We start from the raw sequence: 72,089 nt of genomic DNA, 5'->3' as shown, positions 1-72,089 counted from the left end.
TCAAAATACGGTACAGAAATGGACCAATTACAAATGGCTATGGTTATGAGGTCACAACCACGAGAATATTGGACGACCTTTATGACTGATTCTTCAATAAGAGGCAGTATTTGATTTGAAATCTTAAAAAGGCAGCTTCCTTATGCTCGAAGTAGCCTATATTTTGGCAAACACGTTTCGCAACAGTCCACACGTAATTTTCGTCTTCAGGAGTCTGCAGACATCCACACACACTATCCACGTGCAGCCCAATTTTTGTGTCCGCGTGGACCATGCAGCATATAATTCTCCATCGTTTTTGTTTTGGTTCTTGTTCTAAATTTAGCATGCAATGGTAGATCCAATACTTTTCTTCTTCCATCCTCCGGGCAAATGTCTTGTAATTGACATGACTCAGTGCTGCCCACGTCTTGTAGAGTATAAAAAAGCAATTGCACTGCCCATGTGTCGATCTCGTCCATCCGTGCTCATTCGCGACTGAAACTGCTTTTCCACTGCACACGACATTTAGACACGACTGTCGGAATTCGCCCCCTAGTGGCAGTCGTAATGAACTTTCATTATGATCTTGTGCGATAACGTGTAAACTGTCGCTTTCTCAGAAATCGTCCCCGTTAAAGGTGCTGTATGTAATTGTTTGGCTGTACTAAAGCATACAAATATATGTTTGTAGATATTTAGGAAACATGCAAAGTTCACATACTTTTCTCGGAAAAACAATGCTACAGTCTGTGCGATACCGCACGTTGCCAGTTTACTCAATAGTATTTCGACACGGCAGGTATTTTGCCAGTTGGCGGAAAACACAGCGTATTGCTGCCATGGAGGCCAGAAAACAATCCAGGTCAGAGATCGCCGATTCTACCCGACCTAAAAAGCTCCAGCATCCATATAAGAATCTAAAAAAGCACATTAAAATGTGGATAAATCAACGTATAGTGTGTATTAAGAGCGAGTATAGTGTTCATTCCTGTTGTGTGTCCTCAAGCGGGCAACCCGTGTGAGCATCGAGTCTGAGGAGAAGGGGGCTGAGCAAACAATATTTTTAATGTGGACTGCAGTACCCATTTTAACCACCAGCTGTCATTCTTACATACGACACCTTTAAGGCCCCGATATACAGTACTTAAAGCGAAATCGAAGAACGAACTGAACAAAATCAGGAGTTCGAATCAGTTATCTTTCCGGAAAAGTTTGCTCCGGCTGGTAAACACCTTAGTGCTACCATTGGTCCGTGGCGATTATATAACAGGTAGGTGTGCGCTGACTCCGCCTTCTTTTACGTGGACATCTTTTTTTGGTTCATTTCTCCTGTTCAGTCCATTGAGGTCAGACCTCCCAAGTGAAAACATGAACACACTGGAGAGCTGCTTTTTTAGTAGAAAATGAAGTTGTACTTCTGATGAAATGAGACAGACACTGTTTTTCATGTTTAATACGGTAAGCTGCTTGATTTTAAGAAATCTATTGTATAAAGTGCTATACAAATAAACGTGACTTTAATAGAGTGCCGAATTTCAGAGCTTGTGCAAACATATCCACATTGCTACGATCAGATGCTTTTCTTATGCCTTATTTAAAAAATGATTGTCGTTATTGTTTTTGTTATTGAGAGGAAAGCGTGCAGCACATATTTACCTATTTCGAACTTTGCTTTACCTATAAACAAAGAACGAAAAAGAACTTTGGCGCATCTCTTGCATTGCAACGGTAATATTTGAGCTAAGTAGCGTTTTGCCCACACTGACTTTACATGAACATGACATGACAGTAAATGAACGCAAAAGCAAGTCTTTATCCTCTGAATTTTCACCATGGTGGAACGAAAACAGCTATGCATTTAGGACAATTAACTGGAAGTGAAAATACGGTGCCAGACATAACTAAAAAATACAAATATTGAATTAATAATTGATTACTTATCAATAATCATTTTTAAATGTATCAAGTGTTTCTGATAAACAAAAATATTTATTAATCCTCACACCGATCTGATTGGAATACATCACATCCATTTGGCGTGTTGTATGCCATGTAGTCTCTTAAGTTCAAATTGTTTAACACATTCAAAGCTCAAATTGGATCCGAAAATTCCTCATCTGCAGATTGTCGGCACCCCACGCAGCCCATTGGCTGTCGTTTGTCGAGTGCATTGAAAAGGTGGCTGGAGTATACTTTAAAGGGACCACTCACCCAAAAATTTTAATTAGTCCATGATTTACAGGTGTATATGACTTTCTTCTTTCAGACGAATACAATAGGAGTTATATAAAAAATGTCCTGGCTAATCCAAGCATTGTAATGGCAGTAAAAGGCAGCCCAAAATTTGAAGCCCAAAAAAGTGCATCCATCCATCATAAACATATAAAGGCCTTTTGAAGCGAATCGATACATTTGTGTAAGAAAAATATCCATATTTAACATTTTATAAAATAAAATATCTAGCTTCCGCCAGACCGTCTTCCGTATTCAACTTACGAAAAGAGCATAAATGACATCTGATGTAGCGGAAGCATTTTGAACTGCGAGAGGAGTTACACTTTCTGTGCAAATTGAATAATAAAAGTGACTGAAAATGTGAAGTTAGCCTGTCATTTACATATTTAAATCTTGAATCTACTGTCGCAAACGTGTATTTAATTTGAAGGGAAACAGTATAAATTGGTTCTAAAGCTGAGATATAACTTTATGGTGCAAGAAACCTGGTCTAACATTATAAATGAACCTCACCAGGAGAAATGCTACACAAGTCTAGCACATGCCCATTTAAACGAAATGAGTTTCTCCACTCTCGCCCTCCATCCCTGGCTTGAGCTGGCCATCAGAAGAAAGAAAAGATGAGTGGAAGTTCCCCTTCAGCGATACATTCCTCCATGCTCTATCTTTTTAAGTTTGGCTGACCTCCAAACTCAAGCATGTAGTGACAGTCAGAAAATCTTCTGATGTACCTTTACAGGCCTCCGTTCAACTCATTTTGCATTCCTTTTGCTTTTTTTCCTGAGAGCCTGCTTTTGTTTTAGTGATGACTGGTTGACATCAGGGTGGGAACTTAACAACCGCTACCGTAGCGACTAGGTGGTTGCCAGGGTGCTAACATTATGCAGTTGCTAACATGTCCTAAGTGTTTTTAGCACATTGCACTGTGGTTGCTAGAGTATTAGCTGGTTGCCACGATGTTATTGCTAAGGTATTTTAAGGCCCCGATCAGACAGAACGCGTTTTTCAGGTTTGAAAATGCGAGGCGCACCACACTGACCCGCCTCTCCATTCATTCGATTGGACAATGGGGGAAAAACGCGATGACGTCGGGCGCTTTTCTGCTCAGAGTTGATTTTTTTTTCAACTTCATGCACTCAGAGCACTCCTTCAAAAACGTGAGGCGCAGAGGACTGTTAAAATGCGATGCGCCCGGGGTGCATAAGCAGCGCGCAAAACGCTCTCTGCCAACAGAAATCTATTCAAAAAAGGCGCCTCTCACTACAAAAATGCGTTCTGTCTGATCGGGGCCTAAGTACACTTTAAATGCTGAATGAAGAGATGATAAATTGTAAAATGTACAATGTAATATAGTGTTCTGGTTAGTTTCTAGGGTGTTGCTAAGTTGTTCTTGGTGGTTTTTTATCATGTTGCTATGCAGTGACAGTGGGGTTTGGGGTGGTTGCCAAGGTGTTATGTGGTTGCAAAGGTGTAAAGTTTTTTTTCCCATTGCTATGCAAGTGCCAGGATGTTCCAGTTGGTTGCCAGGGTGTGCTAAGTTGCTCTGAGTGTGGGTTTTATCATGTTGCTATGCATTTGTAAGGGTTTTCTTTTGGTGGTTGCCAAGGTGTTATGTGGTTTAGGCCTATGCAAAGGTGTTCAAAGTGTTTTATCCATTTCTATACAGGTGCCAGAATGTTCCAGTTGGTTTCCAGGGTGAAACTAAGTTGTTCTGAGGTTTTTATTATTTTTTTAAAATCATGTTTCTATGCAGTTGCAAGTGTGTTTTGTGTGGTTGCCAAGGTGTTCTAAGTGTTTCTTTCCCCCTTCATTGCTATGCAGGTGCCAGAATGTTCCAGTTGGTTGCCAGGGTGTTGCTAAGTTGTTCTCAGTTTTTTAACCACAGTGCTTTGTGTATTATAAGATGTTTTGGTTGGTTGCCAGAATGTCATTGTGTGGTTACTGAGGTATTCTAAGTATTTTTATATCAAATCAATGTATGTAAATATGTAATATAAATGGCAATGGTTCATCACGTTGCTATTCAGTTGCTAGTGTTCTGCTTAGTTGCCAGGGGGTTGCTAAGTTGTTCTTAGTGGTTTTTATCATGTTGCTATGCAGTGGCAGTGGGGTTTGGGGTGGTTGCCAAGGTGTTATGTGGTTGCAAAGGTGTAACATTTTTTTTTTTTCATTGCTATGCAAGTGCCAGGATGTTCCAGTTGGTTGCCAGGGTGTCCTAAGTTGCTCTGAGTGTGGGTTTTATCATGTTGCTATGCATTTGTAAGGTTTTTTTTTGGTGTGGTTGCCAAGGTGTTATGTGGTGTAGGCCTATGCAAAGGTGTTCAAAGTGTTTTTTCCATTTCTATACAGGTGCCAGAATGTTCCAGTTGGTTGCCAGGGTGTTGCTAAGTTGTTCTCAGTTTTTTCTTAATGTTTTCTTAGCACATTGCTATGCAGTTATGGGTGGTTGCCAAGGTTTTTTGTGGTTGCTAAGGTGCTCTAGGTGTTTTTTGCCTACTGTTTGGTTGTCAGTGTGTCGTCATCAATGATGGGAATAACGGCGTTATAAATAACGGCGTTACTAACGGCATTACTTTTTCCAGTAATGAGTAATCTAATTGATTACTCTTCTCATCTTAATAACGCCGTTACCGTTACTGCCAAAAAATGTGGCGCGTTACTATAACTGATGAAGCTGTTTTTTTTTCATCAGACCAACTAGATCTCTGAGCGAGAGGCAAATATTTTTTTTTACTGTTCTTCCTTGGTTAGTGGGCAGAGCACGAGACAAGCGCATACATTCTGACGATTGGCTGAGGTAGAGTACAATTTAAATTGTAAGCCAATCAGAGGTAGAGTTGGGCAGGTGTTCGAAAGCACGCATAGATGGGCATTCGGCTCTTTTGACTCAGCTCACTGAAAAGAGCCGGCTCTTTTGGCTCACAAACGGCTCTTTAAATGACTTTGACTATAATATTTCAATTTTTATTACATAATTATTTAATTTCTACAGGCTAAATTTGTAAAAAAAAAAAATAGAGTCGACTCTTCAGATATGCGAGCAATTCACCTTATGCGACGTTCACCTAAAAGAGCCGGCTCTTAGAGTCGGCTCATTCGCGAATCGCGAACGACCCATCAAAAGCTCATTCGCGAACGAGTCGATCCATCATCACTAACGGTCATTCGCGAACGACCCATCATTACATTAGTAATGCTCATGAATTGCGAACTACTCATTACAATAACGCATAGTCAGACAGGACAGGACACACAAGAAGGAACAACACAAGCCAGTCAGTTAACGAGAGACAGGTATGGCGACGAGCCCAAATAATCCAAAAGTAGCCTTCTCTAAATGGAAGTATAGACATTACTTTTTCCTTCAAGAAATTAAAGGAACGAATGTAATCGTGAAATGCACATTATGCCCTGGGCAAAAGTGCCTATCCACGTCAGTGTCAAGTAATTCAAACTTACTCAAACATGTTAATTCTTTTTGGTATATTGCTTAAGCTTAATTTAATTTTGCCCAGCTGTGGCCTGTTGAGGGGCAATAAATATCAAAAGTTCCAAAACATCTATTGTGTTATTTGCATTGATCCACTATATAAACATAATATCTACATACATGGCATTTGATTGGAGGCTAGTCTCACTTTGTCCCACAGCAAAACATTTTTTAGATGTGTACATATGTTTCATGTTTCTGTTAATAATGTATTGTATTAAGTGTCCATTTCATTATAATATTCAGATTTATCATAAATAATTGAACATGCACATGTATTTTAAGTTCCGTTAAAGAGGGGTAGAGGTGGGGTCACATTTGAGCATTTAAAATTTAATTTTACTTGAAAGTACTTTCTTAAGTAACTAGTTACTTTTAAAATTTGTAACTGAGTAACTAATTTAGTTACTTTTTGGAAGAAGTAACTAGTAACTGTAACTAATTACTTTTTAAAAGTAACTTGCCCAACACTGGTCGTCATGTGGTTTCTAAGGGGATCTACTGTATTTTTAGCACGTTACTATGCAGTTGTTAATGTTTTCTGGATACTTGCTAGGGAGTTGTTCTGAGTGTGTTTTTTTTTTTTTTACATGTTACTATGCATTTACAAGGGAGTTCTGGGTGGTTGCCATGCGGTTTCTTAGGTATTATATGGTGATTTTTAACATATTACTATGCAGTTGCTAAGGTGTTGCAGGTGGTTTAAGATGTCCCTTTTTTAAAGTAATTTGTATTATTTTCACCTGTTTAATCTGATAATTTGAAAAGTAATAGCACACCTCTTCAACAAACTGCACAAATTTAGGTTAATATCTATACAACAAGTTTAGGTTCATATCTATACAACAAGTTAAGTTAACATTAGCCACTTAGCATCTGTCTCGGATCGGCGAGACTGATGCTTAGACATGAAAGGCTAAATTCATGAAAATATACAACTGTTGTTTTGTCTGCAATTCTTGTTGATGGTTTTGTTGTTTTTGATGTTGTTGTGCGTGTGGCTAAATTTGAGGTCGGACTCTCCTTGTAGCTTCTAACTGTGCTCAGTGCTAAAGTTAGGGTGTGCATGCAGTATTCATGAATGCCCGCTTTCCATCATGGTGATGGAGTACAGCTCTTTATATAGCTGCAGAACGACTGATGAGGGTCGTCTGGTGCTCCAAGACCTCCTAACTGTGAGTGTGTTCATGTGATTCATCATGTAAATGGGTCCATTTGCCATGGAAAGACACAATTAGCCATGAGACTAATGACTTAATGATCTCTCCAGCTAGTGTTATCATGATGTCAGGCGCCAGGCTCTGTACAAAAACTCTATATGTAAAATGCACTTTAATGGTAGGCACTTTTTTGGGTGGTTGCCAGGGTGTTGCTATGTGGTTGCTAGGGTATTCAATGTATTTTTACATTGAACCACATTTACATCTGTGGTTGCTAGAGTGTTATGGGGGGTTGCCAGGATGTTATATGGTTTTTAATACATTCTGTGTTTTTAGCGTGTTGCTAAGCAGTTGCTAAGGTGTTCTGGAGGATTGACAGGGTGTCATCCACCCACTTTTGTGTTTTAAGTGATTTTTAGCCCATTGCTATGCAGTTTCTATATTGTGATGGGTGGTTGCCAAAGTGTTGCTATGTTTGCAGTTACAAAAATATTCTGACTGGTTTTGAACACATTAATATGTGGTTTTTATGTTGTTCTGGTGGTTACCAGAGTATTATGCAGTTGCCATGGTATTCTAGACTGTTTGTAGCCCACTGCTGTACTGTAAAATTATGTCTTGAAGTGGTTTTTAGTTGCTAGGTAGGTTATGGTTGCTAGTAAAGTGTTTTACTGTAAAGGGCTTTTCACACTCTGCTTAAAGGAACACTCAGGCTCATTTTCCAACTCCCCTAGAGCTAAACAGTTGAGTTTTACCGTTTTCGAATCCATTCAGCCGATCTCTGGGTTTGGCGGTAGCACTTTTAGCATAGCTTAGCATAGATCATTGAATCAGATCAGCCTGCAGGGCTCTCAAGTTTTGAACTGAGTTCAGACAGAGTGAGATTTTGGGACGGCAGCAGGGGTTTGGGTGGGGACGAGGTTCTGATCTGAAAAATGACACTAATTTGTATAAATAAATAAATAATATATATATATATATTTTTTTATTCAACATTTCTGTGTGTGTGCATAGTATTAATTCTTGCATTTCTCTATTTCAAAGATGTCAGGGAAGAGGCAAATTAATAATCATAATAATTTGGAATATATATATATATATATATATAATTTTTTTTTTTTTTTCAGAATTTTCTGTGTTGTAAATATAATTTATTCTGAAGCAATAGTTTCACCAGTGTTCAATCAGCTTTTAGATATTTAAATCTGCATATCTTTGATATTTTTACCTTTTATGGAGGGCATTTTCCCATAATCTTATTAAATAAAGGCTATGCTTCAGCTTTCATTTTATATTCTTAAATTTGATCTATAAATTAAATTAGGCATAAGAATAAGACACTGTAGGGCTGTTTCCAATTAAATCATTTACACTGAAAAATGTTATGAGATTGTTTTAAATATTTTTGAATATACAAATAAGAAATGTTGGAAAGTAAAAATTAAACTAAACCACCAGTGGGTGGCAGAATGTCAAGTCAAGTCAACTTTATTTATATAGCGCTTTTAACAATGTAGATTGTTTCAAAGCAGCTTTACAGTGTTAAACAGGAAAATAATGCAGCATAATTTTATTCAGCTGTATAGCCATTCTGGAAAAATTTCAGTATCATACAGTGACAGTGTGGGCTTTAGATCAATAATTTGATCAGTAATTTAGTTTAAATGGTTAATTTAGTTTATTATTTAGATGTATTTCGATGTTTAGTTGAAAAATTTAATGTCCCCAACTGAGCACGCCAAGCCAGAGGCAACAGTGGCAAGGAAACCAAAACCCCATTAGGTGACCTAATGGAGAAAAACTTGGAAGAAACCAGGCTCAGTCGGGGTGCCAGTTCTCCTCTGGCCAATTAACAAACAGCGTATTATTATTATTATTCTGGCAGTTTTACAGCTCAGAGGTCATAATAGATCAGAATATTCGAGGGACCGGGGGCAACATGCTGGAGACGGGTTTATTGAGGATGATGTTGATTAAATAATTATTAAAGTGCAATATTCGAATGATCGGAGGCAACACGCCGGAGACGGGTTTATTGAGATGCCGTGTCGATGAGGCAGTTGCAGGGGGAGTCTAATCACGGTCTCCCAGACACTTCGGGGTCCTGTGTTGGTCTTCTCTGGGCGCAGGTCCACCATCTGAACTGGATACGGCCCGGATCCGGCTGACTGCAGTAAACCTCGGGATAAAACAGAGAGACTATCATTAGCGTAGATGCCATTCTTCTGATGATGTAACGAGTACATCAGGTGTTATGGGAAGTGTTCCCGGTTCCGGCTGACCTAGTTAATGCAGCCTAACAATCATTTCATTGAAAAAGTGTTTTATGTGTATGCCACAGTAAAGAGATGTGTTTTTAGTCTAGATTTAAACTGACAGAGTGTGTCTGCTTCCCGAACAATGTTAGGAAGACTGTTCCAGAGTTTAGGTGCTTAATAGGAAAAGTATCGACCGCCTGCAGTTGATTTGGATATTCTCGGTATGATCAACTGGCCAGAATTTTGAGACCGCAGTAGACGTGATGGAGTATAATATGTTAAGAGCTCGCTCAAGTATTGGGGAGCTAAACCATTTAGTGCTTTGTAAGTAATAAGTAAGATTTTAAAATTTATGCGATGTTTAATAGGCAGCCAGTGCAGTGTTGACAGAACTGGGCTAATATGGTCATACTTCCTGGTTCTAGTAAGAACTCGAGCTGCTGCGTTTTGGACCAGCTGGAGTTTATTTATTAAGCGAGCAGGGCAACCACCCAGTAGAGCATTACAATAATCTAACCTTGAGGTCATGAACGCATGAACTAACTGTTCAGCATTTTGCATTGAGAGCATGTGCCGTAATTTAGATATATTTTTAAGATGGTAGAAAGCAGTTTTACAGATGCTAGAAACGTGGCTTTCAAACGAAAGATTGGTATCAAAGAGCACACCCAGGTTCCTCACTGACAACGAGGACTTGACAGAACAGCCATCAAGTGTTAGACAGTATTCTAGGTTACTACTTGTGGAGCTTTTTTGTCCAATAATTAAAAATTCAGTTTTTTCTGAATTGAGTTGCAGGAAATTATCGGTCATCCAATGTTTTATATCAGCTATGCATTCCGTTAATCTTGTGAATTGGTAAGTTTCTTCAGGGCGTGAAGAAATATAGAGCTGAGTATCGTCAGCATAACAATGAAAACTAACGCCATGCTTCCTAATGATATCTCCCAGTGGTAGAATGTACAGGGTGAAGAGTAGCGGTCCTAGCACTGAGCCTTGTGGTACTCCATACTGAACTTGCGATCGGTGACCTCAATCAATTTACTACTACAAACTGATAACGGTCGCATAGGTATGATTTAAACCATGATAATGCAATTCCACTAATACCTACATAATTTTTGAGTCTATTCAAAAGAATGTTGTGGTCGATAGTATCAAATGCAGCGCTAAGATCGAGTAACACTAATAGAGAGATACAGCCACGATCGGATGATAAGAGCAAATCATTTGTAACTCTGACGAGAGCAGTCTCAGTGCTATGATACGGTCTAAATCCTGACTGGAAATCCTCACAGATACCATTTCTTTCTAAAAAGGAACATAATTGTGAAGACACTGCCTTTTCAAGTATTTTTGACAGAAAGGGTAGATTTGAGATTGGTCTATAATTGACTAAATCTGTAGGATCAAGTTGCGGTTTTTTAATAAGTGGTTTAATAATAGCCAACTTAAAAGTTTTCGGTACATATCCTAATGACAAAGATGAATTAATGATATTAAGAAGAGGATCTATGACCTCTGGTAGCATCTCTTTTAATAGCCTAGTTGGTATAGGGTCGAGCATACATGTTGTCGATTTTGATGATTTAACGAGTTTAGCCAATTCTTCTTCTCCTATAGCAGTGAATGAGTGTAATTTTTCCTCAGTGACACTACAATGCTCTGTCTGATGTGATGCTGTATTAGACGGCTGCATGGTTAAAAAATGTTTCCTAATATTATCAATCTTACATGTGAAGAAGTTCATAAAGTCATTACTGCTGTGCTGTTTACAATCATCAGAAGTTGAAGCTTTATTTTTGGTTAATTTAGCCACTGTATCGAATAAATACCTTGGGTTGTGTTTGTTTTCTTCCAAGAGAGTTGAGAAATAAGCAGATCTAGCAGTTTTTACAGCCTTTCTGTATGTGATCATGTGCTCTTTCCACGAATTACGAAATACCTCTAATTTTGTTTTCTTCCAGCTGCGCTCCATTTTTCTGGCTGCTGTTTTAAGGGCCCGGGTGTGCTCGTTGTACCACGGCGTTGGACTATTTTCTTTAATCTTCTTTAAGCGCAGAGGAGCAACTGTGTCTAAAGTACTGGAAAAGAGAGAGTCAATAGTTTCTGTTGCAACATCGAATTCTTCTATACTATCTGGGATGCTGAGTAGATGATACTGATTATTTAAAAAGCAATCTTTAGTAGCGGCAGTGATTGTCCTGCCATTTTTAAAGCGAGGGGGCGGCTTTGCAACCTCAGCTAAATTAAGTATACATGATACTAAGTAATGATCTGAGATGTCATCGCTCTGCTGCAGAATTTCAATGGTATCAACATTTATTCCATGTGACAATATTAGGTCTAAAGTATGATTATGGCGATGAGTGGCTCCTGACATGTGTTGCCTAACTCCAATAGAGTTTAGTGTGTCTTTAAATGCTAATCCCAATACGTCTTTTCCGTTGTCTACATGGATATTAAAATCACCAACAATTAGTACTTTATCTACGGCCAGTACTAACTCTGATAGAAAATCAGCAAATTCTTTGATAAAGTCTGTATTATGCCCAGGTGGCCTGTATACAGTAGCTAACACAAATGTTGAACGGGTTTTATCATGTACACTACATAGCATTACATAAAGCACCAAAACTTCGAAGGAATTCTATTTGAAACTAGTCTTCTGAGTAATACTGAAGATATTATTATAAATTACAGCAACCCCTCCCCCTTTACCTTTCAGACGCGGCTCATGTTTATAACAATAATCTTGGGGGGTGGACTCATTTAAGGTAATGTAGTCGTCAGGTTTTAGCCAGGTTTCTGTCAAACAGAGCACATCTAGATTATTATCTGTAATAATATCATTAACAATAAGCACTTTTGGGGAAAGGGATCTAATATTCAGCAACCCAAGCTTTATCAATTGTTCATCTGTATTATATACAGTATTTTGTTTATTTGTTGGACGTCAATAACATTTTTACTGTTGAATGGTTTTGATGTTTTTTTTTTTGTTTTTTTTATGTTTTTGATGTTTTGTAAACGTAAAAAAATTTAAACGTTGTTGTTGCGAGAATATCTAAATCTTACCCGGATACAGCAATGTTTTTTTCTGATTGGCTGTTCGGTAGCTATATTTTTTATTTTGATTGGCTGGTGTGTGGCAGGGCCTTCTGAACTCTATGTGGAACTAATTTGATTCCTACAAGTGGCGCAACTTGGTGGGCATTATCCTGGAAATTTCTCTGTGTGAGAAATACAAAGTGTGGCGTGTGAGTGTGTGAACGGGTTGAAATGCGTGTGTCTCACGCCCAATGCGTGAGACTTGAGAGCCCTGAGCCTGTTAGCATCTCTCTCAAATAGAAACACAGTGCATTGTATATTTAAGGAATAATTGACGACAGGTCATTCAATTATAAGAAAATAATGCACACCGAGGTGATAATGCAGCCACGACATGAAGCAGAGTGTGCATTAGTTTCTAATAATTCAATGGACCAGAGTCAATTAGCTAGTAATGGAGGCTTGAGCCACTGATAGCAGACTAATGCAGTTATTAATTATTAATGCAGTTATTAGAGAGAGAGAGAGAGAGAGAGAGAGAGATTAAGAGTCTGTGCATCTCTCAATAGTGTTTGACAGCAGCGTCTCTACTAATACCAAAACTGTAAGTTTATCTGCTTCAAGAACAGCACAGTTACCTCGCTGGTGAGAAATGTCATGTAGCTTTTAAGTTGCTAATCTATTTTACTGATATAATCATCAGAGCAATGCTGACAACACGTTTCTGTGCGGGTGTAAGTCTGTACTGTATGTGTGTGCATTTGAGTTGGAGAGAGAGAGGGAGTAAGGGCCCTATCATACACCCGGCGCAATGCAACGCCAGGCACAACACAAGAGTTTTTTGCTATTTTCATCCTGACGAAGTTATAATTTTCACATCCAGCGCCCCATTGTTTAAATAGCAAATGCACTCGCGCCCATCTGTTCGCTCATGGGCGTGCTGGTCTGAGAACGAGGCGCGTCAGGCGCATTGTTGTCGAGTTGCTATTTTGAAGCTACTGAAGTCGACTGCGCCACTGACAAACAAAAACCTGTTCTAAAGTCAATAGCACAGTATTTTTGTGTTATTTAAGCAGCACACAAACATTAAAAATAAAAGGATTCCTCTCTGGAGAAGCGTTCAGTCTTTCCGCTCGCAAATTCCGCCATGTAAATAGCGAATCCGCCACTGTGCAAGCGCAACTGGCTTTGGAAATAATTTGGAAAAAACATGGAAATAATTTGTTGTTTTTATCCTATTGTTTACTATATTTATTTGCTTGGTCAGTGTCATTGTGGGTTTTGGTTCTTTTGCTGTTGTAGGCTGTAAGGACCTTTGATATTACTGAAATCATTTGGCGAAGTGATATGGACATAATGCAGTCAAGACCTGCCTGGAACTACTTTAGCCATGCGGTTTCCTGAAAAAAATGCACAAATTAGTAACCCCAGGGTTATTAAACCCTACTCCTTTTTTTTTTTTCTGTGTTAACCCCACCAAACGTGTATAGTGTGAAATAATGCGTTGTTAGAATGTTACTAGACGCTTAACAACCAACAACCAATCGCATGCTTTTAACAGTCACAGAAACACATTCACATACAAGAGTTTGATAGGAAAAATGTCAGGCGGCTATAGGAAACGTGAATTTGAGTGAAGAAAACACCTGACTTGATAGTCAGGATAAACTTGATAGTAAAGAAGTATAATATGAGGATGACACTGCCACAAATATGCAAATGAGAGTGTTAACACAGGGTTTAGGAATGTATAGTGTGAAACGGCAGCATATGAATACCCAGGATTAATTGTTAGCCCTGGTAATTTATGAGCAATGTGAAACAAGATTCCGTTTAGAATTCTAGAATTGGTTTAGAATTATTTCAAGTGTGAAAAGCTCTTAAGTGTTTTTTAGCATGATGGAATGCAAGGAGTGTATTATTTTTATCACATGCTTCAGTTGCTAGGGTGTTCTGGCCACACAATTTGATGTATCCGTAATACAAACGATACAGGACGAGCTGTGCTGAAGCTTTAATACTTAGTTTTTGGCGGTGTGTTTAAATCAGTAACACTAAGTATGGACGAATAGTATTAGTGATAAGGCAATCCCAGTACACTGATCCTTCTTAAAATGGTTATCAACATGTAAACAACCCAAAGGCGTCCTGATTCGAATGTCCTTTGCAAAACGTATAATGAATTACCGTAAGTCACAGAAAGAAAAGGTGAAATTGAGGAGAGAACAGATGCTTTACTGGAGGCTTTCTAAGAAAATAACATCACTCACAGTACTCAGAAGAGAGAGAGAGAGAGAGAGAGAGAGAGAGAGAGAGAGAGAGAGAGAGAGAGAGAGAGAGAGAGAGAGAGAGCGAGAGAGAGGCTTATGCAAGTCCACAGAGATTTGCTCTCCATTAAAATGAGCAGAAACGCATACGTGCGTGTGTGTGTGTTTGTGTGGCAAGACAGACTCAGGGTCAACTTCATTAAAAAGGTTTAAACATCATCCGTTCGTTATGCAGATGACCTGACTGCAGTAGCAGAGAGATCTAAAGAGAGATTATTATAATAAGGACTGTATGCTAATACTGTGTTAATGATATGCAAATTCAAGATTTTTATAAGAGTATCATTGGGTCACAACTTCACATAAGCAAATTAGAGATGCTGATTGATTTATATATATATACAAAGCATGTAGAAGTCATCATTGGTACTCTTAAACTGTGAGTGACAGAATCTAAAGCAGAAATTCAGAAAATCACATTGTATGATTTTTAAGTAGTTAATTTGCATTTATTGCATGACATAAGTATTTGATACATCAGAAAAGCAGAACTTAATATTTGGTACAGTAGCCTTTGTTTGCAATTACAGAGATCATACGTTTCCTGTAGTTCTTGACCAGGTTTGCACACTGCAGCAGGGACTTTGGCCCACTCCTCCATATAGACCATCTCCAGATCCTTCAGGTTTCGGGGCTGTCACTGGGCAATACAGACTTTCAGTTCCCTCCAAAGATTTTCTATTGGGTTCAAGTCTGGAGACTGGCTAGGCCACTCCAGGACCTTGAGATGCTTCTTACGGAGCCACTCCTTAGTTGCCCTGGCTGTTTGTTTCGGGTCATTGTCATGCTGGAAGACCCAGCCACGACCCATCTTCAATGCTCTTACTGAGGGAAGGAGGTTGTTGGCCAAGATCTCGCGATACATGGCCCCATCCATCCTCCCCTCAATACAGTGCAGTCGTCCTGTCCCCTTTTCAGAAAAGCATCCCCAAAGAATGATGTTTCCACCTTCATGCTTCACGGTTGGGATGGTGTTTTTGGGGTTGTACTCATCCTTCTTCTTCCTCCAAACACAGCGAGTGGAGTTTAGACCAAAAAGCTCTATTTTTGTCTCATCAGACCACATGACCTTCTCCCATTCCTCCTCTGGATCATCCAGATGGTCATTGGCAAACTTCAGACGGGCCTGGACATGCGCTGGCTTGAGCAGGGGGACCTTGCGTGCGCTGCAGGATTTTAATCCATGACGGCGTAGTGTGTTACTAATGGTTTTCTTTGAGACTGTGGTCCCAGCTCTCTTCAGGTCATTGACCAGGTCCTGCCGTGTAGTTCTGGGCTGATCCCTCACCTTCCTCATGATCATTGATGCCCCACGAGGTGAGATCTTGCATGCTGCCCCAGACTGAGGGAGATTGACCGTCATCTTGAACTTCTTCCATTTTCTAATAGTTGAGCCAACAGTTGTTGCCTTCTCACCAAGCTGCTTGCCTATTGTCTTGTAGCCCATTCCAGCCTTGTGCAGGTCTATTTTATCCCTGATGTCCTTACACAGCTTTCTGGTCTTGGCCATTGTGGAGAGGTTGGAGTCTGTTTGATTGAGTGTGTGGACAGGTGTCTTTTATACAGGTAATGAGTTCAAACAGGTGCAGTTAATACAGGTAATAAGTGGAGAACAAGAGGGCTTTTTAAAGAAAAACGAACAGGTCTGTGAGAGCCGGAATTCGTACTGGTTCTTACAAACATACATATACAGGTGCATCTCAATAAATTAGAATGTTGTGGAAAAGTTCATTTATTTCAGTAATTCAACTTAAAAGGTGAAACTAATATATTATATAGACTCATCTCATGCAAAGTGAGATATCTCAAGCCTTTATTTGTTATAATTTTGATGATTATGGCTTACAGCTTATGAAACCCCCAAAATCCAAATCTCAGAAAATTAGAATATTACATGAAATCAATAAAAAAAGAATCTTTAATAGAGAAATGTCGGCCCTCTGAAAAGTATAATCATGCATATGTACTCAGTACTTGGTTTGGGCCCCTTTTGCATGAATTACTGCCTCAATGTGGCGTGGCATCGATGCTATCAGCCTGTGGCACTGCTGAGGTGTTATGGAAGACCAGGATGCTTCAATAGCGGCTTCAGCTCTTCTGCATTGTTCGGTCTCATGTCTCTCATCTTTCTCTTGGCAATGCCCCATAGATTCACTATGGGGTTCAGGTCAGGCGAGTTTGCTGGCCAATCAAGCACCGTAATCCCATGGTAATTGAACCAGGCTTTAGTACTTTTTGGCAGTGTGGGCAGGTGCCAAGTTGGGCTGGAAAATGAAGTCAGCATCTCATAAACCTTGTCTGCTGAAGGAAGCATGAAGTTTTGAATTTGGGGTTTTCATAAACTGTAAGCCATAATCATCAAAATTATAACAAATAAAGGCTTGACATATCTCACTTATATTAGTGGTGGGCCGTTATCGGCGTTAACGTGCTGCGTTAACGTGAGACTCTTATCGGGCGATAAAAAAAATATCGCCGTTAATCTATTCTCAAAGTTGGGTTGGGAGCTATGTTGGCAGTGTGTTAGTATTGGTGTGACCGGTCTGAATTTCGTGCGGGGTTGCACTGTGTATTCTGACACCTTTCTATCAGAACCAGCATTAACTTCTTGAGCAATTTGAGCTACAGTAGCTGGTCTGTTTGATCGGACCAGCCTTCCCTCCCCACATGCATCAATGAGCCTTGGCCACCCACTGTTGTCGGTTCACCATGGTTCCTTCCTTGGACAACTTTTGATAGACACTAAGCACTCCAGACTGGGAACACCCCACAAGAGCTGCAGTTTTGGAGATGCTCTGACCCAGTCATCTAGCCATCACAATTTGGCCCTTGTCAAACTCGCTCAAATCCTTACGCTTGCCCATTTTCCTGCTTCTAACACATCAACTTTGAGGACAAAATGTTCACTTGCTGCCTAATATATCCCACCCACTAACAGGTGCCGTGATGAAGAGATAATCAGTGTTATTTCACTTCACCTGTCATAATGTTATGACTGATTGGTGTATATATATTAGTAATTCTATAATTGGAGATACATTTTGCATTTCAAAAAGTTAAGGGACAAAAACTTTTCTCGAACAAAATTATTTTCAGTATCTTAAAAAATCCAGTGCTTATCTGAAAAATCCAGTGCTTGCCAAACCCAAGGGGTTTTTCTTTTTTATTATTATTATTTTTTTTTTTATAGTATTGTTTTTCAATGTGTTTGTACTCTGAATTCTGTTACATACTGTCAACATTATTACTCTACCTTGGTAACAGAGTTTGCCAGTAACAGAATTGACAATTTAAAACTTTTTAGCCAAAAACTCCACTTGCTAGCATAAATGCTAAGAGCACATGGCACTAAGGAAATCATGATTAAAATAATTCTAAACAACCCACTGTGTGATCAGTGATAAATTATGTTTTCCTTTTGATATTGTGGTAACAATTTTGACGTTTTACAAAATAACTCTTGGTGTAAAAACGTTCTAGATTGAAGTATTTTCTCAGAGAGAGCTCACATACCTTTCAGTGCTTCAGATCTTATCAGTGAGGGAAAGTGACATCATTTCCTGTATCTTACATAGTTATGGAAGATAATTCCACCAATTTAAAAGCAAAGTATGGTACGGTAACAGAATTGATGCAAGATTTATGGACACACATTTTCATAAGATAAAAGTTATTTTCAAACAATGTAATGTTGTAGAATTAGGAGAACGACTAGTTAGGGATTTTATAAATAAAATAAATGAAATAATACCAAAAGAAATGTTAAAAATAAAATATTTTGATTACACGATACATGATGGAAAAAAAATCACTAATTCGGACAACAAGAAATCATGATTTTCATCTATATAAGATGCTTTTTTACAGAAAATATTATATTGTTATGGCCTGTAACATATTGTGATCCATGACAATGAGAACAAATTATTAAAATAATTGAAAATATAACCATTTGAAAAAAGCAGGGGGAAAAATGATGACTTTGGACACCAAATGTACCTACAATTATATAATTTATATTTATATTAAAAGCCAAAAACATTAAATTGGCAGCCCTTAAGCAAGACTAATACTTTATTTATTTGATGTTTATCATCATACAACTGCTGCATGTGTCTGCTTTTGTTCTGTAGTTTACAAGTGTGTGTGTGTCCGCACACCGAGACAATGCTGGAATGTGAGGAACGCAGCTTGCACTTCCTGTGTTTTCATCTTGTCGCTAGGTACCATTTCCTGTCCAAGAAACGGAAAACACGGGACCCAGTCACAAAATATCCACGGACACACACATGCACTCACAAACAAGCCACAAAACAAGTTTTATGGCACGTTGCGGGACTGTGACCCTCACGGTCACAAATGAGGTCACCCATAAATTTGTTTTTCATGTTGTCGGGTAACATTCAAGCTCTCCCATCGGATCTGAGTTCCCCAAACGTCTGAGTACACATCCTTCATGCTCACTCATGAAAAATGCCTTTGTCTTGTGCTGGAGGGGATGGAGAAAAGGGAAGCAGATATTTTCATGTGCACAATGTTCCTGTTTTTCTAAAGTTGGTGTAAATACGTGATGCAGACGGGCCAGGGGATGTGTGTGTGTGTGTGTGTGTGTGTGTGTGCGCATTAGATAAGGGTGTTGAACAGTAGCACCTGTGTTCTTGCGTAACTCTCCTCCAAAAGCTTTCGGTTCAGCTTTGCTGTTGTTTCCACTGTCTGATTGTTTCTTACACAATGCTGATGCCATTTCAGTGTGATCACGTCTTCATGCCTGGGCTCCAAATCAAGTCTTCAGAAATCTCTAAGTCTAATCTATCTATCATCTATCTATCTATCTATCTATCTATCTATCTATCTATCTATCTATCTATCTATCTATCTATCTATCTATCTATCTATCTATCTATCTATCTATCTGTCTGTCTGTCTGTCTGTCTGTCTGTCTGTCTGTCTGTCTGTCTGTCTGTCTGTCTGTCTGTCTGTCTGTCTGTCTGTCTGTCTGTCTGTCTGTCTGTCTATCTATCTGTCTGACTGACTGTGTCTCTGTCAGTCTATCTGTCTTTCTTTCTGTCTGTCTGTCTCTCTATCTATCGTCTGTATGTCTATCTATCTATCTATCTATCTATCTATCTATCTATCTATCTATCTATCTATCTATCTATCTATCTATCTATCTATCTATCTATCTATCTATCTATCTATCTATCTATCTATCTATCTATCTATCTATCTATCTATCTATCTATCTATCTATCTATCTATCTATCTATCGTCTGTATGTCTATCTATCTATCTATCTATCTATCTATCTATCTATCTATCTATCTATCTATCTATCTATCTATCTATCTATCTATCTATCTATCTATCTATCTATCTATCTATCTATCTATCTATCTATCTATCTATCATCTATCTATCTGTCTGTCTGAGTCTCTGTCAGTCTATCTGTCTTTCTTTCTGTCTGTCTGTCTCTCTATCTATCGTCTGTCTGTCTGTCTGTCTTTCTGTCTGTCTGTCTGTCTGTCTGTCTGTCTGTCTGTCTGTCTGTCTGTCTGTCTGTCTATCTATCTATCTATCTATCTATCTATCTATCTGTCTGTCTGTCTGTCTGTCTGACTGACTGTGTCTCTGTCAGTCTATCTGTCTGTCTGTCTGTCTGTCTGTCTGTCTGTCTGTCTGTCTGTCTGTCTGTCTGTCTGTCTATCTATCTATCTATCTATCTATCTATCTATCTATCTATCTATCTGTCTGTCTGTCTGTCTGTCTGTCTGTCTGTTTGTCTGTCTGTCTGTCTGTCTGTCTGTCTATCTATCTATCTATCTGTCTGTGTGTCTGTCTATCTATCTATCTATGTCTGTCTGTGTCTGTCTGTCTGTCTATCTGTCTGTCTTTCTGTCTGTCTGTCTGTCTGTCTGTCTGTCCATCTATCCAGCTATCTATCTATCATCGTCTGCCTGTCTGTCTGTGTATATTTTAACTAATTTACCATTGTTAAATTATTTTCTCTCTCTTTTTACTGTATAGTTAATCTATTTTTTTTTTTCAATAATTAATAAAACGGGCAGCTGTTTGCCATTAGATGCTATGAAGTTACATGCAGAGATATTTAGTTACAGTTTTTCTCAGTCGCTTTGGTACATTTCTCGAATCATCCTCGACATTTGCAAAACAGCAAGTGCATTTCTCAAAACAATTTGTACAAATAGCAAAACACCATGGATTACCTGCAAAAGCCAGTCTCTTGCTCAAAATCCTTAGTTCATCTCTCAAAAGTAAATATCTGTGTCAATGAACATGTCAGTGCCATCAGAATGACAAGTCCTTGTGTCATTGTGTATGAATAAGACAGTCAAATTGCTTAGTCATATTGTCAATATAACTGTACTCTGGAGGGATGTTCTGATGTAAATATGGCTAAATTTTTTATGACAATTATTGTAAATTGTAGGTTACACCTTAGTGTATGTGGGAGTTTGAATGCAAGAGACTGGACAAGATTCACATTTATGCTTTTACTGTTTGTACTGTAATTTGTTGACAGACCATGTCATTGCGATACAGAAAGGAAAAGACAGCAAAGAAAAAAAACCCCAGAAAAACAAAAGTAGAAATGTGAACGTCTAACGGAAATGTATAGAAATATGCTTGACATTTTATGACAACTTGTTCAACCATTTTGCATGTAAAGACTTATGCTATGAACTAATGCCTAAATGTTGTGGGGGGTAAGACTATTCAACAGAGACCCATTATAATACATTTTGATCAACATGACATAAGCAACTGATAATATAGGAAACAGCAGAGAATTGTACATAATCATTTGCATGGATGTACACAAGCATTTGCAACTTGTTCAAAGAAATGAGAAACTGCTTTTTTGATGTGCACAAGTGACACAATGATGTGAAGATTGAACAGGTAGCTTTGAGAATTTCAATTCTGATCTGAGAAATGTACCAAAGCGACTGAGAAAAACTGTAATAAAGCAATAATAATTAATTTTATTGCTTAAAAGTTTAATAAAAATATGTTTTGAAAATTGATAAAAGTAAAATTTTTCTGTTTTTGTAAAAGTAAAAATTGTCTTTTTAAACAGAAATGTTCTGCTATTCACGAGTTCACACGTACAACAAATTAAATGGAGTAAAGATTATGCGTATTTGGCGTGCTGTCCGGGGGAGGGCTCCGGGCTCGGAATTTTGGCCCGAACCCAGAGTATCCCCCAAAATGCAAATAACCGGACAGCCACCACGAAACCCCCCCAAATACGCATATAATTGGTGGCCTGGCGTTTTGATAGGCCTGGTTGCTAGACCAGGAGGGCCCGTGTTGCCTCTGGTGGGAGCAACTCACAGCGTCGGGCGGAACGGGTCCTACTGGCCGATGTACTGGGAGCAACCTTGATTTGGAACGATCGATCGGGAAGGCTCTTACATCTGAGGGGGCCCGGCTCACTGCAACAGACGAGAAACAATCCTACCGGCTGATAAATGAGGAGCATCCTCACAAATTACCGATTGGGAAAGCTCTTGCGACGTCTGAGGGGGGTCAGGCTCACTGCAACAGACGAGAAACAACCCTACCGGCCGATAAACGAGGAGCAGCCTTAAATTAAAAATTACCGATCGGGAAGGCTCTTGCAACATCTGAGGGGGGCCCGGCTCACTGCAACAGACGAGAAACAATCCTACCGGCTTATAAATGAGGAGCATCCTCAAATTACCGATTGGGAAGGTTCTTGCGACGTCTGAGGGGGGTCAGGCTCACTGCAACAGACGAGAAACAACCCTACCGGCCGATAAACGAGGAGCAGCCTTAAATTAAAATTACCGATCGGGAAGGCCCTTGCAACATCTGAGGGGGGCCCGGCTCACTGCAACAGACGAGAAACAATCCTACCGGCTGATAAATGAGGAGCATCCTCAAATTACCGATTGGGAAAGCTCTTGCGGCGTCTGAGGGGGGTCAGGCTCACTGCAACAGACGAGAAACAACCCTACCGACCAATAAACGAGGAGCAGCCTTGAATTAGAATGACCGATCGGGAAGGTTCTTGCAAGGTCTGAGGGGGGCCAGGCTCACTGCAACAGACGAGAAACAATCCTACCGGCTGATAAATGAGGAGCATCCTCAGAAATTACCGATTGGGAAGGCTCTTGCAACGTCTGAGGGGGGCCCGGCTCACTGCAACAGACGAGAAAAAACCCTACCGGCCGGAAAAGACGGAGCAACGAGATTTAACGTGCACGTAATTTTTTGAAACGGCCAATCGGGAGGGTTCAAGCCACATCTGGCGGGAGATTAGACTCTCGGCGTCAGATGGGTGAGCCCTACCAACCGATAAACGGAGCGTCTTAATTAAAGAGGAAGACTGACCGAGGGGGCCCACCCAGCCTCTGTCTGGAGTGGCTTACTGGCATCAGGTGAGTGGGTCCCATCGGTCAATGGTACAGTGAAAGAGATGTGAAACACCCGGCAGGAGAGCTCTCACAGCATCCGACGGGAGATCGAGACTCACTGCAATCGGATGGGTAAGCCTCGCTGGCAGACGGGTGGAAGGTAAACGTAGAGGTTTGTCCAGGAGAGCCCTCGCTGGACAGAAAAAGAGGAAAGATAAGCATTTGACCAGGAGAGCTCTAGCAGCATCCGAAAGTCAAGTCAAGTCAACTTTATTTATATAGCACTTTTAACAATGTAGATTGTTTCAAAGCAGCTTTACAGTTTTTAAACAGGAAAATAAAGCAGCATAATTTTATTCAGCTGTATAGCCATTCTGGAAAAAACGCTGATGTAATCGGTTCATTTCAATTATCATACAGTGACAGTGTGGGCTTTAGATCAATAATTCGATCAGTAATTTAGTTTAAATGGTTAATTTAGTTTATTAATTCGATTTATTTCGATGTTTAGTTGAAAAATTTTGTGTCCCCAACTGAGCACGCCAAGCCAGAGGCAACAGTGGCAAGGAAACCAAAACCCCATTAGGTGACCTAATGGAGAAAAATAAACCTTGGGAGAAACCAGGCTCAGTCGGGGTGCCAGTTCTCCTCTGGCCAATTAACAAACAGCGTATTATTATTATTATTCTGGCAGCTTTACAGTTCAGAGGTCATAATAGATCGGAATATTTGAGGGACCGGGGGCAACATGCTGGAGACGGGTTTATTGAGGATGATGTTGATTAAATAATTATTAAGGTGCAATACTTGGAGGCCCTTAACGGTATTAAGATAGGAAACGAGTTGATTGAAGGAGAGAAAATTTGAGGGTATGCATGTTATAAGAGAAGTGGAATGCTTTAAACATCTCCAAGCGGTCACATAGGATTGGAAGGTTCTGGGAGAGAACAGCACTGCTGCAGAAGTGGAGAAATTAGCCAGAGAAACTGAGCTCCTGCGAGAGCAGAGGGAACAGCACTGCTGTGGCAGTGGAGAAAATAGCCAGAGAAACTGATCTCCTGTGGGAGCGGAGGGAACAGCACTGCTGTGGCAGAGGAGAAATTAGCCAGAGAAACTCAGCTCCTGTGGGAGCAGAGGGAGAAGCACTGCTGTGGCAGTGGAGAAATTAGCCAGAGAAACTCAGCTCCTGCGGGAGCAGAGGGAGAAGCACTGCTATGGCAGTGGAGAAATTAGCCAGAGAAACTCAGCTCCTGTGGGAGCAGAGGGAGAAGCACAGCTATGGCAGTGGAGAAATTAGCCAGAGAAACTCAGCTCCTGCGGGAGCAGAGGGAGAAGTTAGCCAGAGAAACTGAATTCCTGCGGGAGCAGAGGGAACAGCACCACTGCTGCACTGGAGAAAATGGTTAGACGGACAATGGAGAACCAAATTCATATTAGGGAAACAGCTATGACTTTTAAATCTAGCATATTTTATGTATGAGCCCATACAGTAGCCCAGTGAAACAATTGTCCATATCTTCATGTAATTTTTTTATTCTATTAAATCTAAAAATAAAAATCTAAAATGTGTGCATCAACCTGACACCTAGATGAACACTTCACAGTTGGTTCTATGACAAAGCCATTCTCCTAAAATGCCATTGAAGTCAGAAACATGTGTAACTTTAGAGACAGTCCCTAAAACCGCGGATATCGAATATCCAAAGTCATGGAGCTTACTCCAGTTAATTTCACCTGTAGGTCAGTCTGGCCAGTAGGAATTCACAACCTTTGGATCATGAAAGCCAAATAATTTCGCTCGCTAGGCATTTACCATGGCCCTGTAAAAATTTATTTGAATGGTTTGTTGAGATTCGCTTTGCACTGTGTGGTGAATTTGCAGACGGTCCCTAAAGCAGCCTAGGCGGATACTTTACCTCGCTGAATACTGCTCCTTTAAAGGCCTGTACACACCGGGACGAATATCGCGCGCGCTTATCGCCAGCGTTTTTCGTGCCGTTTTTCGGCGCGTCTTGAGTGTTCACACCCAATCGATTTTCACTGGCGCTGCGCCGAGTGAACGTGCACATTCAGTCGATGCGCTCGCGGTACACAAGGTGGTGCTGCGGCACTTTAAGCCTCTGACACTCGCTTGTCACACAGAAGGAGAAGAGAGACAGTATTTACGTGCTTGCCAAAACCATAGACATATTATGTATATGGACAAAACCATTCACACACTTTTTGCTAACTGGCAAGCAGCATTAGCAGTTCATCTTCTTCTTTGTCTACTTACTACTTCTTCGTCGTATCAATGTGTGCTCGGCAAGACCGTTTTGTGCTTGAGCGCCACCAAGTCGTGTTTTACTGTCACTTCAGCAGCTCCAGGCACGTGAACAAAAGCGCCGATCTGATTGGTCGGACAGTTTTTTACGCGCCGCGTCAAAATAAAAAAACGAACCCGAGGCGTTTTTTTAAAAATGACGCTTTTACGCCTGGCGTTTTGCGCGTCGGTGTGAACACTCACATTGGCGCCCATTGTTTAGTCCCGAGGCGTTAAACGTCTGCGATAAACGCGTGCGAAAATCGTCCCGGTGTGAACAGGCCTTGAGGCGGAACACATTCTCTCACTCACTCGCTGATGAGTGGGCAGTCCGTAGATGGAGCGCGAGCTGTGAACGTTGCATGCGTTCTAAATTTTGTTGCTCTTGCCATTTATTTTTTCTGTTCAGTAACGCAGTTGTCAGTCAGGAGCGTATGCGAACTGCCCCATGTGTGCGTGGGATCGACGCGGATAATAAACTCCATGGAATGTCAGATATGTGAGATTGCTTACACTTGGCAACGACCATTCAGGCCAGCTCTCCGGCCTCTCTGTGTGAAGAGCTATGCATGTATACAACAAACAATATTAAATCACAATAAAGAAAACATTGTCATTGTTCATAAATATTCGCTTGGCATAATGTTAGATGTGCGCCATTCATTGATTGTGAACTGCTCTGAACTGAAGCCTGTTTGTGCAAGCCCGTACAACGCTCGGAATCTAAAACGTGAGTTTCACATGTATTTATTGAAATAGCCTTTAAGTTTGCAGTAACCTGATATGTTTTTCTATCCCCGAAATATAAGACATTTACATTTACATTTATGCATTTGGCAGACGCTTTTATCCAAAGCGACTTACATTGCATTCAAGATACACATTTTACATTTTTGTCAATTCTTGTAGAGGCCATAAAATAATCGTTAATAGCATGGTATACAATATAGCCTACTGAAAGGTATTGATGCTATATTTAAGGAAATGGGTGCTCCAAGATACAGTGTACTAGGTCGCACACTATTTTTCTATTTTCGCAGTTCTATTTTTTTTTTGTAGTTTTTTTTTTTTTTTTGTCGCAAATGTGAGTAGCTATATGGTCGCACTGTCGAGCCCTGTGTGACCGAGCTTATGTGAGCGAGCGTCAAGTTGAGAAGTATTGAATCAAAGCAGTGATTATCAGCTGGTTCCAACAAGTGGCTGATCATTGGCATAATATGCCGTTTTTTACTGTCATCATTTTAGTGATTTCTTTACCAGCAAGTATATTTATAGTTCATTACCGCGTGCGTGTCCATGATGAACGTAGGCTACTTCTCGCGTGTGAAAATTATGTCTGTATAGGCTACACAGAGGCGGCAAGATCGCAAGAAAGGCTTGTTGTAGTTTCCCCTGTTGCAAGTCTGCGGAGTGCACTCTTTACACTGTCCGAGCACTTTCGTGGTTGACGCTGTCGTCATTTTTCTAAAACAACACGCTATTAACATGCATTTAGAACAACGATTAGAATTTAGAAGTCATAATCTCAATTGTGATTTGTGGCAAACACAATTAACAGTTACATCCGGGAAAAGCTGAATTTATTTTACCGTGAATGCTGATGGAAGCGGCCGAAATGGTTTAGAAATCTGTAAGGAAAAGATTTTAGCATTGTAGAATTGCTTCGAGCTGTTTGAGCTATTTTAGGCTATACAGCGTGGGTGGGTAGGGCAACCTTGCTAGCAGTCCATGCTAAAAATAAAAAACGGTCAACGAAAGAAGGTAAATATGCTGTATATATACACACACCTCTTATCGTTGATTAAATCGATTGGCTTGATATGCTCCACATGTGTTTAATTAGGTTTAATTATCTGAGGGTGCTCCTCTTGGGTTTGATTAGGTTACATTATCTGGCGTGCTCCATTGTTTAGATAGGTTTAATTATCTGGACGTGCTCCTCCCGAAATTAGTTACTAAAACTTCACTTTTTGGTAAGGAAACTTACAATTGACAAATTAACAGGTAGTTAAAGTATTTACAGTGTAGTTCCTCTTAATTCTTGATCTTGTTTCTTTGGCTAAAATGAGCATGTGTATAAAACACTTCCAGTGCCCCGTGTGGAGTGTTGGTTGTGTATATATATGGCTGTAATCGCTCTGCCGTAATAAATGCGCCGTGTAGCAGACACTTCATTAGTCAGCTCTGTTGTGCTGAGTCACTGGACTGTGGACGGCGGCCTGATGAAGCACTCACACAAGTAGACTTCCACACATAATCAGCTTCTGGGGTGGGTATGGCACAGTGCACGTACACACACACAACCAGAAATATCCTGACATGGTCAAATGGGAACAAGGGAAATAGAGAGAAAGGGTCTACTAACTGAAAGAGACGACAGGAGAGTGAATTAAAGCCTAAAGTTGCTGCTTACAGGAAGTAGCGTTGACAGCTCAGGATTAAACAGAGTTGTGCTGATGGGTTTTGGGAGACAAAACGAAAACTGAGAGATATAGAGAGCCAGGGAGTGTGAGAGAAGGTGAGAGGTCAAGGATCCAATTAACACCAGCCTCTCGGCACTGAGACGGGTTAAAATATGTCAAACCATCAGCGGATTTTAACACCAGACACCTCTATGGCAACGGTAATCTAAATAAAACAACAGCCGAGGACCGGAGGGACAACACGACGTTTCACAATTCACATTTCGAAAGACTTTCACTGAGACCCATAGCTTTTATTAGGAGACGTTCCGCTTTTTCACATACAGATCAGTTGTTTGCTGCATGATTGGGCTTCTCCTTCATTTTGATGGCAGGATGAAAGGAAGAATGGAAGCAGCTGATGTCTTTTAACTTCTCCATACTTTAAAATGAGAAGGAAATGTAGGTGGCATTCTTACTTTCGACTATACAAGCACATTTTTCATTCATTTCAAGAGCCGCACAAAATTACTTTCCATTCCAGATGGAATCCTGTTTACATCATTTTTACATTTTCCGAGGAAATTGTAATTGGTGCTTGTATTGAAGTCTCCTCCATGATGCTTGGATGTTCTGAGTGGTTGCTGTACAGTCGTTAAGGTGTTTTTAGGTGGTTACTAGGGTGTTTGGTCAAAAGAGCCCACCTTTAAATCTCTATGATATTCTCTAAATTCTTGCATTTTACCAAAAAATAATGGCACTGATAAAAACTGCATACCATGCAGTTAAGCGCACACACCCACACACTGTAAACCCTAATAAGTTGGCAAAACAAACACTTTTTTTTTTAGGTATTCAGTTACATACAATTTTTGAGTTAAGAAATTCAAAGTTTAAGTAAGCGGAATTTTTTTTTTCTTTTGTACTCAAATTTTCATTTTAATTGCTCTTACCTGAAATATTTGAGTAAACTCATTCATACATTTAACTTAAAATTATCAAGTAATCTCAACTTAAATATTTTTAGTAGTGAAAACTTGGCTAACTTTAACTAGCTTATCCAATAAATGTTAAATTGCTAAATCAATGCTTTGACAGCTTTAGCATAGCATAGAAATTGCTGAATGAGTATAAAATATTTAAAATATATCTGTTCTCAAACCAAGCTCATGTTCCACTTGTCACCATGATGGTAACTGTACAACACAAAAACATTAACTCTTCTAAGCATAGCAAAACATTAAACACAACTAAATCCCCCATTTAACATTAATCTTGCATAAAAAAATATTTAACACCCTATTTTAGCATTTACTCTCCCTTTTGAGTGTCATGGCAAAGCATGCTGGGAAGAAGTTGAAGAAGTGAACAAGTTAAAAGAAACAAGTTAATAAAACTCAAAACAATGAAACAATTCAGATTACTTAAAATATGTCAGTTTTGAGAACTCAAGAGATAGAGAACATTCTAAATACCCATATAAATGTATTTGATTGAAATAAATAGTTTAAATTAAGTTGGCTCTACTCAAACCAATTAATAAATTTTGAGTGTTAGGGTTTACAGTGGATTTCCTACATAATGCTGGAATAAATACTGAGCATTAACCCTATCCTAAACCGTAACCTTAACCTTACTACAGCATTAGTAGCACATCCTGACAAATAGCAAGCATGTTTGTTGCGATCAGATCCGTCCATGATATTTGTCAACTATAGAGTCCACAAAGTCTGAATTTTTCTCAACAGGACTGAATAACTGTGCTAACCAATGAAATCAATTTTGGGGAAAAATAGAATGAAATAGAATACAACATAAACTACTGTGTTTGAAGCCAATAGCAAGCTAATAATGTAGCTTTTTGCAAAGCACATGTAATTTTTTACAAATAAAATACATATTCAGTTTTTAATAAGTTATTTCAAGCATAATGGCATCAGGGGTCTTGTGTATGTTGATGTTTTCACAGTGTGCTGTAGAATCGCTAGTTCTGTTCGCTAGTTCTGAATGACTGTGTGGCTAATAGGCCTAGTGTGAATGAGTTTGTGTGGAAAAAAAGAGGACCAAAAAGGAAAATGCTGTGTAAAACATTTCATTCAGCATTTTTGTTGATGGAGGGTGTGAATGATTGTGACATCCAACATGTGAAAGAGGAAAAATGCCATCCCCACCCAAACACACACACACACACACACACACACACACACACACACACACACACACACACACACACACACACACACACACACACACACACACACGCACACACACACACACACACACACACACACACACACACACACACACACACACACACAGATTTTCCCCCACAGATCAAGAGTACTTTGAAGACATGAACAATGTGTGAGGAAATGTCAGCGAGTGTGAGAGATAGATAAGTGTGATAAGCTATTGTTAGCAGGTGTGAAGCAGGTGTGTGTACAATCATATAAGTTAGCTTTAGCAAATTGCTAAGCGTGTATCAAAAAACTAATTTCTGGAGACCCTCCCCCCACCATTTTTATATAGGCTAACCCCTGCATAACACAGGTTCATTAATTCAATAGTATTTGTGCGCTAAATGTGACAGTAATGTAGAGTGTGTCAAAATAAGAGGGGAGGGTCTCAAATTCTCTCAATGAAATCTGCACGCAAGTAGTCACAGGAGACGCATTTGAAACACATGATGATACCAGTGGTAATGCGACTTGGCTGACCACTTGTGATGATCATCGAAAACGCATCTTAGACTTTACCAGGTGGAAACAGGGCTGCTCTTTCACTCACTTGATTTCCAGGATATTGTATATAATAATATAATATGTCAGGGAGATATGCAGGAGATTTCCAAACCTTCCGGGAGAGGTTAGATGTCTGGTATATTAGCCATACTAGTAAGGGCCAATTTTTTGGAAAATATCCTCACAAATATAGTGAAACATGTTGAACTACTACACCTACTCGTGAGAACATTAGAAAGGACTCTAACCATTAGGCCAACCCATAAGATCACATCACATTGGTTCCCTCGACGAAAACCCAGTAGGATTTTTCCACTGGCTTTTGGATTATTCTAGAAAATAGGCTATGTGACCAACAAAAGTTTGATTCTTGCACATTTGTTCCTCATGATAATCTTAATAATTAACACATTTAGGGATTTTGACCGTAAATACAATCGGCAGAAGTAAAAAGTTATAAACACAACAAGATAAACTATGGTGAGTAGATGGGTTTATCTGTTTTGCTGATGACGTTTAAAGTCCCACTGAAGTGCCTTGAAACACGCAGCATGATTCAGTGTGTTGACGTAATTTCCACTGAAACAGGAAGACAGGGAAGGACATCGAACAGCTCCTCCCCTTTTTAAAAATGGCCAAGAGCGTGTTGTATATATCTCAGCTCGACTAGAGCCGTTGAGCTCACTAAAGCCGCAGTTTCCACCTAATCTCTAACTGTTTCTCCTCATAATCGCATCCAAATGTGAAGATATGTTTAGTGTTCATGTCTCTGGACCGGAGCTGCGGTGGTTCGAGTGACACTAACATGAAACCAGACTTAATTTGCCCCAATGAAAAGCATATTTACAATGTTTGAATCATTCCCTAACCCCTATATAATGCACTATGTGCCATTCACAATGTAGAAAATAGTAAATGCGTGAACAAGTGACTGATTTCAGACACTGCTTCAGCATCTATTTATAATGTAATGGGCGGGGCTTCAGATTCTAGAGAGCATTTGATTGGACTGAAAATCTGATGAGAAGCTGAAGTGCAGAGTGATGTCATCAAAATCCTTGATCGTTATTGGCGGAAGTGAAAGACTGTAAGTTTTGAATGCTCATCTCCTAAAAGTGAATTTTGTCATCGTTTTGAAGCACACTAACTTAGCAGTAAGACTAACATATTTATACTGTAGCGCTGTTTTTCGGAGAAACCAGTATGTGAACTCAGCATGTTTTCTAAATATCTGCAAACATATTATGGTATATTTGCATTTTAGTGCAGTCAAAAATGTACATACAGCACATTTAATGTCCTCAACAACCTCTGTAGTCCCATTTAACCACTTGTTAGCAACCTTTTCAAGACAAGAAAAGCTTTACTTGTGATTGATTTAAAAAAAAAAAAATCACAAGTGGGGTAAAACTGATGTATTTTATGCCGTAGAATAAAATATGAAAATATCTTGAGCTTGTGTTCACCACAGACCTTATTTCAGCCATTTAATCAAAGCCTATTCAAAAACCCATTGACGATGGACACGGAAGTGTTAAAATGCAACTTATTTCTGTGTTTTTGCCTGTAAAAATGTCATCCCTACACCACTCTATAATGTCAACACATTTTAGGGTTAAGATTAGGGGTAAAGTATATTAAACATCATTATTTTTGCATCAAAACCATTTGTGTCTATAAGAGGTTCTTGCTAATATAGATTCAAATGTCTGTATGTGTGTGTATTTTAAGTGCCGTCACTTTTCAGGATACTTGAGTGGGGCCGTGATCTCACACACACACACACATACACACAGTCACGGTGCAGTTGAGAGGTCTCTGACTCTAGTTGGGTGGGCTTCTCTCTACTGAGTGCTTTCTGAGGGGAGGAATTCTCAACCCGGCGGAGACAGACAGACAATATTGACACAGTAGCGCACAATGAGGGAGAAAGCTTTCAATCTACAGTACATTCCCAAGATCGAATGAATATAAAAGACATGTAACCTAAAAATAAGCGTGAAAGTAGAACATCGGAACTGTCTGTCATGCTTGTTTGTGCACCTTGCAGGCATTGAGTCATGCGATATGTGTCAGATATGTTGTCTGAAGGGAAGACATTAGTCACACAGCGAGATTAGGTCATGGCACAAAACCGATTAAAGAGTTAAGATACTGTTCAGATTAACTGTTGGATTGAATTCTGGGATGAATGTGGTGATTACAAACTGCAGTGGAAACTGTATGACTTAAGAGTGGTGCTTATATTATTGGTGGAAAAGTATGCAGAGGTTTCGTTTTCTGATGTGCTCTTTGATACCAATCTTTCATTTGAAAGCCACGTTTCTAGCAGCTGTAAAACTGCACTCTGCCATCTTAAAAATATATCCAAATTACGACACATGCTTTCAATGCAAAATGCTGAACAGTTAGTTCATGCGTTCAAGACCTCAAGGCTAGATTATTGTAATGCTCTACTAGGTGGTTGCCCTGCATGGTTAATAAACAAACACCAGCTGGTCCAAAACGCAGCAGCTCGAGTTCTTACTGGAACCAATAAGTATGACCATATTAGCCAGGTTCTGTCAACACTGCACTGGTTCCCTATTAAACATTGGATACATTTTAAAATCTTGCTAATTACTTACAAAGCACTAAATGGTTTAGCTCCCCAGTACTTGAGCAAGCTCTTAACGCATTATAGTCCTTCACGTCTATTGCGATCTCAAAATTCTGGCCAGTTGATAACAGCTAGAATATCAAAATCAACTGCAGACGGTCGATCCTTTTCCTATTTAGCACCTAAACTCTGGAACAGTCTTCCTAGAATTGTTCGGGAAGCAGACACACTCTGTCAGTTTAAATCTAAAACACATTTAACCTGGCATACGTATAACACATTATCCATTTCAAATCATGTAAAATGATTGTAACTTTTTACGTGTACGTGAGGGTCAGCGTACAGTGCATGTGACGCAAATTTCGTCATTAGAAGAGTACTGTACGCTCACCGACAGATTTTTATAACCGTACATCAAGGGTGAAACATCCATTTACATGGGTAAATACTGATAACTTGTGGCGAGAGATTACTCAAAACTGCACACGTGTCAAAAGCCTAGGTACGCGTACGAGTCAAAATAAATATACTTATGCAAGGCTGTGCGTTTGACTTTCACGCTTGTGTACACGTAAAAAGAAAAAAACTAAACTAAGTATGCTTTGGGCTTTAGGCTGCATAAATTAGGTCAGCCGGAACCCCGGAACACTCCCTATAACACCTGATGTGCTCGTTTACATCATAAGAAGTCACTCTGTTTTTCCCAAGGTTACCGTAGTATCCGGATCCGGGCCGTATCCAGAACAGATGGTGGACCTGCGGCTAGATACGACCACAACGCAGTACTGAAGTGTCAGCCGAGATTTTGTGAAATAGACTATTCCCTGTGAAGGCCTCATCGACATGAAAGCCAGTGACACTGATCCTCAACAAGCCCGTCTCCATACCGACATGATGACTCTGATCTTCAACCAGATGGAACTGGATTAAATATTTTGAATATTCTGATCCAATCGGACTTCTGACCTGTAATGCTGCTTGAATCATAATCATACACTGTTTGTTTGTTGGCCAGAGGAGAACTGGCCCCCCGCTTGAGCCTGGTTTCTCACAAAGCTTTTTTCTCCATTCTGTCATCTGATGGAATTTAGGTTCCTTGCCACTGTCTCCACTGCTTAGTTAGGGACTCTTAATATTCAACAATATTACTGATCTGACTGCATTGATACCATTGTATAAGAACTGAACTGAGCTGGACGATGACATCACTGTTTTCTCCAGAGCTGCTGTATCGATAAATTAACTAAGGGTACGTTTACGTGAAAACAATGTACTAAAAACGGAAATGTTTCCCGTGAATCGACGCTGAACTTACTTAAACTGGACAAAGACTTTCTTCTTGAGATGCTATACAGCCAAAACAATCTTTGTTGCATTAATTTCTTGTTATCACTGGCCGAGTTTCCATTACAGATTTGCGTAAAACTTTTGCAATATTTTCTAAATGTCGATAAAAAAAAATCATAATCTAAAAATCATAAAATCTAAATGACAGCGTTTCCATTAACCAATGTTATGCAACTAAAATTTTTTCCTCTCATGATAAATCATTCCAAAAATCATGGCGACGGATGTTGGTAGGTTTACATATATCGCAGCAACCGCACTAGCCATTTTTTTAAATAGAAGGTGACTTAGGCGTGTTATCCAAGCATTAATGGCAAGGAAAGCCCCGTATACTTGGGAGCGACCACATACAGTGGGGAGAACATGTATTTGATACACTGCCGATTTTGCAGGTTTGCCCACTTTCAAAGCATGTAGAAGTCTGTAATTTTTATCATAGGTACTCTTCAACTGTGAGTGATGGAAATCCAGAAAATCACATTGTATGATTTTTAAGTAATTAATTAGCATTTTATTGCATGACATAAGTATTTGATACATCAGAAAAGCAGAACTTAATATTTGGTACAGAAACCTTTGTTTGCAATTACAGAGATCATATGTTTCCTGTAGTTCTTAACTAGGTTTGCACACACTGCAGCAGGGATTTTGGCCCACTCCTCCATACAGACCATCTCCAGATCCTTCAGGTTTCGGGGCTGTCACTGGGCAATACGGACTTTCATCTCCCTCCAAAGATTTTCTATTGGGTTCAGGTCTGGAGACTGGCTAGGCCACTCCAGGACCTTGAGATGCTTTTTACGGAGCCACTCCTTAGTTGCCCTGGCTGTTTGTTTTGGGTCGTTGTCATGCTGGAAGACCCAGCCATGACACATCTTCAATGCTCTTACTGAGGGAAGGAGGTTGTTGGCCAAGATCTTGCGATACATGGCCCCATCCATCCTCCCCTCAATACAGTGCAGTCGTCCTGTCCCCTTTGCAGAAAAGCATCCCCAAAGAATGATGTTTCCACCTCCATGCTTCACGGTTGGGATGGTGTTCTTGGGGTTGTACTCATCCTTCTTCTTTCTCCAAACACAGCAAGTGGAGTTTAGACCAAAAAGCTCTATTTTTTGTCTCATCAGACCACATGACCTTTTCCCATTCCTCCTCTGGATCATCCAGATGGTCATTGGCAAACTTCAGACGGGCCTGGACATGCGCTGGCTTGAGCAGGGGGACCTTGCGTGCGCTGCAGGATTTTAATCCATGACGGCGTAGTGTGTTACTAATGGTTTTCTTTGAGACTGTAGTCCCAGCTCTCTTCAGGTCATTGACCAGGTCCTGCTGTGTAGTTCTGGGCTGATCCCTCACCTTCCTCATGATCATTGATGCCCCACGAGGTGAGATCTTGCATGGTGTCCCAGACTGAGGGAGATTGAACGTCATCTTGAACTTCTTCCATTTTCTAATAGCTGCGCCAACAGCTGTTGCCTTCTCATCAAGTTGCTTGCCTATTGTCCTGTAGCCCATCCCAGCCTTGTGCAGGTCGACAATTTTATCCCTGATGTCCTTACACAGCTCTGGTCTTGGCCATTGTGGAGAGGTTGGAGTCAGTTTGATTGAGTGTGTGGACAGGTGTCTTTTATACAGGTAATGAGTTCAAACAGGTGCAGTTAATACAGGTAATGAGTGGAGAATATGAGGGCTTCTTAAAGAAAAACTAACAGGTCTGTGAGAGCCGGAATACTTACTGGTTGGTAGGTGATAAAATAATTATGTCATGCAATAAAATGCAAATTAATTATTTAAAAATCATACAATGTGATTTTCTGGATTTTTGTTTTAGATTCCGGCTCTCAAAGTTGAAGTGTACCTATGATAAAAATTACAGACATGCTTTGTAAGTAGGAAAACCTGCAAAATCGGCAGTGTATCAAACACTTGTTGTATGAGGTGTTTTTGGGTGTTTCTCTGGTGTAGGTCAGTGGTTCCCAATCCTGGTCCTGGAGGCACCCCAACACTGCACATTTTGCATGTCTCCTTAATCAAACACACCTGATCCAGGTCATCCGCTCATTATTAGAGACTCCAAGACCTGAAAAGGGTGTGTCAGAGAAAGGAGACAAGCAAAATCTGCAGTGTTGGGGTGCCCAGGACCAGGATTGGGAACCTCTGGTGTAGGTAGATCGGTGCCTTATATAGCATCAATCTGTCAGACAGTTCTGGGAAGCGTATATATAGTTTGCGTACTTTGTTTATTTATTTTTGCATGTTACTGTGATATGCCAAAATCTGGGTAGCCTACTGTCAATGCACCAAGCACCAAGCATGATGCATTTATTGCTAAAATTAGCCTGTAAGAAATATTTATGGCTATATCACAGCTATTAGCAATAGTGATGAAAAGTGTAACCACTGAACTAGACCTTTAGAGTATTAGTCTGGTAAAGTTTCTCACACTGTCCCGATCTTTCTCTTAGTGTCAGCCTGTGTCCCATGTGTATGCTCTGGGCATCTGTCCCTTTAAGAGTGTGTCCTTACACAGAGCTGCTAAATCTGGCACAGGTCCGTGTGTAGCGTTACCAGCCCTGCGCGATCTGATGGTGATTATGACACTCAGACATTAGGCCTTATTCCACCCATGCATTATCAGCTCAATCTGAATCAGCAGTGCCAGCCAAAACACACAGAGCACAGAAATGTATAAATAATGCACACAGAAAATCGTAGCCAAAACACACTTCAAGTGGTCCAGGAACTCATATAGAGTCAATTCAACGCTACCTGTCATACACCAGCTGGGAAAATGCTTACAGAACCTTTTGACATTTGAGTTAAATTGAATGGTGCTACATTTGGCAGCATTTTACAATGATTTCTTCAATAAAAAACGAACTGTGGAAGTTTTATGCAGCAAAATGGAGCCAGATCTGAATGGGAGTTTGCTAAAACAATAGCTTTTTGGCTATTCGGTTAGCATTAGCCAATAGTCTGCCTGGCCTAGATGACATCAGTGGAAATGAAATGGTTTTAGATGTAAAACTATGTATAATTCACTTATAAAATGTGCAGTTGGACAACACTTACCGTAGAATGACCCCTAGCTAGGAGATTTTTGAGTGATTCTGTTGTGTAAACGCTGCAAACTGATGCATCAATTGTGGTTCAATCTACACTTTATATTAGATGCACACACACTTGTTAATTCGCAGGGTTGTTTGAGCAGTGTAGATGGATGGAGGTTTGACCGGGGCAGGGGAGATCAGGCCAGGTGGAGCCCAGGTGTGAGTGAGTTCAGTGAGGGTAAGCGGCAGGGTGTGCCAGGGGTCAGCTGGAGCTCTCACATCACGCTAATGCACCAAAACCACACGGTGCATCACAACACACACTCACACACAGGCGGAGATGCATTGACTCACAAATACTGTTTTATGTCAACCTCCCTCTAGTTTTAGCCTTTTCTCTCTTTCGAGAGAGGGTTGAATAAAGTGCAACGCTAGAAAAGTTATTTTCTGATCTACCTGTCTATTCTGTTTTTCAAATTAGTTTTTTGTATCTTTACAGGCATTGCTAACTTTCCAGAGTAGCTTTATGAATTTTAAGAAAAATTCTAGACTTTTAAAGAGACAGAAGCTCTGTTCCAAAACCTTGTGCGCTGCCTTCCTACACAGCATTTTAAGGCATCATAATTATGAGGTAAAAAGATGAAATGATGGCACACCAAGTCATAATTATTAGAGGGAAAAAATGAAAATGTTGTCATAATTATGACATTTTATCTCATAATTTTTTACTTTTTATCTCATAATTTCAAATTATCATAATTATGACTTTTAATCTCATAATTACGATTTAGCATTTTTAATCTTATAATTGTTTTATTAAATTATAAATGTTTTATGTCATATTTATGATTTGGCATCTCATAATATCAATCATATATTATTGATATATCAATATCTCATAATATATTTTTTTATTTTAGAATTGTCTTTTATGTCATGATTATGACTTATCTCATAATTTTGACTGTCATAAATATGCCTTTGTCATAATTAGGATTTGGCATCACATAATATCAATCATATATTATTGATAAATCATTATCTCATAATATATTTTTTATCTTAGAATTGTCTTCTATGTCATGATTATGACTTCTCATAATTTTGACTGTGATAATTATGACTTTATCTCATAGTTATGATTTGGCATCTCATAATATCGATCATATATTGTTGATATATCAATATCTCATAATATCTTTTTTATCTTAGAATTGTCTTTTTTGTGTCATGATTATGACATCTCATAACTTTGACTATCATAAATGTGACTATGTCATAATTGTGATTTGGCATTAAATTTTTTTTCTCATATTATTGTCTTTTATGTCATGATTATCACTTATCTCATAATTTTGACTGTCATAAACATGCCATTATGTCATAATTAGGATTTGGTATCACATAATATCAATCATATATTATTGATATATCAATATCTCATAATATATTTTTTATCTTAGAATTGTCTTCTATGTCATGATTATGACTTCTCATAATTTTGACTGTGATAATTATGACTTTATCTCATAGTTATGATTTGGCATCTCATAATATCAATCATATATTGTTGATATATCAATATCTCATATTATATTTTTTTTATCTTAGAATTGTCTTTTTTGTCATAACTCATGTCATATCTCATAACTTTGACTGTCATAAATGTGACTTTATGTCATAATTGTGATTTGGCATTAAATTTTTTAATCACATTATTGTCTTTTATGTCATGATTATGACTTATCTCATAATTTTGACTGTCATAAATCTGACTTTTTCTCATAATAATGATTTGGCATCTCATAAAATCAACGTATCTTATAATTGTCTTTTTATGTCATGATTATGACATCTCATAATTTTGACTGTCATAAATGTGACTGTCATAATTGTGATTTGGCATTCAACTTTTTTAAAATCATAGTATTATGATTATGACTTATCTCATAATTTTGACTGTCATAAATATGCCTGTATGTCATAATTGCGATTTGGCATCTCATAATTTCTATTATCTTAGAATTGTCTTTTTGTGTCATGATTATGACTTATTTCATAACTTTGACTGTAATAAATATGACATTTCATGATTATGACTCATCTCATAATATTGACTTTCATAAATATGGCTTTTTATGTCATAATTATTAATTATATAATTATTTGGCATCTCATAATATCAACTTTTTATCTTATAGTTGTCTTTTTATGTCATAATTATTACATAATTTTGACTGTCATAAATATGACTTTTTGTCACAATTATGATTTGGCATCTCATAGTTTCAACTTTTTTATCTTATAATTGACTTGTGTCATGATTATGATCTATCTAATAATTTCAACTGCCTAAGCAGTTTGCAGTAGGACTAGTTTCGTGTGGAGAATATTTTACCATTGTGCATTTTTAACATCTTGGTCATAACTTTGAGGGGGTCTTTCTTTAACTTGTGTCTATAAGTTATACATTTTTTACATATAAATTCTATTTTTTAACACTTGAAACTCATCTTGGACCCTCACTTGACCTATGTTGGGGGCCCCATACGCTCACATACTTTAGGTTACTGAGGACTTGTGAAGAGTAGACCGACTGTGTTCGTAAAGATTTACCACTTACACAGAGTCACTCCATACATGTCATTCGTTTTCTTCCTCTCACGCTCTCTCTCTTAGACTCTCCTCTCTTCCTGTTCCTCTCCTCTCACTTTGCGTTCGACCTACAGCCTGCCCACGTTCTCCCTCTGACTTTCTGTTGCCCTCCCGTCTATTTGCTTTGTCTGCGTAACATTTATCAGTTCATCTCCTCCCGGCCAGCCCTCTCGTATCTGTTACACCACCTGATCTCCCTCTGCGTACACGTCCATCTGTGCTGCTATGACGACTGTCTGTAACCACTGCGACCTGTCACCCTCTCACACACAAATCACAACTGTAATGTGACCACCACACGCTACACGGTTAGAAAGACCCATGCTGTGCAGAATCATCCATGTATACAGACACACACAGACACAACTTTTTGAAGCCGTTGCAAACACTGATTTTTGAGGAAGCATTAGCATGTGCATTAGCAGGAACAGTTTAAAAAGTTTTATTTGCACTAAAGAAGTAGATTTTTTTAAATACAATTTGTGTCAGATTGTATTGCAGATAAACAGATAAACACAATCTTGGCTGTATTTGATTATGATGCAGCTAAAGCTACATTGAAAATTTTGGGGTTTTCCAAGATGGCCGCCAAATATGGCTTTTCCAAGATGGCCGCCAAATTTTGATTATGTCCTGTTTTGCTTTATGACATTCCTATATTGTTCCTTTATTGTTATAGTTACCGTCCTTGGTGTGAACGGCCCTAGATTTATTTCTGGTTTTAACTATAATTTTTATTTAGAGACTTGGAGGAATTTAGAGATACAACTTCTCTGAGAGGGCATGCTAATGTAACCGGTTCTACACAACCCGCTCTGAGTGGGATTCAAACCGGGGTCTCTGGGATGGGAGGCGGGCGCTGTGAGGCTAAAGACTTTTGAGATCAGGGGAGTGAGGGTTACACGCACAGCTCTTACTAGCCTACGACAGTTACATTCCCCACCCTCTAAACCTCACTCCCAACCGGGTCAATAGCACCAAATGTAACCGGACCTACTCAACCCGCGAGTGGCATTTGACCCGTGGTCTCCAGCGTGGGAGGCAGGCGCTCTAACAAGGAAGCTAAAGACCGCAGCCTCTAGCGTCTCTTGAGATCAGGGGAGTGAGGTTTACATGCACAGCTATTACTGGCTTACGATAGTAACAGTTACCCCCCTTAAACCTCACTCCCAACCAGGGCCAATGGCACCAAATGTAACCGGACCTACTCAACCTGCGAGCAGGATTTGAACAGGGGTCTCCAGCGTGGGAGGCGAGCGTTCTAACAAGGAAGCTAAAGACCGCAGCATCTAGCTTCAGTCGCTAGAGCCCCTCTTAATATGAGGGGAGTGAGGTTTACCCTTACAAAAATGAACTATGGTTTTACTACAAATACAACCCAAAAAAACATGGTTATCATAGTTAAACCATGGTAACCACAAATAAACCATGGCTTTGCTACTCTAACCATAGTTTAACCATAGTATTTGTGGTAAAACTGTGGTTATATAAATGGTAATCAATTAGCCAAAAAACATGATTACTAAACTTTTACTATATAGTAAAACCATGGTTAATTTTCATAAGAGTACACACAGCTCTAACTGGCCCACAACAGTTACACTAACAGTAGCATTTTAGCATGCTAACAGTAATAAAATATTAGCATGCTAAAACCCTTTCTGCTGCTACAGCCATCAACTTTGTCTAATTAAATACACTTGTATCAAGACAATTACTGTCCGGCTCTAAATAGTTAGTAATTATTGGTCTTTGGAAGACAAATTCCCTTAAAGTCTGAGCGAACTGGAACTTGTGACCGACTTTACTTCAGTACTGAGTGAATCAAAACATAGAATGAGAAAAATAGAGGGCGTGGCTTGTTTTTGCCCATTGGATATTGATTGGATTTAGAAAATTAAGCGTTCAATTCTTCATTACATTTTTTTTTGTGGATGAATTGTTCACCTCAAGACTAGTAATGTGCGCTAACAAAGTAAATAGGGTCAATTTTGATTTCATGCCGACTTTACGAAACCATAGCCATAGTCGTTTCTGAATGAATATTCTGCCATTTGGCCTGTTTTCACAAAATGCTACAAACAACATCAAACCAATGATAAATTGGACACTTTTTTATATTTATATTAAAATAGCATTATTACATTAACAATAATTTCCATCAAAACAAATAACAATTAATTACTCTTTTATACCTTTTATAAATAAGTTACGTAAAAAGCCAGAAAAGAAATGCATCATTTACAAACAGTTATTTTATAGCTTTACAAGATTCCAGAAGCAGTTGAATGCACAGACGAACATTTGGGAACAGCAGGCATAAAATGACAGAGCACTCCATACCGCCCCCTACAGGATGGGAGTATTTCACTGTAACCTCATTACGGCTAAACACAATCTTCTTATTTTCATATAAATATTGAATTAGGAACTATTTGACCGTGCAACTACCAACATGCGAACATTTAGTGCTTTCAGCACTTCATATTTGATAATCTCCAGTGTATGTTATTCCAGTGTTTTTGCACTAATTAAATACTGTGCATGATACTGAGAGACCCTTACAAAAAAAGTACTGAGGCGGTACCATTGTATCAGATTGATTAACATATTCATATACCATGGTATATACATGGTACTCCAAAGTACTTCAATGAATACCATCATATTACCATGGTACATGTTCAAAAAACTGCTTTGTAAGTGCTTTTACTCCTCGATTTCATATCTAGCCAGCTGATATTTTGCTATTTAATAAACTTGGAGTGTTTAAGTAGCTTGATAGATTATACGTTTTGAGATGAATTTGTAAATGTTATTTGTATTTTATACTTTTCTGGAAGTCCTGAGCTTCATATCCCCATTTGTTTTGCTCTTTGAGAGTCCGAATTCAAAGTCCTCGCATATATTCCAGTTTCAATTTCTTCCATTTGCTATTCCAGTAGTTCCTCCAGTGGATAAATAGTCCACAGTTGTTTTCCAACCCAACCACCGGTGGGTCTACATCATTCATTGGCAATTGAAGGCTACTTTGACTTTCCCCAAGTAGCTAATCACTGATTTGAGCCAGATCCTTGGCCAGCCAGTGGTTCAAGTCAATATTGCACCGCATTTGGCAGTTGTTGTGCTGAATGAAGCATATCTGGCAGACCGTAATTGTATTGTGTTTTCAGTACGGTCTCGCTATTTGGCAGGCTGTGTTTGAGTCCGTATGGAATCCCTTTTAAGTCCATGCTCACAGGATATCCTGAGTACGACCAGCTCCCATAGTGCGAAGATCGCAGATCTGGTAGCCTCCTACGACTGCAATGGCTGATGGGAAATGTAGTTCATGGGAGCTTATTTGGCAAAGATCAAAGACATTTCCAGTTATTATAAAAAGATTTCCAGTGTGTCTCTGCTATATCCTGTGTGTCTCCACCCTGACTCCCAGCTTTGTGGTTACTCCTGGGACTTTGGCAGCAGTTCAGAGTCTTTGGTCTTCTTCAGGACATTACCCTGTTAGAGGATAGAGGTTAATTAGATTGAAATAAATCAAATTATTTCCACACCACTAACGCTATCAAACTGAATTGAAATCTATTGAGTGTTCTCATCCAACGAGGTGTAAAATACAAAAATATTATACTTTTTTTCGAATTCTGTTTGGTGACACTAACTACACAATTCAGCTGTAAACCATTGCTTAGTACGTGTCAATAATCATACTATAATATTAGCATTACATTATCATCGCTCTCATGGAGGCCTTGCTCATCCTCTTCCGATGTTTTCGTCGTCGCTTCCGCGGGGGCTGGAGAGGGGGCGGAGTCTGTGGGGCTGAGGGGGTGGTGGGAGGAGCTTTCGTCACTATGGGATAATGAAGAAAACAGAAGACAAAAGGAATGTGGTTAGGAGGGTTTTATGATCTCCATTGAAACATTACTTTGTTAGCATCACATTACTTTGTTGACCCTTGACTTTATACGCTACCTCTGACGTTAAAGAAATGGAAAGAATAACAGGAAGCATAAGTTACTAATCACAATACAACGTGTACACACACACATAATGATTTAATAGAAAATCTAACCTGTTTTTTGTGTGCTTGTCTGTTGTTGGCTAACTGCTTGTGTTGTATGTTGGTGAAGCTGATGGTGTCGGTGGTGTTGGTGACGGAGATGATGTTGTGTTTCTTGCTGGTGTTCCCTTTCTTGCATATTTTGATTATTAGGTTCTGATTGGTGGTGGTTGTGGTGATGTTTTCTAACTTCTGATTGGTCAGAGTGATGACTTAGCACTTCTGATAAGCCGCTGGATTGGCCGATCACCTCAACATGGCTGTAAGTGCGACTAAAAGTGTCTAATTGGCTACTGTGTGGCATGCTGTGCTCTGATTGGTTGGGGTTGTGGGAAGCAGTATATTTTGGTTGCTGTGGTGTCGTTTTATCCTGTGGTTGCTGTGGTTTTGGCTGTTGATCCTCTTGCAGATGTTTGTCGTAATGCTGTTGCGTTTTTTTCGCCATGCCATCGCCACTGTGTTCGGATTTCACCTCCTCGGTTTGTGTTGCGTCACTCATCATGCGTGGATCTCCTAATGTGGTTTGTCTGGTGGGAACATCTCCTCTGCTCACATAAACTGGCGTGTGTGTGAGTGTATGTTGGGACGGGCTTTGTCGGTAGCCCTGTGTGTGTGTGACTGTGTTTTTGGACTGCCATTGTAGCTCCTGACTCTCTTTATCCTCCAAATGGAGCCTTTGATTATGTTTAAGTTCATCGTGGCGATGTAGCTCCTCTTTCGACTGCGTCTTTGGTAGCGTTACTTTAGGGTGGAGTCTGGGCGGAGGAAGAGGTGTGGTCTGGAGCCGCGGGCTGTGCGCTGAAGCGTGTGATTGACAGCTACAAGTCACATGGTCCTCCACGGGTATCACAACCTTCTCGTAAACTGGTTTTCGGTTGATAAACTGGATTTTTGTCATCTAGACAAAAAAAGAAGATCAAAATAATGCTAACCACTGATTTCTGAACACAAGAACACTTCTATTTCTAATGAGTATTTAACCATTTTTATGTTAGCATGTTGCTAAGCTAACAGTACGAAACACTAATTAGCATAAAAATACACCGTACACATAAATATTGGGTAAAATAGTCAATTTCTAATTAAACTTAACTATTTGTTAGCATGTTGCTAAGCTAAAAATGTGATACAAGTAGCGACGCTACTAACTTAACTACATTTTTCAGTAGCTTGTCAGTAGTTGCTTTAAAAACAGTGTAGCTTTTCCAGTAGCAAACTACTTTTTCCAGCAAGTAGCGGTGCAGCGTGACCAAAAGCTACATTCCTTCTTTTTCATATTAGATCACAAACTAAAACTGCATTACCGCCATCTATTGTTTCATCACGCATCTTGCGGCTTTACAGTTAACTGAGGAGAGATTGTTTGATGATTATGTAAAGTAGGGAGGATTGGGTTGATATTTCACATGAATCGACTAGTAAAGGTTAAACTAGTCAAGGTTTGCATGTAAAGGTTAGTATGCCATTTATGCAAACCAAATATTAAAAACGCAGTCTGAGTTCAAGACTTCAACCACATACAGGTGAATAATAGCCTTTTTAAATTGATAAATGATCCTGCTTTATTGCACTCAATATCAAATTTCAGATTTTATGATAACCCGCCAACTTTTGCCTCAATAAACTCCTAATTTATTGCTTATTAATAGTTAGTAAGGTAGTTTTTGTGGCGTTTTGTGGGGATATAGAATATGGTCATGCAGAATAAGGCATTAATATGTGCTTTATAAGTACTTATAAACAGCCAATATCCTAGTAATGCTAATAAGCTATTAGTTAATAGTGAGAATTGAACCCTAAAATAAAGTATTACCATAAAATCTGTAATGTTGTGTTTTGTGCCATTACTTTGGCAAAGCATCTGTCAATCGAACAGAGAACAAAACCGCAGTACAGCTTAGTGCGCTTATCATGTGATTTCAGTAAATGAGGCTTTGTTACGTCATAACTGTTTTGAAACATTTCAAATTTTCAATGGTTCACCACTGGGGGTGCAGATTCACTGAGATTGCCCCCTAGCGGCAAACCACTGAACAAGCGTCTGGGGTTCCCTGATCGCTGATCAGTTTTATACATTTGTGGACATTTTAAACAAAACAACCCCTGAAAATTGGTTAAAAAAAACCCATATTACACAGACAGTAGATTTAATCTTATTATAGAGGATTGTGAATTTTCACTAGTATCTCAAATGTTGGTGTCATAACTGCCTGTTTTTGTGTCATGGCTGGTAAAAAAAATATTTTTAGCCAGTAAGTCACCAGCCATTGGCAGGTGTGGCAAAAAGGTTTTAGGCCCTGTCTCTTAACTTTCATCCACCATCTTGTTGGATGGATTTTTTCACAGATTCTAGTTCTTTTAAAGGTGCAGTGTGTAGTATTTATGAGTATCTACTGACAGAAATGCAATATAATATACATAACTATGTTTTCAGTGGTGTATAAAGACCTTACATAATGAACCATTATGTTTTGATTATCTTAGAATGAGCCATTTCTATCTACATACACCGCGGGTCCCCTTTCAGTTAAGTCAACATTTTGCGCCGCCATGTTTCTACAGAAGCCCTAAACGGACAAACTGCTCTACAGAGCGCTAGCTACTCTCTGCTGTCTCAGACGACGACATCTTTGTCCTATGTCGTAGCTTCTCTATGTACTTCGAAAGGGAGGGGTGAGTGGTGGGCAGTTGCAATTCACAATATTACCGCTAGATGCTGCTAAAATGTACACAGTGGACCTTTAAGGCATTATAATAGTTCCTTATATTATCTTTTATAATATTGTAATGTTCTCCGAAAAGGGATAAAAACTAATTCCAACTGTAAATGTTGTAAATTTATAAAAATGAATACCTGTAAATGTCGTGTTTCAATGATGACTGGCATGCATTGTACAATGCGTGTGTTGCAGCAGCCTGAACATCTTTGCACCTCCACACACGGAGGCCATAACATGAAGTTGGCGTTCCGTCTGTCCAGCATGGCACGGGTCACTTCCATAACTTCTGTTCTCACCTTGCACATGGCCTGCTGGGCCACCTGAATGCCTGTGAGAGAGATTGTGGCTGATTTAACTTTTATACTCTCTATTATTCCCACATTTCAGAAGCCAAGCTGGATGGAAGTTAGACAAACCAGACTAACAAGACACTAAAATTCAGCACTGTCAGAGTGTATTTGTGTATACAGATTCAAGGCGCACTTGACTAAAAGTGAGCACTCAGAGAAAGAGAGTTCGAGTACATGTGCGAAAGAAGCGTGGGTGGTAAAACTGAGCTTTGAAACTTGTGTGTGTGTGTTTGAGGGTGACCTAAGGACATGTGGCGAGACAGAATCAATCATAGAGACGCAACAGCAGACTCCAGGCTCACATACGCACATCTCACACACTCGCACAAACACACAACAAAGCCACAACACCATTGTGGAATGGAGATGCCACAGTGTCTGGACTGGAAATAAATTGAAATTCTGCTGGAGGACAAAGATGAAGAGACGGGAGTGTGGAAAAGAGACAAAGAGAGGAAGGGAGGGAATGCTAGAAGACTTACCAAGGCTTCTTGGAAGACGCTTGTGTGTTCCGTTAGAGTGCATCTCATTCTCAGGTATCTCATCGTCTTCCTCTGAAAATGAAAGACAAAAAAAAATGAACATCGTTCAGCAATTTGGGTAGTTAGAGATCATGAAGCTGACCTCCTGAAATTCACGAGCTTAGTGTAATTTCATTCTTCACACCAAGGACGATAGTCCACATCACAGATAATGTTGGAATCACTTTCAGAACAATTTTTTCCAGCTGATGAACGATAAAAACATTGACAGTCATCAATGAGCCTTGGCCGCCCATGACCCTGTTGCCGGTCCCCCACTGTTCCTACCTTGGACCACTTTTGATATATTCTCACCAGATACTGACCATGTCAAACTCAAATCCTTACGCTTGCCCATTTTTCCTGCTTCTAACATATCAACTTTGAGGACAAAATGTTCACTTGCTGCCCAGTTGCCCAATTTATCCCACCAACTAACAGGTGCCTTGATGAAGAGATAATCAGTGTTATTCACTTCACCGGTCATAATGTTATGCCTGATCGGTGTATATTTTCACCTGTTGGAGAGATACTTTAGTAGTTATGTAGTGTAAAAATACACCCACTCAGACCGTAGTTTAACTGATAAGTGAAGTGACCAATCACAGTCCGCTTTTTTCACATTACACTACATACGCTAATTGTTGCAATGTGAACCTGTACATATGACTGCAATCTGTTAATAAGTTGCGCAACTGTGCTTTGTCTCTGCGTTTGCATGTGTCTCTGTATGTCTCATACTAAAGACCTGGGGTTGCCATTTGAATCCTCTTGATTCCACTGTCCTGACACCTTGCCGTAAATCTGATCAAGGCAAGTCAATCTACTGTATATCCATGAGCGACAGGTATTATAGTCCTTGTAGTAAGGGTCATACCATTGTTAGAGCTGGCTAAAATGCACACACACATACAGACACAGAGGATTCCGGTATAGGGAACAATAGCGTAGCCTTGTGTTTGTGTCCCTTCTGTAAACTTAGAGCTGGACTGGGCTCAAGGTCACTGCTATTGTGCCTGTGAGGGGCTATACACGGCCCATTCATGTAAATATTACCATTATCCACATGCATATGCACACACACACACACACACACACACACACACACACACACACACACACACACACACACACACACACACACACACACACACACACACACACACACACACACACACACACACACACACACACACACACACACACACACACACACACACACACACACACTGCATTCCAGACCCCTCACTCTTTCCTGCCTCACCTTCCCACTCCAACACACCCCAGAAAACACACACATTCCACAAATGACGAGACGTTTACTAGTTTGAAGTAGTGCTGATATGAGTTTTTCAATGGCTGATGACTGTATGTAGAGAGTAAGGCAGTCAATGCATGAAAAAAAGCCAATATACTGTATATGTAATAGAATAAATAACTGCATAACCAAATATATAACCAAATTTCATAAGTGTCATTTGCAGTGAGTATTCAGCACATCCCACAGATGCTCGATTGGATTGAGATCTGGGGAATTTGGAGGCCAAGTCAACACCTCAAACTCGTTGTTGTGCTCCTCAAACCATTCCTGAATAATTTTTGCTTTGTGGCAGGGTGCATTATCCTGCTGAAAGAGGTCACAGCCACCAGGGAATACCATTTCCATTAAAGGGTGTACGTACATGGTCTGCAACAATGCTTAGGTAGGTGGTACGTGTCAAAGTCCACATGGATGGCAGGACCCAAGGTTTTCCAGCAGAACATTTCCCAAAGCATCACACTGCCTCTGCCGGCTTGCCTTCTTCCCATAGTGCATCCTGGTGCCATGTGTTCCCCAGGTAAGCGACGGACACGCACCCGGCCATCCACGTGATGTAAAAGAAAATGTGATTCATCAGACCAGGCCACCTTCTACCATTGCTCCGTGGTCCAGTTCTGATGCTCTTGTGCCCACTGTTGGCACTTTTGGCAGTGGACAGGGGTCAGCATGGGCACCCTGACTGGTCTGTGGCTATGCAGCCCCATATGCAACAAACTGCGATGCACTGTGTATTCTGACACCTTTATATCAGAACCAGCATTAACTTCTTGAGCAATTTGAGCTATAGTAGCTCGTCTGTTTGATCGGACCACACGGGCCAGCCTTCGCTCCCCACGTGCATCAATGAGCTTTGGCCGCCCATGAACCTGTTGCCAGTTCACCACTGTTTCATCCATGGACCACTTTTGATATATACTGACTACTGCAGTTTTGGAGATGCTCTGACCCAGTCGTCTAGCCATCACAATTTGACCGCTCAACTCGGTCAAACCCAGTTTGAACGCTTAACCCATCCACTAACAGGTGCCATGATGAAGAGATAATCAGTGTTATTCGCTACATAATGTCATAATGTTATGCCTGATCGGTGTGTATATATGTGTATACATTTTATGTATATATAGCGAATTAAATTTCATAACAGGTGTCATTTGCAAGTTTTTTTTTAATTAAATGGCACTTGGTTTGATAATTTGTTTATAATGTGAGTTTTGTGTGTGTCTGTGTATAATCAATATATACATATGGCGATATCCGTAATCCTTGTCCTTGTGGAGAAATGTTTTGATCCCCATGAGGAAAACAGCTTATAAATCATACAGAATGATGTTTTTTGAAAATGTAAAAATGCAGAAAGTTTTCTGTGATGGGTAGGTTTAGGGTTAGGGGATAGAATATACCGTTTGTAGAGTATGGAGAGTCCCCAAAAAGATAGCGAAACTGTGTGTGTGTTGTATGCTGTACTTTGTATTTAGTGTGTTCAAGGTATGGGATCAGCTTTACCTACGGATTCTACGTCCAGAAGTCTCTTCAGATCATCTACGGATGAGATTGGGCTGTTCATCACTAAATCCACCAGAGATGGAGGGAGAGGGTCACCCTTATGAAAAAAGAGAAAGAGAGATGGTCAAACAGGTTTCTGAACAGACACACACCTGTCTGGGTGAGAAACAGGCTCCTGTCATTTCAATAACATATACATATCTATGTCTAGCCGACGTACTCAGTACAATAACAGACACCTGAGGACAGACATGCAGACATCGGCACGTGTTGCAGAGTTACAGAGAGCATGTGTGGAGAGCTCTATTTGTCCTTTGTGTTTTATTTTTTATCGCTGTCCTTTATTAAGCTGCATTACTCATAATCAGGTCACTGTGTGCGTGTGTGTGTGTGTGTGTGTTGTGGTCAGTGTCATGTGGCCGACACAGTGGGAAAATAAATATAAAAATAAAACATATTGCCATAAGCAACCATCCAATTAAAAATCACACCTCCACACAGAGTTCCTTAAACATGTTTCTTACAGTGTATTGCAGTTCAGACCATTTTTCAGACCATTTAACAATAACAATTATGCTATTATTATCTAGACATGCATGCAGCAATTATTAATAAGCTCATTAAAAGGAATGTCATTAAAATCATGGATTTTCTTGTCTTTTAAATGAGTTGGATGTACTTTATATATAGGCAAGTGATAGATATGTTTGTCAGGCTGATGTTTTGTTTGGAAATTATCAGCAATAGTAGTTCCCCTTTGCATTTCAGTTCCAAATAGACAATGAACATTTTCTGTTTTTAGTTTATTTTACAACATTTTATGTGCAGCTAGTTTGCTGTCATTAAATTAAAATCAGTCATTGGCCACCCTGTACTGTAGATCAGTGTTGCTAAGTCTGCTGTTTTCCCGCCAAATTGGGCTACTTTCACACTGTTGCCACAGGTTGTCTTTTTAGTCCATGAGTTGAAGCCCCCGGACAAAATTTTACCCCCCAGAACACGATTTTTACAGCCGCCCCCCCCCCCCCCCCCCGGAATGCCAATTTGGCTAATTTTGGCCTTGATCGGGCAGGTTTTGAATAGCAATTGGGCTGGTTTTGTTAAAAACTGGCAACCCAGCTGTAGGCTAGATATTGGCATCAGCCATTGAAAAACCCATATTGTAAACCCTATACTGTAGTTTTCATTTCACAAAGCTTCCAACCATTTATTTAAACTAAACAAAATTGGCTCATTCAACAAATGTTACGGTATGATGTCACTACCATGAATATATTAACATATAACCTCTTATGCTAATTTTGCAAATGTGACAATACAGTCTCATAACAATTTGTAACTATTTTGATTCGTTGCAAATTCGAATGAATTTGTACGACTTCATTTGTTCGCTCCTCTACGATCTGTTTCTGAGATTAAAAAAAAACGTTATACTTTGTACGAATTCGCGAAATCGCTACATTTTCTTGTGCAATCAGGTTGGAAAGTGTATCTACGCCAGATGATTAAATGTGTGCGAAATGTTTAAGAAAGCAGTTCATAGCGCACCTATTTGATGCATTCTCAATTATCACTATAGACCTCATGTAGCCACACCCCTTTTCTGTCTTTCAGTTTGTATTTCCACAGCATGAAGGTAAGATCTTACGGATTTATTAATGAATGAATCTTCCCGGTCTACTGATATTTGTAATGGCATCCAGTTTAAATATTACAATTCCCATGATAACTTTCGTTAACACAACAATAAGTAAATCCACTTCACTAACTAATTACTCTTCAACAGCGATGCAACAGAAATATACATAGCTACCACAAAAACGGAAGTTCAAACACAATATTTTAAACATGGCTTGCTTGCGTGCTTGTTTCTTGCATAAGGTCTATAGGGTCATAAATAAACTGTTTCTTCTACAGTCAGTTATGTTTTTGACAGTTTGAAGAGAATATCGCCAAAGTCCCTTTAAGACAAGTCATTTCCCTCGGCGGCCATCTTTGAAATGCCTCTCAGGCTCTCAGGCAAGTGCAGCTCCTATCTCTTTGAATGGGGAAACATCAAATTCTCAAACTGTTCGCCAAGCTTATATTTGAAATCACCAATGAAATCTGACAACAACTGTCTCATAAATTGTATTTGTAAACACTCAAATCATGATAAAAAAAAACCCTGCATTTTTAAGCCTGGACAAAGCTAATGCGCATGCGCTGTCCTAAATGCGCGTCTCAGAACACTGCCTGTTTCTATAGCAACCAGAGCTTCTAACGGCAGCTGCAGTGACGCAATGACTTTACTAATCAACGATTGGCTCTTTCATTTAAAAGGCGGGGCTCATTTGCCATATTGGGTGTTACACTTTCTCCCATTCATAAGTAATCGGAGTGCACCGTCTTCCTATATATAAAGTCTTTGATATCGCTAAGCAAGCAATCATAAGAAGAGGATTTACATATTGAAGCCTTAAAGATACAGTACCAACAACTTGTTTAATTCAAAGATTCAGAAATATGGGTATAAAAACTTTCATGGAAAACTAAATTATGACTGTTTCTGGTGCAAGAAACCCCCTAAAGGCCTGTTCACACCAAGAACAATGGCTAAAAAGTTAACTGTAAGAATAACTATAGCGTCCAAACGCACACTATATTCCATTTATTATAAGCGCACTGCAGTTTTATCGTCTGCCACTTTAAATGCTAAAGCTCTTTAGAGTCTGATTGGCTTTCGATGTTCATTCATCAGCAACATTATAAGTACACTAATAAAGAAAAAACAGAAAAAAAATACTTCAAAAGTGTATAATATGGGCAGGTAAACTAAACTGAGACTCTGTCCAGTTGGACGGTGAAAAGCCAACGTTCATCAGTGTGTGTAAAATTCATGATGGATCCGCAGGTGTGAAGAAGTGCATGTCAGAGTGAAACCCACAGTCAAGTGCATGTGTGTGTGTGTGTGTAGCGTTCTAACGCATCTCCTGATCCCATTAGGATGACATCACTCCCATTTGCCACATGCCATTATGAATCATGGGACGCAGGAATGCCAATAGTTCATCCAGGGGAAAAGTTGAGGAGGAATGGGGTATAATTATGGACCTGGATTGCTATACACACACACACAAACACACACAGACGAAACTTTATAGGGTGGCCACATGGCAGTCGGCCATAACTGAGTTCAGACATAAAGAAATACTGTATCCATGGAGTGACACCCACACCTGCACAAACACACAGGTCGAATAAACAGATGTACTGAAAGAAGGATGAAAAGCTTCAATAATCATGCTTACATAGAGAGAGATTAAATATTATATGAAAGGATAAGCACAAGCACAATAAGGTCGATCCATCTTCCATTATACAAAACTGAGTCATTGATTCAATGCACATTTGATTTGCTCGTCTCAGGTGTTCGGCTCGGCTTTCATTCGATTCCTGAGTCATGTCTGCAAAAGCAATTTCTATGTTATTTTTTAATCCCTCGGGCCGTGACACACGCGTAATGAGACCAACTCAAAGCCAAATCATCTTATGCGATTTCATCCACACGTCTGTACCGTGCCGCCTAGATTATTCCTCTCTTATATAACTTAAACACAAGACTTATGATGCATCAGCTGGAGGACTAAAATCCCATCAGCTGTGACCTTTTAAACTCAGAATTGGAGTGCTCTGTTTTAGAGGGTTGGCCTAACATAAGGTTTGCAGGGTTTTTTGTTGGTTTGGTGATGATGCAATGGTGATATTCAAGAGACGGATTACAGAAACATCACAAGGGGATTTAGGTCTTATAGTGTGTGTGTGGATGGAAATTGGTGTGCCTGTAATAAAGACCTTTTCGTAAAGGTCAGGACGCATAAGTGAGAATATCTGCAACCCAAATCAAGATAAATGAATGATTCTGCTCAATCCATTCTATTAGAGAATGGATGGTTTTTGAACTCTTTCCCCACCATTAACACATTTTCTGTCATTTATGAAGCAACGCTTCTCCGCCATTGACGGAATTTTTTGGCAATCAATTTTTCACTTTTAAGCCATGTGTCCACCAAAGTGTTTTTAGCCAGTATAAAATGCCAGCGATCTTCTGAAACTATTCAACGGAGCAGCGATTTTTTTCAGGCCACTATATATCCTAACCCTATCATACACCCGGCGCAATGCTAGTTTCATTTTCACGTCCAGCACCACGTTGTTTAAATAGCAAATGCACTCTGCTGCTCTGAAAACGAAGTGTGTTCAGGCGCATTGTTGGCGCGTTGCTATTTTGAGGCAACTGAAAACAACTGCGCCATTGACCAACAAAGTCAATTACTACTAAAGGCAGTGTAAAGGAGGCTAGCTAGTAGTTGCTGTGCGAGTAAACCTCACTCCTCTGATCTCAAGAGACGCTCTAGCGATTGACGCTAGAGGTTGCAGCCTTTAGCGTCCTTTTTAGAGCATCTGACTCTCAAGCTGGCGGACCCAGGTTCGAGGCCTGCTTAGAACGGTAGGTTCGAACAGGAGGCGTTACAGCAAGCCCGATCTCACGAAAATGCGTTTAAATAATTTGTGCAATGTCGTGGAATGTATGCGCCAAAATGAGTTTTGGCGGGCATATGGTACGCCGTTTTTCGCGTGCATATGATACGCACTTTATGGCATATTATATGTACGAACCATCCACCCCCCCACCCCCATCCAACCCAAGAGCGTGTCATATACACGCCATAAAGTGCGTATCATATGCACGCGAAAAACTGCGCGTTGAACTCATTTTGCCGTATACATTCCACGACATTGCACACTCGTACTATTGATACGCATTGTCATGAGATTGTGTTGTTACAGCAGTATTTTTTGTGTTATTTAAAGGGCGCGTTAGTAATATGCGCCTATAGGCGGATACACAACGCACATACACTCTGCTTGTTACACACAGGGATGCGGAGCAGCACACAAACATGCCAACTATTAAAAATAAAAGGATTCCTCTCTGGAGAAGCGTTCAGTCTTTCCGCTCACAAATTCTGCCATGTAAATAGCGAATCCGCCATGGTGCAAGCACAACTGGCTTTTAAAGGGAATGGGAGATGAGACTCCTATTGGTTTAATGCACGTTACGCCCAAAACACACCCATGACTCATTAAGAGTAGGTACAACCCTTCTGGAATATGAGCCTGGTGCACCAACCTTTTTTTTCCATCGTAAAACTGGCAAAAAAGATTCGGACACGCTCTAAGTGCACCTCAGATCATTTACATAGGGCCCTTAGGCTCTGAGGGTCTATTTCACACTGAGCGCTCTGCATTTTTTAGAGTTGAAGAATGTAAAACTTTGGGTAAAACGCAGCACTCATCACTGACACTTTTTACCCAGCCGTCCACCGTGGAGGAGGGGTGGGACAAATACCACAGCGACCAATCGCAACATCCTGCTTGTACAACGATAACAAACAACAACAAGCACACCTCGTCATCCAAATCAAGTGCCATTTGCAAAATCAGATACTACAGTTCTACGGATATTCCATATCAGCACATAGCGTCTCAACTGAAAAAAAAAACCTGTACCGCCAAAACGCTCTCAAGACATTTTCAGAAGACCGCTGCCGTTTTCAACTGGCTAAATATGCTTTGCTGGACACAAGGCCTTATACAGTGGGGGCACTATTACACATCTTCTGAAAGAGTACAGAATCTTGGGAAGAAAACACAGGCGAAAAAGAAGCAGAAACAAGCGATAGACCCTGCCCCAAATGGCACCCTAAACACTTGCGGTATTCCTACGAATTTTACTGTCGGGAAGTCTGCTTTACTGCTACAGAGCTTGCTTCAGTGCAAGCTCTGCAAAAGTGTGCATCGAGGACGCATATCGACCGCAAAGGGGCACTCACGAGCACCCTTCTGAAACCTCAAATGACAAACGGGACACCCTATGGACACACATACAGACACACATATACAGCAACCATTGTCCACAAGACCGAAAGTGTATATGAAGTGTGCCTTTTGGGACAGGACCATAGAGGCATTGCTTATGCACATGTAAAATAGCGCAATCATCAAACATTAAACAGCATATAAATCAAAACTGCCTAACGTTACCAAATGAAATGTTGAACCCAGGACGAGCTATAGGACTGTGTAAGTTTTGGGGGTGTTGATGGACTCGATCTACTCCATCTGTGTTTTGATCATTCAGAATCCGATTCGGATGTAGTCTTTGACAAAGACCTTGACATGTTGATTTTTTGAATGAAATTTACCCACATTCAAGTGTTGATTAAAAAAAATGTATGCATGAAGCTAGAATAACATTATTATTTTTATTTTTTTAAAGCAGAGGCTCTGTTCTTTCTTTTGATATATATTGCATGTACATACAACAAAATATTCCGGGAGCCATGAAAGTTTTGTGAAAATTATCAAAAATTCTGCTGCTGACAGACAATTGTTAATGGCCAATAGCGATATATAGCTGATTGAAGAGCATCACAAAAATAACAATAAAATTCTATTTGAATACAGAAATGTGCACTATATCCATTGAAGAGGCAGCCAAATATCAACTGATATATATGGTTTTATTTTTTATTATTACCGAAGATTCCCACACCAATGAATGTAAAAAACAAACAAAATAATAATAATAATAATAATTATACTCACTAATGAATCATTTAGACAGATTTGCGAATCTATCTGTCTGATTCGTTGAAAATAATCTCCACTATGACTTTTGACCAAGTTGTAGAAAAATTATTTGACTTATTTACATGACTTTTCCTAGTCTGGAAACTAAAATTTCATGTTCCACTCAAAAAAATCAAAGTTCTTTAAAGTTCCATCGAGAACTTTTAACATCCATGGAACCTTCACATAAGAACGGGTCACTGTAAGGTTCTTTGTGAAATAAAAATGGTTCTTCTATGGCATCACTGAAAGACAAAAAAAAAACTTTTATAACCTTTATTTTTAAGAGGACCTTCTAGAGGAACTCACAGCACTATTTTAATACGGCTAAAGGCATACTGTAGTGTTAAATGAACAACATAATTGGGGTTTAAGCAGTGACAGTGATGCTCTTGGACTGAGTGATGTGTTTTGGCAGGGGTGCATCTGGGAATCCATCCAATGCACATTAATGCTGGCAACACTAACTGTGGCTTTGTTTGAGTTTAGAATTGCAGACATAAACAAATACAGATAGATTAAGCATCAAATCTAGTATAGCTTCTCTGTTATCGGGGTCCTGGAGGGTGGGGGCCCTCCACTTTGGGGCCAATACGCAGTCAGGCATTGTTAATGAGGGAATGTGTTACAGTTTGCTTAAATTTCATCCTCGAAATCAAGACAGTTAAAAGTGCGCTGTGAATGCGGCTATTGTCAAATGAGACATACAAATTAAACTCCCGCAGAGACAGAGAAACCGAGCGTGACGTCAATCAGGTGAAGCTTACCTGCGCGCGACCAGACCGCAGGCACGCTGCGAGCGCCGCGAGCACCAGCAGCAGAAGCCGCGAGCTCATCATGCGCGCACATCCAACTGTCTCTCTCTCTCTGTGTCAGACACACACACACACACACACTCGCTCTCAGCTGCAGGAAAGTTTATTCCAGAGGGGTTGAGTCACTTTGAACACCGTGCCAGATGATCCCGTTTGACGTTTAACGCCGTATCCAGTGTGGAACTAAAGTGTTCAAGTCACCGATCCGTTAAGAATCGCATATTAATGATATGGTTGAAAGGAAAAACAAACACAGAACAACTCCACTCTTCAGTTTAAAATATCCAAGCAAAACATTGTCCAGTGTGTTGACTCCAGAAAATAGCCCATGTGTAACTATTCCAGCGCTGCAAGTGTGCAACTTTCCCTATAGCAGCAGTGCGCGCTCGTGCAGTTGTGCGTGCTATAGCGTGTTTCTCAGGTGCTTTAATGCCCCGCTGCTGCACTTCGCTCTGGCTTCAGCCTTAAAAAACAAACCCCGCCCCCTGCGTTCTGATTGGCTCCATGCCCCTTCAAGGCTGGACTGATGCTTCCATATAAGGCAAATGATTAGGAATGATTCTGCATAGATGAGGGTGGCTCTTCATACATGACCTGACATTCTCAAAGTGTGACTTTTATTTGAAGGGGAAAAAAAGGCTACAGTTTCCCCCCATCCACCTGTTCCGTCTCGTTTCACTGGAGGTTATGGCAAATAGTTGTGAACTGGAAAGTCACACTGCACTGGACAATCCAAACTGATGATGATGATGACGGCACTGTAATTGGTTACATATATGCCTGAATCTCATGAAACCTGCCAGGAATGTGTTTTAAGTTAAGCACATTTCCTTCCCCATTTCCTGTCTCATCTCACACACAAAGTGATATATTATTTTGTTTGTAAAGTGTCAAGTGTTTGCACCCATGTTAGAATTTGCTGTACTGCATTAAATGCTGATTTAAATAAAATGATAAATCATTGTGACGTTATTTTATACTTTATTTTAAGACAATTCATTAATTTTATGTCACCAAAATAGTCACAAAACCAAATCTTAAATAGGACTAAAACAGGATAAATTTTCTTTATGAAAGATTTTTTTTAATTTGGGGTGAAATGTGATCTTCAAAATTAACATAATATAATATACAATAATATACATTATTATTATTAATATTAATACTAGCAGTGGTGTTATTATTATAATTAATAACAATAATAATATTATTAATATGAATACAAGTAGTATTTGTATTATTATATTAATACTGCTACAAATAATAATAATAGTAATAATAATAATAACATTATGATTATTAATAGTATTATTAGCAGTAGTAGTATTAATAATACTAATACTAATAATGATAATGATAATAGTAACAGTAATAATGATAATGGTATTGTTATTATTATTATTATTATTATTATTATTATTATTATTATTATTATTATTATTATTATTATCAATACTACTACTACTACTTCTATTACTACTACTACTACTACTACTACTACTACTACTACTACTACTACTACTACTACTAATAATAATAATAATAATAATAATAATAAATAGTATCACAAAACCAAATCGTAAATAGGTCTAAAACAGGATTAATTTTCTTTATGAAAGTTTTTCCCCCTTTTAATTTGTGGTGAAATGTAATCTTCAAAATTAACATATAATATAATATAATAATATAATATACATTATTATTATTAATAATAATAATAAGAATATTAAGAATACTAATAGTGATGTTAATAATAATAATAATAATAATAATAATAATAATAATAATAATAATAATAATAATAATAATAATAATAACATTATTATGAATAGGCTACTAATAGCATTGTTATTATTTTTATTATTAATACTACTACTACTACTACTACTACTACTACTAATAATAATAATAATAATAATAATAATAATATGAATATGAATAACATTATTATGAATAGGCTACTAATAGCATTGATATTATTATTATTATTATTATTACAACCCCAAATCAGAAAAGGTTGGGACAGTATGGAAAACGCAAAAAAAAAGAACAAAAAAAAGAAGTGATTTCTAAATTTACTTTGACTTGTATTTCATTGCAGACAATATGAACACACAATATTTCATGTTTTGTCTGGTCAATGTCATTTGTAAATATGCATCCTTTCCTGTCATTCAGACCTGCAACACATTTAAAAAAAAGTTGGGACAGGAGCAATTTAGGGCTAGTAATGAGGTAAAATGGTTAAATAATGATGTGATTTCAAACAGGTGATGTCAACAGGTGATTGTAATTATGATTTGGTACAAAAGCAGCATCCAAGAAAGGTCTAATCCTTTAGGAGCAAAGATGGGCCGAGGATCGCCAGTTTGCCAACAAATACGTGAGAAAATTATTGAAATGTTTAAAAACAATGTTCCTCAAAGAAAGATAGGAAGAGATTTGGATATTTCACATTCAACAGTGCATAACATAATTAAACGATTCAAGGAATCTGGAGGAATTTCAGTGCGTAATGGACAAGTGCACTAGCCTAAGCTGAACAACTGTGATCTCCGATCCCTCAGGCGGCACTGCATCAAGAATCGTCATTCATCTATAAGCGATATCCCCACATGGGCTCAGGACTACTTTGGCAAACCTTTGTCAAGTACCACAATACGTAGTTACATCCACAAATGCCAGTTAAAACTGTACTGTGCCAAAAGGAAGCCCTATGTTAACAGTGTCCAGAAGCATCTGGGATGGACCATCACACAGTGGAAACGTGTACTGTGGTCAGATGAATCAGTATTTGAGGTATTTTTTGGGAGGAATGGACGCCGTGTGCTCCGGACCAAAGGAGAAAAGGATCATGCAGACTGTTACCAGCAACAAGTCCAAAAGCCAGGGTCTGTCATGGTATGGGGTTGTGTCAGTGCCCTTGGCAAAGGTAACTTGCACTTCTGTGAAGGCACCATCAATGCTGAAAAGTACATAGAGATTTTGAAGCATAATATGCTGCCTTCAAGAAGACATCTTTTCCAGGGACATCATGCATATTTCAACAAGACAATGCAAAACCACATTCTGCACACATTACAAAGTCCTGGCTGCGGAGGAAGAGGGTACGGGTACTTGACTGGCCTGCCTGCAGTCCCGACCTGTCTCCAATAGAGAATGTGTGGCGCATTTTGAAGCGCAAAATGCAACAACGAAGAACCCGTACTGTTGCCCAACTTAAGACTTGTTTGCAGGAAGAATCGGAAAAAATTACACCTGAAACACTTCATCACTTGGTGTCTTCAGTCCCTAAACGTCTTTTAAGTGTTGTGAAAAGGAATGGCAACATTACAAAGTGGTAAATGCTTTACTGTCCCAACTTTTTTTTAAATGTGTTGCAGGTCTGAATGACAGGAAAGGATGCATATTTACAAATGACATGAAGTTGACCAGACAAAACATGAAATATTTTTTGTTCATATTGTCTGCAATGAAATACAAGTCAAAGTAAATTTAGAAATCACTTCTTTTTTTCTTTTTTTTTTTGCGTTTTCCATACTGTCCCAACTTTTTCTGATTTGGGGTTGTATTATTAATACTACTACAAATAATATTAATAATAATAATATTAATTTATAAATATTAATATTTAATATTATTATTATTATTATTGGTAGTAGTGGTAGTATTACTAGTATTAATACTAATGTTAGTATTATTACTAATAATACTATTTTTTTAATTTTACATATTTAATTAAACAAAAGAAAAACTGATATGGATATATGCATATATGGTTTGATTTTGAAATATGACTCATACTCACTTTTGTGAGAGCTTCGTGAGAATCTTCCGATAAGATCCTGGGAAAACATTAGTTTGATGATGTGATGATGTGTGTTACCATATATATCTTTTTATATCATTGCCCAACAGAGAAACAAAAAAGTGAAATGAATCAGCAAATCGACTTCTGATTTCACAAGGTTTTTTGTTTTCGGGATTTCCAGTTGAAAGATGATATCATAAAAACTGAAGTCATCTCCAGAGAGACCAAAGGCCCGATCACACCAAAAACGATAACTATAAAGATAAGTATTTATTATTATTAGTATAGTTAATATTATTACTATATTAGCTTCCACACCAGCACACAGTACTGTTCTGTTTATTATAAGTGTGGACTGCTGCTATATTGCCTGTCACCTTATATCTTGAGAATTGATTTTTAGAACTATATCTTTATTTTTTAGTTATCGTCCTTGGTGTGAACAGGCCTTAAATGTATGTAACGTTTGTAGATGGTTTCCTTCAGAAGGTCTGAAAGTTTAAGCAAGAATCCTCCACCTGTCTGCCATCTCACTGTATGTACGGTGTTTTCCGGCTTTTCCTCTTTCAGGGAATATCGCACATCAGGAGGTCGGAGGTCCCCGGGACACGGCGGCCCCCCTTTGCTGCAGCAGCAGGAAGTGACACGGGCGTTTGAGCGTCTCTAGGGGGCTATTTATAAACCTGCTGACCTTTTCTATCCGCATGCAGCGAGTGATTGACATGACACACGTTATTGTGAGCTGCAGGAGTTACTGATCACCTGAACTTTGACAATTCTTTACAATGGACAGATCAAGTGGACTGCAGTGCGATTCAGACATGAGAGAGAGAAACAACAGAGAATTTACCTAGAGGGAATTGCGTGCTGATAGATCGCTGAAGTAACCCTTTAAGTGTACACTTTCATGACTATGTTTGGGAACACTTTATTTTACAGCTTCTTTGTAACACGTTACATGAAGTTGTTGTAGTAATAACGGAACATTATGCATAATTTCATGTAACTAACTCTAAACCCAACCCTATAGTGAGTGCATGTACTTAATTATTATTGCTCATTACTTAAATGTATAATTGCACAGTAACAAGGACACCTTAAAATAAAGGGTTACACTTTTTTTAAGGTGCCCTTGTTACAGTGTAATTACATAATTAAGTACTAAGTAATAGTAACTATCTACATGTACTTACTATATAGGGTTAGGGTTAAGGCTTGGTTTAGGGTTAGTTACTTGTAACTATGCATAATTGACTTTTATTACACTTTACATTTTTTTAGTACACTTTGACTTTTATTACACTGTTACAGTTTATTTTAAGGTGTATTTGTTGCACTGTAATTATACATTTAAGTACTGAGTAATATTAAGTAACTAATCACGGTAACACTTTATTTTACAGTGTCATTGTAACTGTTACATGTACTTACCATAGTTATAAAAGTAAATTATGCATAATACATGCAACTAACCAAACCCTATTCCTACCCTAACCCTATAGTAAGTACATGTAGTTTAGCAATATTACTCAATTCTTAAATATATAATTACACTGTAACAATGACACCTTAAAATAAAGTGTAACCCTACATACTATAGGGTAAGGATTAGGGTTTGGTTTGGTTGAGGGTTAGTTGCATGTAATTATGCATAATTAATAGTTTTTACTATAGTAACTATATGTAACATATGTAACAATGACACTGTGAAACAAAGTGTTAGCGTTATTACTATAGTAACTAATTCTAAAATGTGTAACAAAGATGCTGTAAAATAAAGTGTTACCACGTTTTACGTTAAAGCACATTTGAAATCATTGCTTTAATAATATTTTGTGCTTTAAAGTAGTACAATTATTTTTATGCGTTGACTAAAATAATAACATATTAACAAATGTTATTCAATATTATGTTTAAAGTTAATATATTTTAAATATTCACAATTACCGCTTCATCATTTCAAAGTTTCAATAGAATTATATTTTAGTTTACCATAAATGCTTGTCAGTAATAGATGTTAACCATATTTATAAGACAATACACATATAATAATTACAATAATTATGAAGTTACATTTAAAGATGTACTTAAGTCCTTAACGAAAAAGCATTTCATATAAATTTAAACCAAAATACAGTTTAATTTAATTGTAAATAACATGCAATTAAGTGTCCAAAAACATTACATTCAGTTCACACTTAAGTATATTATTTCTGTAATAAATTGTACAAGTCATAAAAGTGTACTTCGTAAAAAATTTGATGCATTTTGGCTGTTCATTTACACGACAATGGCGCTTTGGGGGCCTGAAACAGAAGTTTTTTGAAAATGATAGCGTTATTGTCTCCATGTAAACAACAAAAATACGAATTTGTGAAAGCGGTGATGTCATGCGTATACGTATAATGTGTAGGCGAATATCGTTTCTTTACCAAGTGATATTGACATCTACTGGCCTGGCATAAACAATACAGAGATTTTTTTGTCGTTTTAACGGATCTGAATGGGGATCATTTTGACGATGTTGTCGTCTGTACGTGAAAAACGCACAGAAAACGTTCAGTTTTTAGTACATCATTGTGTAAATGTACCCTAAAACATGATCACAAAATCTGTGCTGAATGCAATTTGCATAGCTGGAGAGAAACTTGAACCTGACTTTACCTCTGACCTTAGATGACCTTTAATGGTTTATTGTCAACTAGGAGTTACAATATTGTTATGGTGTACTGTATGTAGTATATAGTCATGCAAAAACAAATATAAGGTGATGTTGTTAAGATAAGAACATCTGCAAAACAGTATTAGTCACTTGTGACACGCAATGTAAGAGTGTCATAATGTCCTGTGCAGACAGAGTGAAAGTGGGCGGCAGGCAGTCAGACCTGGTGTGTCACTGCTTCTCTCTGTACAGATTAAGTCCTGTCTGGTTGTCTGATTTGATTGATAAAGCCAATTTTCGACCTCCATTAGATGGCCAGCCAAAATTCCTGAATTCAGCATGCAGGCTTTGAAGAATGAATCCTGCCCCTCCCCAACCACCCTCCACTCCGCCAGCGGCCGTTTTATGCCTTTCCTTCTGTCTCAACAGAGGTCACTGGAAGAATCCAAGTTTTTCAAGGAATTTTTCAGTGAAATTCAATCTGAAAGCAGAGGGAGGGTCTGCCGCAGAGATGCTTTAGTATGAAGAATTAGGCAGGATTGAGGACACAAATGCAACATTTATAGTTAATATCTCATAATGAATATGACAAAGCACTGTGAAAATTAAAATCGATTATGATTGCATAACCAATTTTATTACAAAAAATAAAATGTGAGTGTTGTTTACTTAGCCTTCTGGAGAGAAGGTCCTGTCTTCAATGTGAATTTAACATTTTTAGCCAGTTTAGCTGGCAGAAATCTTGGATTTATTAAAAATAATAATAATAATAATAATAAGTAACAATAATTATTATTAATAATATACTATTATTTATTATTGCTGTTGTTAAATAAAAAGATGATAATAGCAATATTTTATATTTTTATTTAACAACAACAATATTAGTAATAATAATGATGATGACAATTTATATTATTAAATAGATATATAATAATAATGTTAGATTTTTATTAAGCAATACTACTGCTACTATAATGAGTATTGTTGATAATCATCATCATCATAATCATCATCATCATTATTATTATTATTAAAAAACTAATTGTTTAATAATAATTTGTACTGGTGTTATATTTGTATTTAATAATAATAATAATAATAATAATAAATTATAATTATGATTGTTGGTTTAATTATAATATTGTTATATTTTAACAACACAACACAATAATAGTAACAATATGAATAATAATTATTATAGTTTTTTAAAAAATATTAAATTAAAAGGTATAACAAAAATAGCAATACTAATTATTATAATTACTATAATTATATAATAATTACAATGATAAAAGTTTTAAGTAGATTTATTTTTTATTACTTGTATTTGCGGTGGGAACAGAATTGCAAATATGAAATATATTGTGTGTTTTTTTCTGAAGGATACAAGAACTGGTGGGGAATTTCAGGCTTGATCTCCTGATTGTCTGGGAGTTTTGGCTGAACAATGGCGAGCTCATGGCCTCCATGCTGTGAAGTTTGCTCTGCTTTCGTTCTCAACCCACTTCTTATAAAACTGAAGGGTGGCAGGGAGAGCAGAGGGAGGGAGGGGGTCTGTAGAGAGAAATGGCAAAACGGACGGGTGGGAGCAAGTGGGGGGGCATCTGTTTGTGCATTGTATGTGTTTTCCCGAGTCAACAGCAGAGGAAATGAACGCAGCAGCTAAATATACAAACATCACAATGAGCTAGCGAATAGCAGCTGCACGAGGGAAGACTAATGCAATGAGTATAATAGCAGATGAAGACATGAAGACAGCCAGCGGATATGAGGATCTGGTAATGAGTGCGAACAGATAGATGGACGGATGGATAGTTTGATGATGGTGAACTGGAGGTCAAGGAGAGAGTGGAGAGCCAGGTGAATGAAACGCTATGCGATCGGTTGCTAACGGCCAACTCTTCTCAATGTGACACTGTGTTTAGGTGTTTGTATGTGATCATCATAGCAGCAGGTCATAAGGGAATCACCGTTCCAGGCTGGAGGAGAAAACAGGAAGCTGTGCTGATGGGTTTTTTCCTCTAACTAGTGTTAATGTGGACCTGAGGTTCTGGACTTGAACCAAATGGTCATAGAAAACCACAGAGCTTTACTGTATTCCTCACGCTGACCTGGACAGAATCATTACTACTGCAGCTGTCTGCAAGAAAACATCCATAATTAGTAGTTCGCTTAATCTCTTTCTCTCCTTAAATTGACCAATCTTTTTGTTGTTTATCTCTTGACAAAAGGTGTCAGGTGTTGCAGCAGAAAATCCAAAATCAGAAATGCACAATGAACACAGTATTTATTAATCCAGGAAGGGTATTACAAAAACACAACAAACATAATTTCAGCATGAGACAAAAGAACAGAGAACTCAGGGCTTAAATACACAGGATGATAATTAACAAGATGGAGAACAGGTGAGAATTGATCAAAAACCATAGTAACAAATGAGAACTCAGGCAGTGAAAATGACAAAGAAACTAAACAAGACAATGAACCCCTGATGAGGTGGAGCCAGTAGGACTGAGGGCCGAGGTGTAGCCGGAGGAAAGGCGGAGCAAGACAGTGCTAAAGGGGTTAAGAGATGGAGCGCAGGTGGGTCTGGAAAAATCAATGGTCCTGGTGGCCAAGGCTGAGACCCAGCGATGAACGTTCGAGGCGGAGCCAGGGTGTCTGAGGACTGAGGTGGAGCTAATGGGACTGAGGACCAAGGTGAAGCCGGAGGGTAGGCAGAGCAAGACAGAGCCAAAGGGGTGAAGAGACAGAGCACCGAGGACCAACGTGAAGCCGGAGGGACAAAGGAGCCCGGTAGAGCCGTAAGGACGATGGTATCTGGCGGAGCCGAGGGAGGTTGGAGGGCCAAGGAGGAGCCGACAGGTCAACAGACTGAGGTGGAGTGTCGGGTTCAGTGGATGGAGGCAGAGCCGGTGTCAGAGGAGGAGCCAAGGGGTGGAAGTGAACAAGTGGAGGCAGGCAGAGGAACTGGCTGATTCTGGAAGAGGAGGCGGGAGAGGGAGTCTGGGCGGGAACTCTGGAGACACAGGAGACTTCAAGCTGGTCAGGACCAGCGGGGATGGCTTCCCTCCATGCCCTTTAACTCCACAAGCAACCCCACAGAGATCGACGATGTAGCTGGCTCATGCACCTGGTCAGACGTTTCGTGAATCTCAGGCTCCGGGTCCTCCTTTCAGGCTCTGGCTCGTGCATCGCGGTAGGCTTAAGCCCTCTTCCTGCGGTGGGCTCTGGCTTTTGCTCCATGCAGTGGGATAATGGCTGGCTGGCTGGCCTGTGGATTTGTAGCAGGGCTAATAACGACCTCTTCGACGTGACAGATGGTGTATGGTGAGTTGGAGTTCAGTACCCACTCCACAAACTCGGCAAACGTTCACCAAGGACCAACACCCGGGAGGCAAGCCTTTGTGCACTCGTTCAAACTAGCGTAATAAAATACGCAGAAGGAGCGATCAGAGAAATTGGGTTGGCTCACAAGATGGAGAAAATCCATGAGTGTGGTCCTCGAGGCACTGCTTTTCTTCTGTTCTAAACAAAGCTGCTGGACTGTTGGTAAGTACATCTTAAATTTACATTTTACATTTAGTCATTTAGCAGACGCTTTTATCCAAAGCGACTTACAAATGAGAGCAATAGAAGCAACTAGAACAGTCAAGGGCAACAGTATGCAAGTGCTGTAACAAGTCTCAGTTAATCCAACATAGAACACACAGGACAGAACTTCTTTTTAGTTTTTTTTTTTTTATAAATTAGACAGACAGAAAATGAATAGAATGTTAAGTGCTATTCTTGATTAGTCAGGTGCTACTGGAAAAGATGTTTCTTTAGATGTTTTTTGAGAAAGGCTACAGACTCGGCCGCTCGAATTGAGACAGGCAGGTCATTCCACCAGGTGGGGGCGTTCCAGGAAAAGGTCCGTGAGAGCGATTTCATGCGTCTCTGGTATGGCACCACAAGGCATCGTTCACTGGCAGAACGTAAGCTCCAAACTGATTATTTCGGTCTCATGTTCTGTCAGGCGTTGCAGTAGTAAATCCAAAATCAGAAATACGCAATGCAGAATGAACAATAATTCAAAAGAATTTAATAATCCAAGAAGGGCAATACAAAAATACAACTAACATAACTTCAACATGAGACAAAGAACAGAGGAGAACTTAGGGCTTAAATATACAGGATGATGATTAACAGAACAGAGAACAGGTGAAGATTAATCAAAAACCATAGTGACAAATGAGAACTCAGGCAGTTACAACGACAAATCACATCAAGCAAGACAATGAAACTGAACATAAACGTGACGTGGAAAGTTTTCAATTAAATCAATGCAAAAACATATGTACAGTAAGATCACATCAGGCATCTTTTAATGCAAAGCAGTTCAACTGACGGCCATCTTGGTTACACCCCAGGAAACAATTTTTCATAATTTATCCGCTTGTTAAGTCGTGGCGTAAGGAACGCCGTTTCTGGGTCCAAGCCTCAACTCGTTTCACTTGAGAATACCATCAACGGCTGTTTATAAGTCCTATTTATTCATATTAAACATCAAACATTTTAAAAAGTTAAACATTTTAAATATGTACAGTCTACACAACAGTCTCTGTGCTCGCAGCATCACAGACATTAATATTTTAACGATTTATAAAAGATGAATCACTGTCTGGCCATCTGGAATATTGGTATGGAGATAAAGGTTATGATTTAAATTTTTATTGTAGTATTACACCACATTGTGTGTGTATATTAGCACCGTTTGTTGTTTTTTCTTGTGGTATGAGATAGAGCGTTTGGACCCGGAAGCGCTGCCGCGTGACGTCAGACTAAACAAAAGGAAACTCAGGATATTTTCTTTAAGCCTTGAGTTTCCGAGTTGGACGTGTCAGTGAGAATGTATGTCAAATGCAAAGATTCAACATCTGTATTAATGGTATATTTGTAAATATTAAAAATGATTAAAAAAAATTTCAATTACAATAAAAATAAGAGTTGCATGTAAAGTATGAAATACTATAGTATTGTACAATTTCAATAAATTGAATCAAAACACACCTGATGCATGTTTTTTTTCCCAACTCGTAAAAACAAACTTCCCAGGAGGACTTGAACATACAATATGACGACAATGCTTTCCTGGCACTTCAGCACACATCTTGTTTGATTAAACATAAAATACTTTACTTGTCGCTAAGACAGTTTCTTCCTGTTTTAGTGGTTGGTTCTAGCTTTATGCTGCTTGCCTATAGACTCTCTGGATGAAGTCAAGCTTCACTTCCTCTCACTATCTAAAGACCCTTATCAATTAATGTTCCACCCATATGCTGCCCACCCTTTACCTAAATGCCCCTCTTGGTCATATAAATAGATTAATTGGGATCATTGATGGTCTTTCCATGCCAATGCTGTTTTTAGTATTACACCCAGAGTATTAAAACCAGAATACCATTACAATTTCCACTCTCAAATATTTATGCAGGCCCTATAAATACAGCCCTCATTAGCTTCCTCTTTGAAACAGAAACTTAATGTCATTTTCCACAGAATGACCTCACAGTGTTGGTCATCTAGGGATGGATTTACAGAGATCGTATCTGCTCTGTTGCTGTCCTGCCTCACCATAGTCTCTATGACTACGTTCACACGATCAGTCAAAATCCGATTATTTGTGTATCTGAATAGAATCTGATCTAAAATGTTTGACTGTCCACATTGTGTACACTCTAAAAAAATGGTGCTATATGGCACTAAAAGTGGTTCTTGGCTTGTAATCATAGGGCAACCACTTTTGCTGCTATATAGCATCATATCTTAACAGGTTCTGTATATGGTAGTGGTGCCAAATAGCACCTCAGTCATCCCAAAGAACCACTGAAGAACCGCTGAAGAACCACTGAAGCACCAAGATTTGGTGCTATACAGCACTTAAAGTGGTTCCCCTATGATTACGAGCCAAAGAACCACTTTTAGTGCTATATAGCACCTTTTTTTTTGAGTGTATAGCAACTGTTTAGATCCGATTTGTGTGTCCATGCCGCATTTTCGTTTTCCCAAATATCGGCGTTGGTTACTATGGCAATGGTATTGCGTTGGTAGGTATATGTCAAAAACAACAACAACAACAACAGCAAAGTGGAGGGGTTTATAGAGGTGTTGTCTTATTTACAACATGACAATGTCTAACTGCGGCAGAACCGAAGTAAGCTGGTATGAGCGGCTTTATTCAATGCTATCGTTTCCGCTGGTTATAACAAAACAATTTTTAAAAAAAAATTCAGATACGACAACTTTGAGGGAATTTATGTTCAACCAACAAGCTAAATTGAGTTAGAGGAACTTAATCATTTGTAGCATAAACACAAATGTTTAAGTTAATTACTCCAAAAAATTAAGTCACTCCAACTACCAGAGTTGTTAATTTTATTTTATTTCAGTTCAAATAAACAGCTATCATAACACATGCCAACATAACTTATTTAACATGTATATTTAACAAACAATTAAGATATTATTGTCACTGGCATTAGGCCAGTCGTTGCTTAGGATCAATGTAGTATTTATCTTCATGTATCTACTCTTCAGCACAATGGTAACCACAAAAACTTTACAGAAACATTACAGAAACTCTTTTAAATGCCAAACACAACAGCATTAAACACTAACAGATCTTTCCCTTCACTAAAAACAAATAAATTAACACTTAATTTCAACATTTAATCTCTTCATCCAGTCCTATGCAAAGCATGCTTTGAACTAGAAATCCACTGCCTAATCTCCGAAGTTATTAAGATAATTTCATTAAGTTACTACAACCAAATTTGTAAAAAAGCCAATTCATGCAGAAATTTGAGTTTAAATTACAGACGATATTAAGTTGATGTAATGATCAACATCATTGTGTCAACAAAACTCTACAAAATAATGTTTGCAACTTAAAAGATTAAATTAAAACATTAAATTCGATTTTTTTTTTAAATTTGCAACCATGCATTTATTTAAGTTGTGGTAACATGAATAACGTTTTAGAGTGAACATAGCCATATTCTGGTCTCTGGATATTGCTTTCAATGTGAGAAACTTGTTACAATTTTATCATCTTCAAGATGAAAAATGTAGGTCTAATCACTTAGAAAACTAATAGTACACCAAGTCACATGATTTGTTGATGGTATTATTCATATCTGTAACACAAGTGGTTTTAATAAACTCTGTTTGATATTGCAGTCTTGTAGATTGGTAAATCCTTGAGGTGTAGTTTAATCTTCTATTAGCAATCTCTTGTTTCATTGAGATTTGGAAAGTGTGGCAACATTAAGGTCAAATTTCAAGGATATCTTTAAATTAGTGGTTTGTAATCCATGATTAAACCAAAGCCAACATGAAATCCATTCCTCTGATAAAGGACACTGAAGCCTCTGTTCTAGCTTGAGCTTGTCATATCAGATTTCTCACATCTTCATATCTGGCTTTCCGCCACTTTGGCCATTGCATGAACAGGCAACAAACCTCTGGCAATCAAAAGGTGCTTGTTTGTACACACACACACGCACACACACACACACACACACACACACACACACACACACACACACACACACACACACACACACACACACACACACACACACACACACACACACACACACACACACA

At 38.9% G+C, this 72,089-nt stretch overlaps 1 protein-coding gene across 2 annotated transcripts; it reads right to left on the bottom strand.

Moving 5' to 3' along the window:
• Window positions 1-42,098: 42,098 nt before the first annotated feature.
• pdgfba (platelet-derived growth factor beta polypeptide a) lies at window positions 42,099-58,402 on the bottom strand (the record flags this gene model as incomplete). 2 transcript variants are annotated; one of them, XM_079807673.1, is made up of 7 exons in its annotated part: window positions 57,916-58,402; window positions 50,474-50,570; window positions 47,611-47,682; window positions 46,913-47,106; window positions 44,071-44,956; window positions 43,724-43,847; window positions 42,099-43,496 (listed from the first exon to the last, which is right to left on the bottom strand). In XM_079807673.1, exons 1-7 carry the CDS (start codon window positions 57,985-57,987, stop codon window positions 43,484-43,486), a joined length of 1,458 nt encoding a protein of 485 aa, XP_079663799.1. In that variant the 5' UTR covers window positions 57,988-58,402. The 2 variants fall into 2 exon arrangements, with proteins under 2 accessions (XP_079663799.1, XP_079663800.1); XM_079807674.1 differs by lacking the exon at window positions 42,099-43,496 and having other exon boundaries at window positions 43,720-43,847; window positions 57,916-58,394.
• Between the last annotated feature and the right edge of the window lie 13,687 nt (window positions 58,403-72,089).

The sequence above is a fragment of the Gobio gobio genome, assembly GCF_949357685.1.
Source record: "Gobio gobio genome assembly, chromosome: 24".
In the NCBI taxonomy this organism is placed as follows: domain Eukaryota; kingdom Metazoa; phylum Chordata; class Actinopteri; order Cypriniformes; family Gobionidae; genus Gobio; species Gobio gobio.
Note: the sequence above shows the minus strand (reverse complement) of the source record. Positions and strands in the feature narration are given on the sequence as shown.